At 35.1% G+C, this 72089-nt stretch overlaps 2 protein-coding genes across 2 annotated transcripts in view; one reads left to right on the top strand and one right to left on the bottom strand.

Annotated features, from left to right (window-relative positions):
• Positions 1-2127: 2127 nt before the first annotated feature.
• geminin (geminin DNA replication inhibitor) lies at positions 2128-43530 on the bottom strand. Its single transcript, XM_090410329.1, has 6 exons — positions 43348-43530; positions 39369-39455; positions 21808-22099; positions 15060-15142; positions 9515-9604; positions 2128-4967 (listed from the first exon to the last, which is right to left on the bottom strand). Exons 1-6 carry the CDS (start codon positions 43420-43422, stop codon positions 4857-4859), a joined length of 738 nt encoding a protein of 245 aa, XP_090266455.1. The 5' UTR covers positions 43423-43530; the 3' UTR covers positions 2128-4856.
• Positions 43531-55401: 11871 nt separating this feature from the next.
• The window catches only part of Aldh7A1 (aldehyde dehydrogenase 7 family member A1), a 453020-nt gene continuing 436332 nt past the window's right edge, over positions 55402-72089 (top strand). Inside the window, exons 1-2 of the mRNA XM_090410099.1 lie at positions 55402-55635; positions 67970-68215. Coding sequence (XP_090266225.1) covers positions 55459-55635; positions 67970-68215 — 423 coding nt within the window. The 5' untranslated portion in view covers positions 55402-55458. The remainder of the gene's footprint in view (positions 55636-67969; positions 68216-72089) is intronic.

The following is a 72089-nucleotide window of genomic DNA, read 5'->3' on the forward strand; positions in this document are numbered from 1 at the left end:
TTTCATTTTCTTTGTAGCTATTGCCATGGTTGTTTTTAACTTTTTTTAAATTTTATTTTTCAAACTCTTGCATATATTTGAAATTGTGCCCACTGACTGCTATATGGAGTTTTACATTAATATTAAACAAGATAATTTTTAATTTTATTTTGGTAATTTATTTTTTCTTAATGCAGTAAAATCAGATAAAAATGATGTATAAAAGGGGCGAGACTTGGCAAACGAAGATTCAATTCTAAATTTTTTTTATTATTATTTCAGAAAGAGACAAAAATGGCAGACCAGGAGTAAAAAATGAAAACCCTTTCTGGTCACCAATACAGAAAAAGATAAGCGGAACGAGAAGCTCAACATAAAAATCAATTGCCGAAATTTTTAAAATTATCAGAAACAAGAGTCAGTTTACTTCACCCATCTAGCCAAAAAAAAAAAAAAAAGATTTAAATATACTACTTAAATATAAGATACTTCCTGTGGAGTCCCCCACTGACAATGAGTCTGAAAATTCGAATTTGTGTTTAGATGATAATCAGGCTCCTGAGAAACATCGAATAGATTCAACTTCAAATCCCTCAACACTAAATTACGAGCTTTTTGACAATCCAGCTTTATGGCCAAACTTGTCCAATTCAATAATCGATATATTAGTAAAACAAGGTCCTCCTGCTGAATCAAAAGAGACTTTTTTTTCCCCTACGCGATGAACATAATAGAAGTTTTCAAGTATCACATTATAATAGGATTTTGAGTAATGAAGAAAGCATTATAAGATCTTGGTTAATTTATTCAAGTTCAAAAAAATGTAGTACAGTCATACCCCGAAGTTACGCGGTAGGTGGGACTAACAAAAAGCGCGTAAGTCGAATTCGCGTAACTCAGGGTATAATTTTGCATGTAATTTATATATACAAACATACAATTGGGACCAAAGGTTTACAAAAACACTTTTATTTTTAAAGAAATATAGTCATAATTGTAGTTTTTCGTACATAAAAAAAAAGTTATTTTGATGGCAATGGTTTCATAAAATCTAATAGATTCGTCTGACAGCATAATATCTTTTTCATATCACACAAAATTTCTTCATAGCAAGCTAATGATTTTTTTTTATTCCTTGCCTTGTGGCTACAATTCGTTCTGCGTTAGAATCTATGTCCTCCAAAATCTGTAAACCTTTCTTTTATGATTGTTCTTACTGTGGATTCCTGTAGATCGAACTTCTTTGCTAGCTCACAAATTTTCATTCCACCTTCAAAATCTTTAATGATGTTGAGTTTTGCTTCCAAAGTCAATGTTTTTCTTTTCTTGCTAGCTGTAGAAGAATCGGACTTGCTTCTTTTGGACGATGTTATTATTTTTTATGTGATAAAATTTTTATCAAGAACATAACATTAAACAATCGCAAGGCTTGTAGACTATAAAAATCATGCATGAATGGGGACCGCGTGAAACACATCAGTGCTTGTTCACAGCATGTGTGACACTGGCGAATGGAGCCGGCACCGGAAAGATACGACTAGTGGTGATGCGTGAAGTGGGACGGGAATACGTACATATAAGAAACCGCGTAACTCCGGATTCGCGGAAGTCGGGGTATGACTAATTTGTTTCTGCTGCAAATTATTTTCTAATATTCGAATTATGAACTTAATATCAGAAGGAAATAACGATTGGAAACATATGTCCCAAGTTCTTCAGTGCCACGAAAAATCCCAAGAACATTCTAATAATTTTGAAAAATGGATTGATTTGGAAAAGTGTTTGAAAAATGAAACTACAATTGATCAACATCAGCTAAAATTACTCAAAAACGAACAAGAACACTGGATGCATGTTTTAAAACGCATAATAGCGGTTATTAAATTTCTTGCAGAAGAAAACATAGCATCCAGAGGAAGTTCAGATACTCTATATGCAAATACTAATGGAAAATTTTTGAAACTGATTGAATTATTTGCTGAATTTGACAGCGTATTACAAAAACATGTAGAACACACAAAAAACAATGAAATTCATGTTCATTATTTAGGGAAATGTATACAAAACGAAATCATTAATATATTGAGTAACGAAATAAAATAAAAAATGTATCTAAAATAATAAATGCTAAGTATTTTTCAATAATTGTTGATTGCACTACTGATATTTCGCAGCAGGAGCAAATGTCCTTAATTGTAAGATATGTTTCTATAAAAGAAAAAAAAATGAAGAAACTAAAGATATTATACAAATACAGTAGAGGAAAGATTTCTAGATTTTATTAAAATTAATAATACAACAGGAAGTGGATACTTAACTGACTGGTGTTTTCCCTTAAGCTATCCAGAATAATTTTTGACCCCCACTTGTAGATACACGTGATTGTTCAATACCATTTTTAAGCAGTCACGTGCATATAGGAAACCTTTATCTGAACAAATTTGACAAAATTATGAACAATTTGAAAAAAATTATTCTGAATAGCTTGCTTAAGGGAAAACACCATCCAGTTAAGTCATTAATCCACCACACCATTAAGTGTTTCCATTTTGCTAAATAAGATTGTCATGTTTATGGATAACTGTAGTATTAACTATTGTAGCACTTTTCACTTCACTAAGAACAAGGAAGGCTAGAAGTGCCATGAACAGACCAGCAGGTTGCATCAAGCCTGCACTGATCATATATTTGCCATTCGCCAACTGATGGAGAAAAGAATCCGACATGGAAAGCAAACCATGAACGTCTTCATCGACTTTAAGTCTGCATTTGACTGTGTTCATTGTGGAACACCTTGTGGAAGGTGTTAGAAAATAAGCATGTGCCACCAAAGATTATTCAACTCCTAAAAGCATCATACACTGGTTCTACCAGCTGAGGATTTTCCTGTCCGAACTAGAGTCCTTTTCAACATTGTGATTGATAACATTACGAGAGCTTTCAAGGGCAGACATGGAGTTCAGTACGGTACAAACAACTTCATGCCTGACTTGATGTTTGCAGATGACAGTGTCATATTTGCTGACACAAATGCAGTGGCTACCAACATCCTTTACCAAATTGCCTGTATCGCCCAACCATATGGTCTAGGAATCAATGTGGACAAGACCAAAATTATGACCACAGATGGATCACAGGCTGATGTTTATCTTAATAATGTGTAAATCAAGCAAGTCCATAAATTCAAATATGTAGTCAGTTGTGCAGGAGAAGAACGTGGCATCCACAATGGAAGTTTACAGTAGGATTGGTCAGGAAACAAACTTTTGCCTCACTCAAATGGTGCCTCTGGAAGAGAGCCAACATCTCCACAAGACCAAAATTTGCCGCTTCTTGACACTGATCATGCCAATCCTAATGTATGCAGCAGAAACATGGACTCTCTTGCATCAGACATGAACAAGCTTGAAGTTTTCCAAATGCGATGCCTGCAACAGATCCTTGGCATCTTGCCATCACTGTAACAAGACTATTCGTGCAAGGTGTGACAACCAACCTACTGATGAAAAACAAATACAAAAATGTAGACTGCAGTGGATTGGCCACATCTGCAGAATGAACACCAGTCAACTGCCTCAAAAGCTGCTCTGGCATGAACAACATGCCCATTGGAGAGTAGGTAGACAGTTGATAGGTCATACACCACTGTCACCAAATTTCACCATTTTTTTTTTTATTATTATTATGTTATACCTCCAGGGAGTCCTAAGACACTCAACAAGGGAGTGTGCCAACAGCATCGAACCCCTTCCAACTACTAACTGCGCTCAAACTTGCATAACATTTTTTGTGAGCCATTAGTAGCAGAGGCTCTACCAATCAACTAACCTTTGCTTTTAACCTTAGAATCTGATGTAATAGGTTTACAAGTCTTCTTTTTTTTTTGCTGGAAGCAACAATAAAATAAAATGTTATAAACAGTTTACAATTCACAGGAAAACACAAAGAGGTGTAGTGAGCAATGACTTAAATTAAAGATGCCAAGAAATTACATTCTTGGTTTAATCCTTTACCCAAGTGTAAGCAAACAAGGTATGAATGTGAAGCAACTTGTATATAGAGGCTAATTACCACATCACTTGTCTTAGTACCCCATAATGCAAAGGGCATATCCTTGTGGACATGTATAATCTGCATTATGGGAAGGTCACTACCCAGACAGTTTTGACCTTTATTTAGGTCTCATCAGTGGGAGCCATTATGGGATTCTAATGCAAGTGATGTGAAGTCATTAGCCTCTCTATATACAAGTTGCCCAATTTGTTACACTTGGATAAAGGATTAAACCAAAAATATAATTTCTTCGCATCTTTAATTTATAGTATAACCAAGTGGAAAAATTTTCAGGAGCAATGATGTCATAAACAGTTCATTAAACTTGTACATTGGTTGATTCAAGAGTGTTGTGTCAATGGTCATAACTGCAAAGCATCGTATAAATGGCATGTCAAAGCAAAGCATCATAAGATGAATATTACTGTCTTCTAAATCTTGGTTAATCATAAGCTAAGTTATTCAGGGTTATTGGTATTCATCATCTCATCTCTGCCTAATGTATAACTCACCTTTGTCAATTATCTATCACAGCCAAGATAATTTAGCTTTATATAAATCAATAATGCTATGATAGTATACAGTTCCTATCTACGTAGTCTGCCATGTTTATGAAGCAGTAACTCATGTTTAGGCTCACTAAACCAGATGTCATGGAAGTCTAACATCATAATGCTTACAAACAAATTTTTTTTTATATACAGTGAGAGTATATTTTATTTTTGCCTGAATGCACTAAGAAATAATATGAAGGATTTAAGTTTTTGTTGGAATTTAAGTAGTGACAGGCTACGTTACTGAATGGTCAGAAAAGGGATAAACAATTAACTGTCAATAGCTGGCATCCCATAAGATGATTTTTGCAAAGAACAATGAGAGGACGTAATTTCAGCATTCATTTGATCCACATTTTCAGTTTCTCCTGCAAGAATTTCCTGAAATAAAAACAGAATAACTGAATGGACTACTATAAATTCCACCAAAGATTTCACTTCAACTACAAAAATTCTCTATAAGTTTTATAACCTCATTTGAAAATAATGTTTGATAACAATCTTATAACTACTTAAAATGGTATTATACTGGTAAAATTAAGACATCAAAGTGATCTGGCTTATATTTAGTTCCAATATAATTAGAACAAAATGAAAGAAGACTTACAAACTGATTCATAACTGCTGGCCATCGGCAGACAAAAATAAAAAAAAACATCTGCAGCCCACCCACAGTAGCAATGTATTATAGGTTTACGACCTTTTATGAGTGGAAGTTTGTCAAACAACACAAATGCATACAATTCAGATTGAAAAGCAGAACACACTTCACTTTCTAGATACACTTGTCACACTGGCAGTCCTTCCTTCACTGTTTACCAGAAACTGACACATACTGGCCAATATATACACAAAAACTCCTACCACCACTACCCAACACAAAAACTATGGGTCATTAATACTCTAAAAAAAAAAAAAAGGGCTTTGAAGATTTGCTCCAATGAACAAGCACTTAGAAATTAATTAAAGTTACCAGCAATAACCTTCCTAAAAAATGGTTTTAGCCAAAATACTATCGACTAAATTCTGAACAAGCCCTCACTTAAAAACAAAAATAAACAAGACTTTAATAAAACTGTAACCGTTCCATACATTAAAGTGATATCAGACAAAATAAACAGAATACTACAAAAATACAACCATAAAGCCAACTTTAAACCTCCTGCAAAATTAAAGAACTTACTCAACACATCCAAGGATCCACTCCCTCCACTGGCCAACCCTGGGGTGGGTCAGTGGATCCTTGGATAGTGAAATTACAGGTACAATGACTTGGAAATTACAGGTACAATGACTACGGTATACCGTAGTCATTGTACCTGTAATTTCCCCTATATAGGGAAAATTACAGGTACAATAGAAATTACAGGAACAGGATGCACAATTCCTAGAAAAAAGGAACATAAACGACACATTATACATAATAACTATGGTCAAGTTGGTATTTCTGATCATGACCTGAACACTTAACATAAATTGACTGGAAAAGCACCTGTTGTTTACATCATACTAAAACATGGAATGAACGTAAATTTCACAAGACCTGTGGGATTCTTATCAATTACCCTAATCTTAACAATGACGATGATCTAAAAATCTCAAGCATATGGAAGGCACATGTTCTACCAACTTAACCTTTCTCTCTAAGAGTTAATTGTAAATATCGACAAAATTCTGTACAAGACCTCGCTTAAAAACAAAAATAAACAAGACTATAATCGTTCCATACATCATTATCATCAAATTTCTGCATTTACCTTCAGGGGGTGTAAAGGATATGATAGTACTACATGAAAAAAATTACATCATTACTAACTTCCTATCTACAATTTTCCTCCAAATCAGTCTGTTACTTGTCAAGACTCCAACATTATCAGATCTTATATTTCTATCGTCTAAGGCACTTTGTATCGTATCAATCCACCTATATCTTGGTCTTCCTGCCAACCTGGCAGAGAACACTTGTTTTGCTAATCTTTCTTCGTCCCAATAAAATTGTTTAAGTGACCATACCAGCTGAGATTAGCTCTACTAATGCATTTCTGAATGCTGACAATGTCAAGTTCTTTCCTAATATCCTCGATTTTAATATGATATTGCCATTGATGCCATCTGTTCACGCCTCTAATCTTTCTCAGGACTCTCATATCTGCTGCCTCTAGTCTTTGGTCGAGTGTTTTACTTCTGACCCAGCTCTCAGATCCATAAGTTAAAACTGGTTTGAACACTGTCTTGTATATAGCTAATTTAGTGTTCCAACTAATTTCTCTCTTAATCCATACGAATTTATTCAATTGACTTCCCACCATACTAGCTTTGTTGATTCTGTTGTCTATTTCTATATTTAATTTACCATCTTCACTAAAAATTGTGCTTAAGTAGCTGAAATATTTTACTTGTTTCACAGGTTCTCCATTCACAACACAGTTGAAATTTTCAATGATTCTGCCTATTTTCATTGTCTTTGTCTTTTTATTGCTGACCTTCATACCATATCTACTACTTATTATTCAACTGAATAATAATTATTCTTCAATTTATTCAATTTAGTCAGAGAATCTTGCAAACTTGTAGCGGATTTATTTAGAAGTATAAATCATCCGCATAAAGCAAAGAACTGACATTAACATCTCCAATTCTGATATCATGTTTAATACCACTTTCCTTCATAATGTGATCCATATAGATAATGAATAACAGAGGGGATAATGTACATCCTTGTCTCACACCAGATTTAACATTAAACCATCTTCCTGTACTTCCTTCAATTCTAACTGCTGACTTACAACTCAAATAAAGACTAAGTATTGCTAGATATAATGACCCATTGACACCATATAACTGCAGCGTATTGAATAGCTTCTCTCTTGGCACCTTGTCATATGCTTTTTCTAAATCAACAAAACTTAAATACAGATCTCTGTTATATTCCCATGCTTTCTCGACTATTTGTCGTAAAGTGAATATCTGATCCTGACAGCCTCTATTTGGCCTGAATCCAGCTTGTTCTTCATCAAGCTTTTCTTCCACAATTCTTCTCAACCGTTTCTCAAGTATACTTGCATAGATCTTGCCAGGAACACTCAGTAGGGAAATACCTCTGTAATTTTCACATTCAGTTTTATTTCCCTTTTTATATATGGGTGCTATGAGAGCTCTACTCCAATCATCGGGAATTCGTCCCTCTGTCCAGGTTTTCTGAAACTATGCAGTGCAGCCACTGTGAGACTCTTATACCACCATACTTCAGCATTTCTGGTTGAATATCATCTACTCCTGCTGCCTTTCCACTTTTCAAGCCTTTGATGGCTTTTTCTACTTCAAGTATGGATATGTATTCCTGAACTGCATGCATGGTCAGTGTTTTTTACCACTATGTCCTCACTGCTCATTTCATTTAGCAGTTGTTCAAAGTAATTACTTCAAGGATATCTTTTTCTCCCATTTTCATGTCACCTTTATCATCTCTAACTCCTTTTACAGCACTCTTTCCTCATTCCATACATCTCATCTTCCTTATACCCTCTTTTACCTTGCGGTGTCGAGGGTCCATTGATCATCGAACCTCACTCTGTTTTACAGGATAAGGTGGTCAGCCTTATGCCCCGGTGTATCCTATGGCCTGTAGTGTTGAGTTCTCAAGGCCAGTTTGCCTGCTTTGCGGGATGAAAAACCCCAGAATAAACTGGGGAAAAAACCCTGCTGTCCACGCCCAAGACTGGCTAACTTGGCTATGGCTGAGGAAGATCCTTCGGCTCCTCACGTCACCGACGGGAATCGAACCTAGGACACTCCTTCCCCAGGCATATGGTTGCGAAGCGCATAGCCACCAGGCTAACCGCACGGACATTATTTCATACATTCTATATTGTATTTAAGAAACCTTCTTTCATATAGATAGTTTGTAACAGTGAAAATAATATTCTAATTTAACATGACAATTGTTATATTAGATTTAGGATCCTGGATTACCTATGGTGTTTATTTTATTTATTCACTTTACATATCACATTCCATACATTAAAGTGATAAATAAAATAAACACCATAGGTAATCCAGGATCCTAAATCTAATATAACAATCGTCATGTAAAATTAGACTATTATTTTCACTGTTACAAACTATCTATATGAAAGAAGGTTTCTTAAATAGAATATAGCTTTGATGTAGTTATTTTATTTTGTTTCATTTATTTATTGTAATTTTATTTTAATTTCACTAGAGGTCAGGCCAGTAGAATAACCATTGATCAAACCATTGTCTCTTCAGCATACTATGTGAAATGCAATTTAGCTTGTCTCTGTATATATATACACTCCAGATGATGACCTTAATATGCAGTTCAAAACATTGGGAAATTAAAATAATTATTTATAACACTGTTGTAGAATCCATAATTTGTGTAAAAAGGCTATAGTTTGGAGAATGTTAAGAGAATATGGAGTTGGGGGGGGGGAGCATGAGACTTAAAACAGATATATCCTTATATACAAAAAAAAAAAAAATGTCCACAAAGTTTAATTGTGAAAGTTTCTTTAATGCATAATTAAAGTTTCCTTTTTATCATTTGCTTAATGTTTATTTCTATAATTAATTTTAATGATTTCATTCAAGAATAGCTGACGCAGGCTCATGATTTGAATTATGTTTAACAATTGTCAATACCGTAATCTAAATCAAGACTTGAAATGACAACACTAATAGTTTGATTTAAACTTTAATCATGAAGTTTAATTTTTTATTTTGACTAAAATAATCCTGAATACATGAAAAGTTATATTTACAATTTGATGTGTGCATATTCAGTACTTCATTTTTTTTAGTATTTTTTTAAGCAAATAAGTTTATGTTTGTTTGCAAGTATAATGTACCGTTCACCCACATTAAACATCTCTGATTATAAACAATATATTTGGTTTCATACTTACCTTTGCAAGATCAATAAGTGGCTGTGCTTCAGATACTAACTCTTTTAGATATGAATTTTCCTGTTGAAGTAACTCTACTTTATTATGTAACTATATAATAAGAAATAAAAATTATTCTCAAAAAAATCATAAATTTAATTGAAATGCAAAAAACATGCATGTATTTAATTTACAAAACACAGAGTTATAAAGTGACCCTACCCTAAATGCAGGAATGAACAACCTTTTTCAGGTTTGGGACCAAACAAGCTTTACCTTTTTTTTTTTTTTATCATGGGCCAAATATATGTGTCTATATATATATATATATATATATATTTATTTATTATATAAATAACTGTACAGTAAGAGAGCAAGGAAAAAAAAACATGCGACTATACAGATGATAAATAAAGTGGTCATAAAAAAAGTATAATTTATATATTTATAATCTAATAATTAACTATAAAATAAAGATGACAAATTTAATTATAAATATAACTAATAAATATCAATAAGGGGTGCTTAGGGGTCAAAGTTGTATAACTGAGAGGAGACCTCCACATAGCCTTTAAAGGAATGCAGAAATCGACCAGGGCTTCTGATCTAATGTCCAATCCTCACCTTCTCGTGGTGCACCCTGTTGGGTATCTACTTGGATACTGAACGAACGATGGGCTGGCAATTTGGGATTTAGCCGACCAAACTGTATTCTTATTGGTTAAATCAAAATAAAAAATGATGGTACAACATGACAAAATTTCATGCTGGCTGGGGCGTCGCCCGGTTAAACAAGGTCGCCGTTGTTTTCGCCAGGGAACCAGGGTGAATCAGCTACTGGAACAAATCTGAAAATACACCCCAACTCAACATCAGAGTTAAAGATTGGTACTATCAACATAAGAAGCCTGAATAGCAAAGAAATGGAGTTAGCTGAGGAATTAGATAAGTATCAGATGGACATTATAGGGGTGACTGAAACAAAAATGACAAAAACTGGTGAGATCTTTCTGAGTAATAAATACAAAATGTTATATTCAGGCAATGACAATCGAGGAAAAGAAAGAGTAGCCATAGTATTCAACACAAAATACGAGGCTAATCTTCTTCAATGGCAGTCAGTCTCAAGTAGAGTAATGTGGGCAAATAAGAGAATGGGGAACTGGACAATGAGACTTATTTGTGCCTATGGTCCTCATAGAAGGTTCTATTAAGATAGAAGTGGAGGAATTTTTTGAGGCTTTAGAAAAAGCAACTGACACAATGAAAAAGGAAAAGTTGGTCCTTGTTGGGGATCTAACTAGCAGAATAGGAAATGATTGTGAGACAAACAAAAATATTTTGGGAAAATTTGGAGAAAAGAGCAAAGCTAATAATAATGGCAATTATCTGTTGGATTTCTGCTCAGGACATGGACTGGTTATTACTAACACCATGTTCCAACATAAAAATGTGCACAAATTCACATAGAGAGAGAGAAGAGGCAAGGAATAAGAAAAGTCTCATTGACTATGTTATTGTTGATAGCATTTTCTTCCTGGTGCAGGACACCAGAGTGTACAGAGGATTTGAAATTGGAAGTGATCACTATTTAGTGTTGAGTAGGATAAAATTGAATTTCATATTGAAAAGAATGAAATGTAAGAAAGTTTTAAAGTGAATAAAAGTTTAACAGCTCTCAGATGTGAACTGTAGACTAAAATACACAAAGATTATTGAAGAAAAAATGAAAGAGTTTGAGAACAGGAATCAAACCTTGGAGATTCAGCCTTGAAGAAAGCCCTGATTGATTCAGCTAGAAAGGCATGTGGTGAAGTTGTGTGCAAGGATAGAAAAATTACAACTCCATGGTGGACACGGAAGTTAAAGAGGCAGTGAAGGAAAAGAAAAAAGCATATCAGAAGTTCATGGCAAATAAGTCAGCTTGTGCTCTTAGAGAATACAGAGACAAATGCAAGAATGCTAACCACTGTGTAAAATTAGCTAAACAAAAGTCATGGGAGGACTTTGGCAAGAATATAGAAAACAAACATCAAGAAGGTGGCAAACTATTCTGGAGGTTGTTGAAGAAGCTTAGGAATGGAGGAAAGAGTGCTGTAAAAGGAGTTAGAGATGATAAAACTGACATGAAAACAGGAGAGAAAGATATCCTTGAAGTATGGAGTAATTACTTTGAAAAACTGCTAAATGAAACAAGCAGTGATGACAGCACAGTGATAAAAAACACTGACCAGGCATGCAGTCAGGAATACATATCCATACTTGAAGTAGAAAAAGCAATCAAAGGCTTGAAATGTGGAAAGGCAGCAGGAGTAGATGATATTCGACTAGAAATGCTAAAGTATGGTGGTATAAAAGTCTTACAGTGGCTGCACTGCATAGTTCAGAAAGCCTGGACAGAGGGACGAATTCCCGATGATTGGAGTAGAGCTCTCATAGTACCCATATATAAAAAGGGAAATAAAACTGATTGTGAAAATTACAGAGGTATTTCCCTACTGAGTGTTCCTGGAAAGATTTATGCAAGTATACTTGAGCAATGGTTGAGAAGAATTGTGGAAGAAAGACTGAGTGAAGAACAACCTGGATTCAGGCCAAATAGAGGCTGTCAGGATCAGATCTTCACTCTACGACAAATAGTCGAGAAAGCATGGGAATATAACAAAGATCTGTATTTAAGTTTTGTCGATTTAGAAAAGGCATATGACAAGGTGCCAAGAGAGAAGCTATTCAATACGCTACAGTTATATGGTGTCAATGGGTATTATATATCAAGCAATACTTAGTCTTTATTTGAGTTGTAAGTCAGCAGTTAGAATTGAAGGAAGTACAGGAAGATGGTTTAATGTTAAATCTGGTGTGAGACAAGGATGTACATTATCCCCTGTGTTATTCATTATCTATATGGATCACATTATGAAGGAAAGTGGTATTAAACATGATATCAGAATTGGAGATGTTAATGTCAGTTCTTTGCTTTATGCAGATGATGTTATACTTCTAAATAAATCCGCTACAAGTCTGCAAGATTCTCTGACTAAATTGAATAACTGTTGTAATAGATATGGTATGAAGGTCAGCAATAAAAAGACAAAGACAATGAAAATAGGCAGAATCATTGAAAATGTCAGGATTATTGTGAATGGAGAACCTGTGGAACAAGTAAAACATTTCAGTTACTTAGGCATGATTTTTAGTGAAGATGGTAAATTAAATATAGAAATAGACAACAGAATCAGCAAAGCTGGTATAGTGGGAAGTCAATTGAATAAATTCATATGGAATAAGAGAGAAATTAGTTCGGAACACTAAATTAGCTGTACAAGACAGTGTTCAAACCAGTTTTAACTTATGTATCTGAGAGCTGGGTCAGAAGTAAAACACTCGACCAAAGACTAGAGACCACAGATATGAGAGTCCTGAGAAAGATTATAGGAGTGAACAGATGGCATCAATGGCAATATCATATTAAAAATGAGGATATTAGGAAAGAACTTGACATTGTCAGCAACAAGGAATGCGTTAGCAGAGCTAATCTCAGGTTGTATGGTCACTTAAACAGAATGGGCGAAGAAAGATTAGCAAAACAGGTGTTCTCTGCGAGGTTGGCAACAAAACGACCCAGAGGAAAACCAAGATATAGGTGGATTGATATGGTACAAAGTGCCTTAGACGATAGAAATATAAGATCTGATAATGTTGGAGTCTTCACAAGTAACAGACTGATTTGGAGGAAAATTGTAGATAGGAAGTTAGTAATGACGTAATTTTTTTCATGTAGTACTATCATATCGTGTACACCCCTTGAAGGTACATGGCAGGAATTTGATGATGATGATTATGAAGGTGGAAAAAGAAAAAAAATTATCAATTACTTATTCTTATTCCTACATGTCTGCTGCAATAAGAGTGACCTTATTGCAGCAAACCTTGCAAAAAAAGTGACCTTGTAATAACACTGCTGGAGAAGTTTCAATGGGGATATGAAATTAAAAAAAAATTGTTTAATATTTATCCCAAACACAAGAGGTACAAGAACCAATAGCATATCAGTGCTTTGTCACAGTGCAGATAAGGGTTGAGAAAGAAAACAATCTATTGACATTTTTCTTAAACAGCCACATGTTGAAGCTGTTGGGAAACACATTATGAGTAAGGCTATTCCAGAGGACAGAGGCAAATGAAGATGAGAAGAAGCAGGTTTGTGTATTTGAAATTGCACTTTTTGTTACAACTGCAAACAGGAGGCTTATGGAACGTTGTGTAACTGTTGTTGTTTCAACAGGCCAACAGTAAGTATGGGAAAATGATGTTTGCTAATTCATTGGAGCAGTGACCATGAAAGTACCTATAGAAGAGACACAGCTGAAATGTTGTGAGATCGAGGTTGAAGTGAGACTGTCGGGGAAGGGTCATCTCTGAGCCAAATTGCTCTCCTCTAGAGAGCATCAAGAATTTTTAGGTTTTAGGTGTACCACCCTAAATGTATGAACAGTATTCTAAAGATGGGCAGATATGGGATTTACATAGGGTTAGTAGCTGGGTGGGTGTAAAATAGTAAAATATAATTGTCTAAATGTTCCAGGTAGTAGCTAAGTGGAGAGTGGCTCTATGTTTGTGCCTTTTGCTTGTAGATTTTGTCCCCCCCCCCCAAATTGAAACATCTAGGGGAAATTCAAAAATCTTTAATACATCAGGTGGGAAGTCTTGTGATAACTGAAGAGATTCAGTCAAGAGAATGTTGGTGAATAATGACTATGTCCAAGTTGTCTACAATGATAAGTTTATCATTTTTTTTGATAATTTGTCAGAAAGAAAGTTTTTGTCAAAAGAATCCTAAATGAATTCTTTTAGGATACAAATCTCGATGTGAACCTTAAAAACAGTCCTTTATAAGGGCTTTTCAACTAGAGGAGAGTTAGCTAGTCTGTGAAGATGTTTTTCTTTTGTTTTGTTTTTGAGAAACTTGAGCTTTTTATCTTTTAAAATAAACAAACTAGCCAGAGAATGTACGCAGATGCTAGACAAATGAAACTATGTAAACTGCTTTAAAAGTGTTATAGCATAACATTTAAGTTTTTCTTAAAAAGTAAATTGACTGTGATAAGGTTATTCAATCCAATACAACAGGGCTGTCCATGCGGCCGCCTGTGGGTTTTGATTTTCACGAGCAAAAAAATAAAATAACAATTAGAATTTAATGTGTCTTTGATATTTTAATTCTATCACTAATCGATAATCTCAATGTTGATAATTTTATTTGGTGTTTTTACATCACTATATACCCATGTGTTTTTCAAATATTAGATGTGTCAAAGAAGCGTTCTTACACTGTTTTGTTCCAACGTGCGTGCTCTGGGTGCTCAAGGGGAACATGAGCGTGCAATTAGTGTTGTTTGTTTGTTCAGCTTTTGAGGTTGTGTCGCTGCTGCTACCAAATTACTAGATATGCACTGTGATGCGGCACTTAGATAATTTTTTTTTCTAATGCAGCCCTCAGATTACCTAAGGTTGGATAGCCCTGCAGTACAATGAGAGAGAGAGACTACAATTAAAAACAACTTACCAACTCATTTTCAGTCAATGTTTCTTCTAAAGCTATTCTTCTTTGTTCTGCTAACTCTTTCCAATATGTAGATGGAACATCTTCTGTAAAAAAAGAAATATCTGTAAATATAGTGAGTGCCATGTAACATGCTATAAATTACCAGTTTGCATACTCCAACTAAAACCTATCAGAAATTCAAAAGTTTGCAGTAAATACAAGTTAAATGTTATTGTAGGTTTGCTATAATGAATTTCCTTTAGAACACTCAATGCCATAATGCTTTGGCAAGGACTTTTTAATAGACTGTTATATGAAACTGTCACTCAAGCAGATAATAAAGAACATGCCAGAATGGACATCTTAGACAATGAAATTTTTAAGATCATATTTCCTATTAATCTGTAGTATATGACACATTTGCCCTCTCTCCTTTAAGTGCTTCCATAATAAAACTCTATACTTAAAAAAATCATTTCAAGTTTACAGAGCATGGTAGTGCTATACAAACTATTAGATTGTTATAATCTCTACATTAATGAACTTTTAGCCATATAAAATTATCTGCATCTAATCCACCAAAGTTGTGGAAGAGAAGCTTGTTGAAGAATGAGATGGATACAGAGGCGAAACAGACTGTCAGAATCACATTTTTACTTTAAACAAATAGTTGTAAAATCACGAAAATATAACAAGGATATGCATTAAGTTTTATAGATCTGGAAAAGGCATAATACAAGGTGCCAAAAGGAAAGCTCTTCAAAACGGTAGTTATATGGTGTAAATGGGTCATTATCCCAAGCAAAAAATAGTCTCTATCAGCTGTAAGTCAACAGTTAGAATTGAAGAAGGTACAGTGAAATGGTTTGATGTTAAATCAGGCATTCAACAAGAGTGCACATTATCTCCACTATTATTCATTATCTATATCGAATGGATCACATTATGAAGGAAAGTGGTATTAAACCTGACATCACAACTGGTGATGTTAATCGCAGCTCTTACTTCATGCAGATGACATCATACTTCTAAATAAATCCAGTACAAGTCTGACAGATTCCCTGACTAAATTGAATGATTGTTGAAATAAATCTGGCATGAAAATCACAGTAAAAAGACAACTACAAAAATACACAGGAACATGGAAAATATGAAATTCATCCTTAATGGAAAAGTTATAGAAATAAAACATTTCAGCTATTTAGGCAATTTTTAAGAAAGATGGAAAATTAAATAAAGCTGGTATGGTAGGAAGTCAACTACATAAATTTATATGGAATAAGAGAAATTAGTCAAAATAATAATATTAGCTGTATACAAGACCAATTTTAATTTATGGATCTGAGAGCTGGGTTAGAAAGAAAATGCTTGATCAAAGACTGGAGACTACTGATACGAGAATTCTGAGAAAGATTAGGGAAGTGAACATATTATTATTATTATTTGACACCTCCAGGAAGTCCAAAGACTCATCGAGGGAGAGTGTGCCAACAGCATCGAATGATTGGCCCCTTCCAACTACTAACCGCGCTCAAACTTACTTAACTGAGCCATTAGTAGCAGAGGCTCTACCAATCGACCAACCTTTGCCGGCATATGGTAGTATCATTAAAAATGAGGATATTAGGAAAGAACTTGGCATTGGTTATTATTCAGGAATCTGTTAGCAGAGCTAATTACAAGTAGTATGGTCACTTAAATAAGATGGGAGAAGAAAGATTAGCAAAACAAGTGTTATTTTCTGGCATCATACTCATCAATGTTCAGAATTCACTGCTTGTGCAAAGCAATGATTCTGGACATTGCATACTTGTCAAATTACCAAATTCTGGCTCACTTGGCACTTTGCAGCAAATTAAAGGGATGTATATTTGTTTAAAGCTCTATAAAATAGTACTAACAATAGGTTCTGTAGGTCATTGCTTAAGTAATGCAATACTGGAGGAAATGTGGAATAATCTCTATATGCAATTATTTTTAAATATTAGTTAACTAAACAGTGTCCCATGAGGCAAAAAGGTGTATGTACGTGTGTCAGATTGTTAAAGCAGAATAAATATAACCATATTTTCACACTTCAGATGATACTTTCAAATTAGTTTCCTATTTATCCATGACATTGTTGTTCTCAAATAGTATACCAAAAAAAGTTCGACCATAAAAAACGAGTTTTCCAAGCAATGAAAAACTGCTTGATAGTAGCTTGAGCAATGTTTGCTGTAAATACAAGGAAAACTTGAGGTAAACTTTTCTTTTTTTTTCTCTATCACTACCATACATACAAGGTCAAACAGGCCAGTTATACTTTTCAAAAATAAAAATATTAAAAGACATGCCTCATAAACTCAACCAGGTCAGCTCATGGCAACCAGTTGTGGACACACAAGATGAATTAACTGTTAAGATTACAAGAAATCAAACTTCAAGGATAGGAAGTCGAAGAGGTCGGAATGATTTTCGTAACTGGAGCAACAGTAAAGACAGCAGATGAATAATGCATAATGAAGCAAGGAAATCTTAAACCACAGAAAGTCAAAAAGGAGAAGAACCAAGATTATGCATCCTATGACAAGGAATATCAGTGCACAAAAGCATAAGTACCAACCATACAGCAGAAGGAATAAGTGTAGTTTGGATAGTTTAGATAGAATGTGGTTATTGGTAACAGTAAATTTGGGATTCAGTCAGATTTGGATGTCTCAAGGTGATAAATGCGTCCTTAGATGTGCACAATGTCATGAATGCTGGTTAAGGATTCATGACATTGATATTTTAAAATTTCCTATCCTATTCAGAGATCAATCTGTTTACTGCTTAATAGACACAGACATACCTAAACACAAAAACTTATTAGACAAAGTTATATCATAGCCTTCAGAAACAATCCAAAACTTAAACCACCAAAAATACACAAACAGTGGACAGTATTGATTCTTCTACTAATAAAGTAGCCAAACACTTAGCCCAAGTGCTCTCTCTCTCGTTATGCCACACTTCCTTCCATGTTAAAAATTCTGTGCACTTCAAATCTTGCTTGTCAGACTCGATCCTTAAAGACACTGACATCATGGTCAGTTCTGATATAGCCTCCCTATTCACAAATCTACCTTTAAAAGAAACCTCAGCAGTACAGTGGAACCTGGTTGTCTAACATAATTCATTCCTAAAGGCAGTTCGAGAACCGATTTGTTTGAAAACTGAAACCGTTTTCCCATAAGAATTAATGTAAAATGGATTAATCCGTTCTTGAACCCGAGATGATTGCTTATTTAAACCTTAATAACAGTACTTCATGCATAAAATCGTATACAAAAACAATGAAAATGTATAAAATCTTCTGCAAAAAGAATAAATACAATAAATAGATAAAATATAGACGAAAATTTAACTTCACTTTAACTATATGGAGGAGAGTTGATGGCATAAGTGGAAGGAGATGAGAAAGAGGAGTCCCCTTCCATAAAAACATCAGGTAACTGTCCTTCTTGGGTTTTTTCTCTTTCCCTTTTCTGTCTCTTGGCACCACTCGACTCTGCTTGAGACACACTGAGCCTCTGTCTCAGTAAATACCTGTCCGATGAGATTTGTTTTGCCTGCGTTTTAAAATGTTTATGAATTGAGACATGGCACTGTCATTGAAAAGGTTTATGATGCAGTTTGCGACAGCTTCAGGGTGATATCTTTCCACAAAACTTTGCACCTAATCCTATTTCGCACACATTTCTTTGATCAAAGAACTAGGAATATCCTCCCTTCCTTCTTAGGTGTCTGAAGACATTTCCTCCATCTTTTGATGCACCTTCTGAAGGTGTTCCAGTTCTTCCGTGGTGAGCTCATTCCTGTGGTCCTCCACATCCGCATTGCCAAATTCCAAGCCCATGCTTTTTTCCAGAGGCACAATATTATCGACAAGGGCAAAATACTCAGCCTCAAAGCCCTTAATGTCTTGGTATGCTATGCAGTTTGGCCACAATTTCCTCCAGGCCGAGTTCATGGTCCTGTAAGTCTGAAAGTGATTTTTCCAGAGTGTTAATTCTGTGTCAGAGGTCACTTCAAAATATCTTTGAAACAGTGCTTTGGTGTAGAGTTTCTTAAAGTTTGAAATGACATGGTCCATGGGCTGGATTAGAGGAGTTGTGTTAGGAGCAGGAACTTCAGTGTGATAAAATCCCCTCCACTAACTCGTCCTCCAAGCCTGGAGTGCAAGCAGGAGCATTGTCTATCACAAGAAGGCATTTAATTAGCAATTTTTTTTTCTTGAAGGTATTTTCTCACACTTGCAGCAAAGACTTCATGGATCCACTCAATAAAAAATTGCCTAGTTACCCAAGTCTTACTATTAGCTCTCCACATAAGACAATTTACTTTTTATCACATTATTTTTCTTAAACACCCGTGGAGTGGTACACAAGCAATGACTTGACCTTGAAATTCCTACTTGCATTTCCACATAGCAAAAGAGTCAGCCTCTCCTTCATTGGTTTGTGTCCTGGCAATGCTTTTTCCTCCTGAGTGATGTAGGTAATCTTTGGCAATTTTTTTTCCAAAATAGGCCGGTTTCATCACAGTTGAACACTTGTTTGGGAAGAAAACCCTCAGCATTTACACAGTCACTAAATTCTTGCACATATTTCTCAGCAGCTTCTTGGTTCAAACTCGCAGCCTCCCCATGCCTAACCACACTATATATGCCACTTCTCCTCTTAAATTTCTCAAACCATCCTCTACTAGCTTTGAACACATCAGTATCAGCACTCGTACCAGGATTTTTCTTTAACAGGTCATCATGTATCGTCTTGCTTTTTCACAAATTATAGCCTCAGAAACACAATAACCAGTTAACTGTTTCTCGTTTATCCAAATCAGACAATTTTTCCACTTCTTCAATTGTCTATGATCTTTGTTTAGTAAGAACTTTCACTCCTCTTGCAACATCAGCTCCCTTGATATTCTCTTTATTTTTGAGTATTGTATAGATCATTGATTTCACCATACTGAACTGCTTAGCAAGATCCGAGACACAAATGCCATTTTCATGTTTGGATATGATTTCTTTTTTCACCTCTATCATGGTTCTAAGAACTTTTCTTTTCGCTTTGCTGATATGATTATCCTTCTTCGGTCCCATGGTGGCTTATTTAATAATAATTTATGAAAAAACAACAAAACACAAAGAAAAAGCACTGCAAATTTGAGCATGTGTCTGCACTGAGCGGTGGCTGCCGCATAACTGATGCTCTCCCACCGTACATCTCAGCCCATGGAGCATGTGGTTGCCGGTTTGCCTGTTCAGGAACCGAGATTCTGTTCGGAAACCAATTTGTTCGAGATGAGAGTCGTTTGACAACCGAGGTTCTACTATAATTCAGATACTCTTGCACCTCTGACATAGCAGCCTTGTTAAGTTTTACCATGAACTTGGGCTATTTTACATGGCAAGGAAAGAACCTACGAGCAGACTGAAGGCACAGTGGGCTCCCCTCACCAATCTTTTCATGGAACATTTTGGAAAGACAGCCCTAAACTCACCACTCTCAAATCCACAATATAGCTATGCTATGGACAATGTCTTCTCCATTTGCACATATCAGTGACATGTGGAAACGTTTTTAGAACACCTCAACAGCCAACACCTGAGGATCTGCTTCACCATTGAAAGGAAAACAATAGTTGTATCCCCTTCCTTTATATTTTACTCACCCAAGAGATCCTTATCCTTTTCTGTCTACAGAAAAAGATAAGGATTTAACTACTTGACCAAAATAGTTCATCCTGTGATGAAAATATCCTCAGGACCAGCACTGCACTTGGAACAACTGGCTCTACTCACATCATTCCAACAAAATGGACAAAAAAAAAAAAACTTCTTTATTCTACATCAAAGGCATGACAGATAAACTGGGCTTCCTCCAGAAATGACAGAGAATCAGAACAGTATACAAATCTCTAAACAGTATCTTCCTGCCCAAGACAAATCAAAGATCATCTGGACCCTCTCTCCTTCCCAGGAGGCTACAGCATCCCCAGCCAATTTGGAACCCAACATTTTGTATAGACTACTTTAGTCAGGAAAAAAAGAACATAAAAAACACATCCAGAATGGAGAACCAAAAAGTGGCCTATCTTAACATGCCTTAGAGAGACAACTTCATAAGATGTAGGGGAAAACAGGCTACTTCATAAAATCCCAGTTTAAATTGGAGAGACTGTTCCTGGAAGCAGCACAAGTTCTACAGAACATGAATAACTATAACAAAACAGGAAGTATGAATCTTACATAGATTTTGGTGACCCACCCTATCAACCCATCAGCATTAACAACAAAAATCACCACTGTTGACCTCCACGCATGTAACTGTCCTTGTTATCCAGGTCATTTTGGTTTGCATCTTCAATAAGTATGTAGTATGACCTCTAATAAAAGGTCAGCTTGTAAATAATTAATTTTAGTTAAGAAATTTATTTGCATTCCATGTCTCTGTAATTCTGTTTCAGAAACTGTAACATGAATAACAGCTACAGAAATTTAAACATAGAAATACAACCTGTGAAAGTATTCAGTATACACGTGCACACACACATCTTCATTACACATAGATCATCTGGATTTGAAGAACTTTCAGAAATCTAATCTATCGAAATATATCATCTTAACATCGGGATTAATATAATGGTATCTCTTCACACATACACCTGTACTTAGTAAACCAAAAGAGAGAGAGAAATTAAAAAAAAAACTGACATTGTGGCCAACATATATGTAACTTACCACTTACAAGCATTCTAATCTCATTATTGGAGAAATCATTCTGGACCTCAAAGTCAGTCCTGTTCTTTTTATTTATGTGATCTTCAGTACAAATATCTATTTTTCTTTTCATATCTGAAATTTTTAACTGTTTATAATTTTGGTCATTATGTTTCACTTCATGAAGATCTTTAAACGAGTCAATAGAAATTCTGTTTTCCCCTTCCATCTTGTATTTCTTTTTATCATTTTGAAGAATGCAGTCTTTATAGTGAGGATCATCTGCATTCTCATCAATAGTCTTCCTTTTCCCCTGTAAAAACAAATAATGATATTTAACTTATTCATGTAAGTGAATAAAATTAAACATCAATAACTGAACAAAATTCAACTCTAGAATACTATTACCTTAAAAATAATTTCAAAAAGGTGTTAGAAAAATAATAAAACTGCATACTGTAATACAAGAATTATCACTTCCCCATCCTTTCACATTCTGCCAACAAAGTGGAAAGAGGGCAAACATTACATAAAGGAGGCTCCAAGACAGACAGACATATAACCCATGAAGTTATTCCCTTCATAGAGCCATGTGATAACATGGCTCTATGAAGGGAATAACTTGTCTTAATAATTTAATCACTTTCTACAATAAAGTAGCAGATGAGTTAGATAAAAGAAAATGGCTACACCATAAGTGTTGGACTTCGCAAATGTTTGACAGGTTGCCACATGGAGCTGTACTGCATAAGGAGAAAATGGGAATGAACACAAATCTATTGAGAGAATGGCTGAAAAACAGACATCAGAAAGCATATAGTGTAAAGTGTAGTATATCATTCTTTTTATAAGTCTTTGATGCATTTCCATTTGGATTAAGGTGCTCAAGGTCTGGTCTCCTCAGTTTCTTGGGGATGAGGGAGAGGATATAGAGGCAAGTGAACACAATGTAAGTAGTCAGTGGAATGCTCCCTATGATGACAGATTGAAGGTTTGTGGATTGCAAAAGTTGCCTGATAAGTGGGAAAGAGCTATATATGATAGAAACTTGTACATTACTAAAAAGATTTTGTAAGATTGATGTAGAGGAAATATTTCAACACTTGGCTAGAGAGGCATAACAAGCGGTCATTTCTGGAAACCAGGTAAGAGTATGGTTGTCAAGGACTTGACTAGATTTTTTTTTTTTACTTAGTGACGAATGAGTAAAATGGGTCACCAGCATCAGTTGTGAGTACTTTGTCAATGAATGTCAAAGAGAGGTATGATAGATATTATGTGGATAGGTTGGGTCTCTCCCAATGGGCCTTTGAACTACATGGACCACAATGGGTCCATGTAGGTGCCCGTGAGTAACATAACAATAATAAAATCAGAGGACCATATGGGGAGTAATTGAATTAATGACATGACAGTTGCCACTGGAATGTTACATGGCTCTGTAGTTGGGCCACTACTGCTGTTCAGTTTCTATATTAATAATATTAAACATTATGTGAGATGTAACATCCAGTTGTTCATCTCATCTCATCTTCTTTATACCCTCTTTTACCTTGCAGTGTCGAGGGTCCATTGATCATCGGACCTCAAACATCCAGTTGTTTGCCAATGCTAAACTGTGGAAAGCATCAGTGACAGGATCTTTATCCTTACTTTTATTGAAAGTAAGGATAAAGATCCTACAGGATCATATAAATGGACTAGTAGTTTGGACAAAAGATAATGGCTACTAATTCAATGTCAAAGCTTTACATATGTTGGGATGGAAAAAAGCTATAGATTAAGTGTTACACAGATGGAAATCTGCAAGAAACTGATGAGGGGAGATTTAAGATTAATGGTGGACAGTGATGAAGTTTATAGAACTCACTGCAAAAGTGGGCAAAATATCTCAAAGAATCCCTTAGATGTTAAGAAACAACTGCTATGGCAAATTCCAAGGACAGTATGTTTTAAATCTATATTTGTATAATAGACTCCCCCCCCACTCAACACTGAATCAATGATCTTACAACAGAACAGATAAAGTGTAGATAGGGACATATGTTCATTAAGACACTGATGAACGGAAAAATGAATCTTATCAGATTATAAAAACTTACCTTAATTCCTTTATTTTAATCTGAATAAGAATTATTTTATATACTAATGTTTTGGGATAACATTCCTTAGATGTATGTGAAACCATTTTACATTTTTTTTTTGAATCAGTATTTTATTAGTTGTTATTGTTACACAAGTACTGATTAAATCGTAGATATCTCCAAAGAGAACAACAAAAATCAAGCAAATCTGAGATAAGCCATTAGCTTATCTCAGATTTGAAATAATATGAAATGTTATTTCTCTCTGAGACTTTTCAGATGATTGTTGAAAAGTTGAAATCATGCATTAATATATTAAAGACTTCCCAATTATTACTTTTATTATTATAAGTGTAAGTTCTTTGTTACTATAATGTAGTAATATCACATAATGTGATTTTAAATTATATATTAATTATTTGATATAATGTTTAACATAATTTTGCCAAATGAGTATGGTCATTTAAATCAACATTCAAGCGGCCTTGATCTGATTGCTGAGGGCTAGCTGTCAGGTGAATGTGTACATGCCAGTGTGTTGTCCCTTTCAGTTTCTGCAGCTAATTCTCACCTACCAATGGAAGTCTTGGGTAGTGATGACAATGGTCCTTTCATCAATTCAGATGAATATGTTCATGCCAATGTATTGTCCCATTCAGTTTCTGATGCTGAATCTTGGGTAGTGATGACATCAATCATTTGTTTTCTGGTTTTGATATGTCACCTGGGTCAACCATTTCTTTTGTGGTTGCTGGGTATGTCAGTCCAGATTGCTTGACATCTTTATCATCTTGTGTGTCTATGGTATCACCTCTAGAATCTGATATCAGGGTGGAAATGAAAGATTGTGCAGTCCATTTCACATCTTCTGGTGTATCAACTGTTTAGCCTGTATTAATTGACTTGTATGGAAACCGAAGTTTTAGTGTAACATATGTTACACTAAACATAGTCCGTGCGGTTAGCCTAGTGGCTATGCGCTTCGCAACCATATGCCTGGGGAAGGAGTGTCCTAGGTTCGATTCCCGTTTGTGACGTGAGGAGCTGAAGGATCGTCCTCAGCCATAGCCAAGTTAGCCAGTCTTGGGCGTGGACAGCAGGGTTTTTTCCTCAGTTTATTTTGGGGGTTTTCATCCCGCAAAGCAGGCAAACTGGCCTTGAGAACTTAACACTACAGGCCATATATACCGGGGCATAGGGCTGACCACCTTATCCTGCAAACGGATTGAGGTCCAATGATCAATGGACCCTCGACACTGCAAGGTAAAAGAGGGTATAAAGAAGATGAGATGATGATACATTTGGTTTGTCTAACGTCCCAAGTTTGGGTGATCATCAAGACTTCACAGTTGGGGGTTATCAGTCTCATAGGAGACATTCCTTTTTTATACAGCTGTATAAAAAAGAAATGTCTGATGAGTATAAAAAAGTGTGGCTGATGGAGGCATGTGGAGTGGACTGTGTTGTGCAGGTTCTTCTGAGACAAAAGAACTGATATTTTTAGATGACTGCAATATATTTTATAATTTTGATCTGACCAAATTGTATAGTCTATCTTTCAGCATTTCAATATGTTCTAATGTCTTTTATGGGTATGGGGGGATTAAGAATGACAGATTATTTAGTAACAGATTAAGTGAGTGTGTGCATGGAATAAATAGTGCAGAAATACATAAATTTCTGCTGAGTGAAATGTATATCACTCAGCAGAAATTGCTGAGTGATATACAAAAGAATGTGGGAGAAGATGAGGGACAAAATCAAGCATCAGTGGGGGGTAAAGGATGTCAAGTTAAGAAGGAGCAGAAAAGATATTGTGCTGTATGGGGATTCTATAATTAAGGATGTGAAGGATGGTAGAGTAATTAAAGCATGTTATCCGGGTCAAATATTAAGGATATAACCGAGGCTGTGAAATTGCAGAAAGATAGAGTGAGTGAGATTATTGTAGTTATAGGGACGAATGATCTAGGTAGTGAAAGATTTTCTGTGAGACAGGATGAAGGATTTAATGATAGCAATGAATGCAAAGATCAAGAGTGGAAAGATCATGAGTGTGCTACCAAGATTTGACAGTGATGAATTAAACAGAAGAGCAATTATAGTAAATGGAATGATGTCAAGATTGTGTAAAAGCTTTTGCAAAGAAATGAAACTGAATATTCATTTTATGAATGTCTGGGATGAGTTTGATAAAAGAAAGGAGTATTTTAAGAGAGATGGTTTGCACTTAAATGGATTGGGCACTTAGCATTTAGAACATTTATTGATAAAGGATAAAGTAAATGGTCAAAAACAGGGAAATGGGATTTGCTAGGGAGGCAGGTGATAGAGTCAGCTGTAAATAGTACTAAGGTCATTAATTGCTGTGAATTTGGAATTAACTGTTCACAGAAAATTAACAGTATACAGAGTGTGCTAATTCACACACACAGGAAGATTATGGGAGGAAGGGAGTATTGCAATTTATGTATACTAATGCTCGAAGTATTCGGAATAAGTGCGAAGAATTTTTGTCATTACTTAGTACAACTTGGCCAAAAATTATAGGGATCAGTGAGACTTGGTTAACTAAGAATGATATAGTTATAGCAATTGAATGTAAGGGGTACAGTATTTTCAGGCAAGACAGAGATGACAGAATGGGTGTGTGTGGGGGGGGGGGGGTACTAATGATAGACGAAGCGTTAAAGTCGAAAAAAGGTAGAAGTGCCTTAAGGTGACAGGTATGTAGAGGGCAGTTCATTCGAGGCTGTTTGGTGTGAGATAGCGATCAACAAGGTGAAATATGTAATTTGTTGTTGCTATAGCAACAACCAATTACATATACTTATATCCAAGGGGGTATAAGGGAGAATGTAGATAGTATGTATTGGCAAATTAGCATGATGAGTTAAGGTGGAGTAATTATTATGGGGGATTTTAACTTTGGGGACATAGATTGGGAGAAGGAATGGTCACAAGAACAAAGAAAATGGAGTTTATACAGTTCTTAATTGCTGTATTAGAGATTCTAGAGTGTTAGGTCTGGTCATAACATCAGAAAACATATCAATAAGTCATTTAGTTACACTATCTCCACTTGGGGAAAGCGATCATGTGGTCTTGACCTGGGAGATTGTAAGATGTGCTGAATATTCTGTTAAGAAGGGCTATATGTGGAATTACAAGGCTGATGATTATGACAAGTTGAGAAGTCAGCTTTCAGCAATTCTATGGCATGAGAATTTGAAGGGGGAGAGATGATGTTGATGCGTGGGAGATTGTTAAGGAGTATTTAAAGAAAGCTGTAACAGAGTGTATTCCCAGAGTCAGAAGGAGAAATCAAGTAAGAGTAAGATGGATGAATAATATTATTAAGCAAGAGTTGCAGATAAAAAAAAGGCTGTGGAGGAAGTATAAAGAAAAAGGTGATGAGCATTCCCATGAGCAGTACAAGGTACAAGCAAAGAGAGTCACCTGTATGGTAAGGAAAGCCAAAGCTAATTATGAGAGGAAGCTACCTGATGAATCCAAAAGAAACCCTAAGGAGTTCTTTCGCTATGTGGCAAGTAAAAGGAAGAATAACCATGGAAAGATTACTTTAAAAAGTGTTGAAGGTAGAGAAATAACAGAAGCAAATCAAATAGTCGAGTTGCTTAGTGATCATTTTGCAAAAGTGTACCATCTTGGTTGTGATAATGCAGTGTCAAATGTGTCATTGACTGATGAGAGTCTAGAGATAGACAAAATAGAGGTGCTTAATATATTACAGAACCTTAATGCTAACACTACCATTGGGTTTGATGGAATATCAGCCCATGTGTTACGAGAATGTGCAAGAGAAGCTATACAAATGTGCAAGATATACAAATGACCCTGCAAATTAAGATAGATACACTACTATTTGCATGATCAAATAGTATTAGCTACATCAGAAGATGACTTACAAAGATCATTAAAATCATTAAATGATATTTCAAAGCAATATAATATGACAATATCTAAAGAAAAAACAAAAATAATGGCATTCAAAGGAGAAAATCCAATAAGAAGTAAAATAGTGATAGATAATAAAATACTAGAACAAGTAAACACTTTCAGATACTTGGGATGTGATCTATCATACGAAGAAGAAAAATACATAGACACTAAAATATCAAACTTTGTCAAAGTAAATGGCATAATAAATAATATATTTAAGCCATCCCTAGTACAAAAACACACTAGAATCAGACTATATGATGTCTTGTCAAAACCAACTCTACAATACAGAAGCGAAACATGGACTATGAAAAGGAGAGAAACTGGTATATTTAGCTGTTTGAAAAACGAATTCAAACAGCTAAATATACCAAGTGGGACCACAAAACAAATGAAGAAATCTTACAATCCCTGAAAATAAAACTAATTAATTACTACATAAGACAGTATAAACAAAAATGGCTAGAACATTTAAATCGAATGGACAACAGCAGACTACCAAAAATATTATACAGATACAAAATAAGTGGAAAAAGAAGAATCGGAAGACCAAGAAAGAGATGGCATGAGACTGGAACAGGCCACTTGGCCTAAATTCCATGTTAGGAAGAGAAGAAGAATTTTTAATATATAAATAAAATTATATAGAATTTTATTTAAAAACTCCAATATACACAGCTCAAAACAATTAGGGGATATTTTAGTTTCTGTTGAATAATTATTTCTTTTCTACAAATAATTATAACTATTGGGTACTTTATGCATGAATAAATATTTCTTACTTATGGATAGGGTGTAACTGATGAGATATTGTTAAAAAAAAGCAATATCTATTACAAATTTAACATATACATTTTAGCATATTATACATCTGACATTGTCATCTAATTACAATGTTGGATGTTTTGCTTTGATTTTTTCTATAACTCTACTATTTTGATAATGTCCATATTTCTCTTAAAATAAGTTTTGTATTTACATATCTCTGGTTATTTCATGTGACAAGTTTTAAAATCAAAGTACTGCTATCACATGTCAGTCTCATTTCACTTGGCAATTTTAGAGCGACTATTGTGAAACTAGTCATTTAGATGAGTTTATTCAACTAGTAAATATCAAATTGATCAGAGATTTTCAGAAAGTTAACTTGACTGAAAATGATGTGTACTTGAAAAATTATGTATTATGTCTACAAAAACTAATCACTGTTTTCATTAATTAGGAGGGGAGGAGGAATGCATAAATGATTAAAATGGTACAATAGTATCAAGGACTTGATGCATTTTGAGGCAATAATACTAATGTAGTGTGTGGATTTTTTCATCAAAAGGGAAAGAAATACATTTAAAAGCAGTTTATGTACAGTTTAATTTGTATAAAACATACCATTGCCTTAAAGAAACAAACTGAAAAACTTCTTTCTCTCTATTAAGTAAAAAAAATAAAAAAATAAATAAATAAATAGTGATAATACTGGATATTCGAAGTTCAGTGCTGACACCAGCATCTGCAAAGTTGGCCAAAAATGAAAAAACTCTACTCCAACAAAATTCATCCATTTATAATTTCTGCTGAACTTCTGCTATTGAGTGTGGTAATTTCTATTTGATATGCATATCACATTTGGATTTACAAAAAATGCATGCATTTAAATAAGTGAAATATAAAAAATTCTTTTGCCTAATGTTATTTCTTAACTTCATCTATGAATCAGAGATACCAAGAAATTTTTTTCCCCCATTAATTTCAGTAAAATTCTAGAAACTACAACCATGTTAGGAATAATTACTTTAATCTCCCAATGTTTCGACCTTCATATTAAGGAATATCATCATCTGGAGTTTACATACATATACATATATACATACATACATATATATGTGGCGATCAGCTTTTACTCGGTTGTTATACATTTCAAAAAATAGATTTAATGACTCCAAGACCGAGACAACATATAAAGATTTTAATGATAAATACTACTAGTTTCGGCATATAGCAGCCTTCTTCAGGTATTTATAAAGGAAAGGAATACCAATAAACATTGAATTATGTTTATTGGTATTAGAATTAGAATTGAATTAGACTGAATATTGAATAACTGCCATGCTGCAGTTATTCAATATTGGCGTTCACGTGAACTTGCACGCACAATTGCAACAAACAATGGCACGCCAGTTGGAACAACTTGAAAAATACGTTTTTATGTATCAATTATGTGAGGCAATTTGTACCTGTAATTTCCAGTTTGTTTAAATAATTCAATGTTTATTGGTATTCCTTTCCTTTATAAATACCTGAAGAAGGCTGCTATATGCCGAAACTAGTAGTATTTATCATTAAATCTATTTTTTGAAATATATATATATATATATATATATATATATATATATATATACATACACACACACAAAAACAAGCTATATTACATTTCAAACAGTATGCCAAAGTTACAATGATTTGATCAACCGTTATGCTGTTGGCCTGACCTCTAGTGACAAGGAAAAAATACATCAAAGCTTCTAATTATAACATAATCAGACAACAAACTCATATAGACAGTTTCAATACAGTAAAAGTGGTGGCCTAATCCATAATTTAACAAGTGTGTTATATTAAGAGTTAAGATCCTAGATACAGTCCCTCTTAGACCAAAAAGTTAAATGGGTAGAATATGTGCCATCCTTATTCTATGGATTTTTAGACTACCATTATTGTCAAGATTATGGTGGTTGATAAGAATTTCACAGGCCTCCTTAAATTTATGCTCATACCATATTTTGGTGTGATGTGAGCAACAGGTGCCTTTCCAGTCAATTCTATATAGAGTAATCAGGGCATGATCAGAAAGGCCAGATTTACCATAGCCAAATTTAATTAAATTTAACGGCACATTAAATTTAATGTGCCATTTATGTTTCTTTTTTCAGATAAGAATTGAGTGCCCTGTTTCGCCTATATAGAGCCAGTGGATCCTTCAATGAGTTAAATAAGTTCTTTAATTTTGCAGGAGGTTTAAAGGTAGTAAAAAGTAGTAGTAGTAAAGTAGTAGTTTAAAGGGATACACTAGAACAAAGGTCTCTGATTGACTTCTTTATAGTCTCAGCAGACCTATTTTCCTCAGTGTTGGATGTTTGTGTGAGAAGAGGGGCAGAACTGTCAACTGACCACCACCTTGTTGTGTGCACGGCTTCAGAAACCAGATGCTACCATCAACGCTGGTAGGCCTAAGCAGCTATACCACGTGAAATGGGAGACATCGGAAAATGAGGCTGTGAGGAAGAATTTTGCAGATGACATTTCCTCCAGGTTCAAAGAGATTCCCAAGCATACTGCAGATGTTGAGGAGGAGTGGAAGCTGTTCAGAACAGCTGTCACTGCCTCTGCATTCTCATGGTGTGGCAGAAAGCGGCTCAGCATGGCAACAGGCAGTGAGAAAAGGACACCTTGGTGGAACCAAGAAGTCCAAAAAACTGTCCAGGCCATGTTAGGTAGGACTCCTTTTTTGCCTGGACAGTTTTTTGGACTTCTTGGCCTGAGATGCGTTTGCAGTATGCTGAGGCAGTAAAGACAGCAAAGCAGAAGGCTTGGGAATCCTTTGGAGAAAGATTAGACTCATCCTATGCAAATGCAAACAAAGTATTCTGGCAGACCATCCACCACTTTTGAGGGAGGAAATCATGCACAGCAAGGGCAATTAAGGCCTCTGATGGTGCACTTTTAACAACCGAGAAGGATATCCTCCACAGATGGAGGGAATACTTTGAGACCCTTCTTAACCCAGGTGGCCCAGCAGTTGTGGACATCCAAGAGATGCAGATCAAGGCAATGACTAGTCTCACAGCAGAAGAAGTCCATTTAGCAATAAAATCGCTAAAATCGGGCAAGGCTGCTGGCGATAATGAAATTCGGCCCGAAATGCTAAAAGTCTTAAATCGAGACGGTGTTCTCTGGCTGACTCGAGTGTGTCAGGCTGCTTGGATATCTGGGCGAGCACCAAAGCAATGGCAGACAGGCATAATAATACCAGCCTTTAAGAAGGGCGACCAGAAGGATTGCAGTAACTATTGTGGCATCTCTCTCTACTCACCCTGCCTGGGAAAGTGTATGCTAAGTGCTTGGAAAGACGGTGCAGGAGCATAGTTGAGTCAAAGTTCCAGGAAGAACAATGTGGCTTTCATCCTGGAAGAAGCACAACTGACCAAATCTTCACTTTAAGGCAAGTCTTTGAGAAATCTTGGGAATATGCTAAGAATGTCTACACATGTTTTGTGGACTTGGAGAAGGCATATGACCGGGTTCCTCGGGATAAGCTTTGGCAAGTAGTACAGGAGCATGGAGTGGATGGCCAACTATTAGCTGCCATCAAGTCCCTGTATGAATGCCCAGAGTTTTGTGTCAGGGTAAACAGCACAAAGTCTGAACCTTTCACAGTCTCCGTTGGCCTCTGCCAAGGGTGTGTTCTGTCACCGCTCCTTTTCATAATATTTATGGACTGGATTGATAGACACAGCCGAGGCAGTGAGTGTGTCAGAATTGGATGCCTGCTTTTTGCAGATGACCTAGTTCTGCTTAGCTCTTCCACAGATGACCTCGAGCAGACCCTGGATAGGTTTCTAGCTGTTTGTGCAGATGCCGGAATGAAGATCAGTGTGGCCAAAACTGAAACATTTGTGGTCTCAAGACAACCATCCCAGTGTGCACTCTACATGTAAGTGAAGTCCCAATGAGGCAGGTGGAGAAGTTTAAATACCTTGGGTTCATATTCACGAATGATGGAAAATGGGACGTAGAGCTAGATACTTGAATTGGCTTAGCAAGCTCAATATTGCGGGAGCTTGGCCGCTCGGAAGTATTGAAGTGGGAGTTAAGCCAGAAGGCAAAGCTGGCTGTCTTCAATACAGTCTATGTCCCCATCCTCACCTATGGTCATGAGAGTTGGGTAATGACTGAAAGAATGCGGACACGAATCCAAGCGGCTGAAATGAGGTTCCTTCGAGGGGTAGCGGGGCTAACGACTCGACAGAGTCAGAAGCTCTGCAATTCGGGAAACCCTCAATACTCAACTGCTGCTTCTCTGTGTTGAGAGATTACAGTTGCGTTGGTACGGGCACCTGGTCAGAATGCCACAAGAGAGAATTCCTCAGCAGACCCCTCTTTACCAAGCCAGAGGGTGGGAGGCCACGTGGACGGCCAAGGATTCGCTGGATAGACTATATCCAAAACTTTGGGTGGACACGTTTGGGAATCCCACCAGAACACCTGAGCTTGGTGGTAGAGGATCGTGACCATTGGAAGTTCCTCTTGCAGCTGTTTCCCCCACAACCCAATTAGGAAAGGTGGGCCTTGAAGATGTATGTATGTATGTATGTATGTATGTATGTTTAAAGGTAGTATTAAGGTTGTATTTTTGTAGTATTTTGTTTATTTTATCTGATATAGCTTTAATGTATGGAATGGCTACAGTTTTATTGTAATCTAGTTTATTTTTGTTTTTAAGTGGCGTCTTGTGAAGAATTGAAGAATTTTGTTGATAGTATTTTTGCTGTAGACATTTTTCAGAAAGGTTTTGTTGATAATTTTTAATTCATGTTTAAGTGCTTGCTCACTGGAGCAAATCTTCAAAGCTCTGTTTTTTAATGTCTGGCAGCAATGATTCCATGGAGCAAGACATAAGACACTTTCCTCAGCCCCCTATACAAACAACACAAATACATACAATTGAAAATCAGAACACACTTCCTTTTCTAGATACACTTGTCACACATCTTCCTTCCGGCAGTTTTTCCTTCACTGTTGACTGTAAGCCTATACATACTGGCCAATATATACAGATAAACTCTTACCACCATCCAGAACAAAAACTAAGTATCATTAACACACTAAAAATGAGGACTTGAAAGATCTGCTCCAGTGAACAAGCACTTAAACACGAATTAAAAGTTATTAAAAGTTATCAGCAAAAACTTCCGGAATTATGGATTAGACCACTACTTTTGCTGTATTAAAACTATGTGAATTTGTTCTCTGATGATATTATAAACAGAATATAGCTTTGTATGTAGCTTTTTTCGCTAGAGGTCAGGCCAGTAGAATAGCAGATGATCAAATTATTGTTACTTTGCCATACTGTTTGAAATGTAACATACTTTGTATTTGTATATATATGTATACACCAGATGATGACATTAATATGAAGGTTGAAATATTGGAAGATTAAAGTAGTTATTTCTAATACAGTTGTAGTCTCCATAATTTTACTGAAACGAATGCTGATCACCATGTAACACCAAAGGAAAAGAAATTATATTCTTGGTTTCATCCTTTATTCAAGTTGAAGTAAAAAAAGTTTGCACATGAAGTAACTTCACAACTGGGCTACTTGTATATAGAGGCTAATCACTTCACATCAGTTGCCTTAGGATCCCATAATGCAATGCACATATCCTTATGGAGATGTATAATGCTATGCATTATGGGAAGGGCCACCATTGCATTATGGGATACTAATGCAACTGATCCAACGTCATTAGACTATATACAAGTAGTTCGGTCATGCACAAACTTTGAGTTTGTATACTCTTGGATAAAGGATGAAACTAAGAATATAATTTCTTGGCATCTTTAATTTATAACATAACCAAGTGAAAAGAAAAACTTTCAACATGTATCTAATCCAGAGTATTTTAGTAATAAAGTCAGACCATATGGAAAAAAAATATTGTATATGGAAATATGACTTTTACATTACTTCAACATTGGTATCACTTCTGGGTCTGGCTCCTACTGATGAGACCTCAATAAAGGTCAGAACTGGTCTGGGTAGTGGCCCTTCCCATAATGCACAACATTATACGTCTGAAAGGATATGTTCTTTGCATTATGGGATACCAAGGCAACTGATGTGAAGTCATTAGCCTCTATATACAAGCAGCCCAGTTGTGAAGTTACTTCATGTGCAAACTTTGTTTGCTTACAAGAGAATAATTTCTTGGCCTCTTTAATTTATAGCATAACCAAGTGAAAAAACTTTCAATAACTTAATCTAATATAAGCTAATAACATTAGATAAGAGATGACTTTCGCTGCCTGGCATATAACCGCAAACTTGTTTAACTGGATTTCACCTTTAGCCTGCTTACAGTATTAAATGCATTGGCCACAGGAGTCTTTCATAGGTGGAATTCACCTTAAAAAAAAATTGTGAGTTGTTTTTCGTTTATGAAAGAAATAGTATTCGGTATGTATAACATTTATTCTGACAATTGACAGTGTAAAATTTATTGATGCAAATTCATCATGCCTGTTAAGAAATAAAGTGCCCATATTCCCAGGGTGATTGAAAAATAAAGCTTAAATAAATTGTTTCCTTCAAAGTAATTCATCAATTCCTAATATATCATCAAGAGGTATACAGTATATGACAACAGACATAATCAAGTTTACTAACTTCCTATCAACAATTCTTTTCCAAAGGTTTTGAGGAACTAATAAATGCATCAATCCACATACATTTCGGTCTTCCTCTAGGTATTCTTAGTGCATACTGGCATCAAACACCTGTGTTTGCTAAGACCTCATGTCCCATTCTATTTAAAGGGCACTTTATATTACTACATACTACCTTATATTACCCCTGATCACACATTCTCAAATTCTAATTAAGTTCCTTTCTAATATCTTCATTTGTAACATGATTCCAGAATAAATGCCAGATATTCACTTCCACTAATTTTTCTCAGAATCTTCATATCAGCTGTTTTATTTCTAACTCAACTCATAGATCTATAGTATCCGTGGTCTTGGGATAATTGTATGTTTGAAGACTGCTTCACATACTGCAAATTTGGTGTTCTGGATAATTTCTCTCTTATTCCCAATAAATTCATTCACCTGATTTCTCACCATACTAAATTTTCCTTATTTTATGATCTATTTCCATATTTAATTTGCCATCTTCACTAAAAATTCTGCATAAATAACATATGTTCTACTTCTATAGATATTCCATTGAGAATGCAACTGATCTTTTCCATGTTGACTATTTTTATAGTTTGGCCTCCTTTCTTTTAGTGTTGCATGGTGATCAGCATTCATTTTGGAAATTATGGACTTTACAACTGTGTTATAAATAACTATATTTAATTTTCCGACATTTCGATCTTCATATCAAGGTCATCATCTGGAGTATATACAAATATACAAGGACAAGCTGAGTTACATTTCACATAGTAAGCTAAAGAAACAATGATTTTATCACTGGTATTACCTCTAGTGGAAAAAATAAATAAAATAAAATAAAAATACAGATAAACTTAAAAATTAATTAAATATTTAGAAACTACATCAAAGCTAAATTCTATTTAAGATGACATGGGAGAAACATTCTTTCATATTGATAGTTTTCTTACAGTAGCAATGATGTTCTATTTTTAACATGACAGTTGTTATATTAGATTTAAGATTATCTACAGTCCTGTTTATAGTTAGCTCTTAGGAAGAAAGGTTCTGTGGGTAGATTCTATCCACAGAATGTTTCTCCCATGTTATCTTAAATAGAATTTAGCTTTGATGTAGTTTCTAAATATTTAATTAATTTTTAATTTTACCTGTACCTTTTTTTTTTCACTAGAGGTAGAATACCGGTGATGATCAAATCATTGTTTCTTTAGCTTACTGTGTGAAATGTAACTCAGCTTGTCCTTGTATATTTGTATATACTCCAGATGATGACCTTGATATGAAGGTCAAAATGTCGGGAAATTAAAAATAGTTATTTATAACACGGTTGTAAAGTCCATAATTTCCAAAATAAATTATAGTTTGGTCTATTTTATTGATGATTTTTTTTTTTTAAATCAAATTTGCTATAACAGCTATCGTCGTTAAACAATCACAAAGACTTGTAAAGCAGTGGTCTCGCAGCAAGCAATAAAATTCATATTGATATTTTTTCAAATCACTTAGTTACTGAAGAATACTTTGACGAGCAGAGACAAGCAAGTTATTGTTCTTCTGTATCAAGCCTTGATAAGATCCCATCTTAACTATTGTGCCCAGATTTGGGCCCCAGGGTTTCTTCTTGATGGGGAGGAGATGAAAAGGATCCAGAGGTGAGTGACAGATGATAGCAGGTCTGTGGAATGAACCTTATGAGAACAGGTTGAAGATTTGTGGGTTGTAGAAATTGGCTGATAGGCAGAAGAGTGGTGATATGATTGAAGCATTCAAATTACTGAAGCGTTTCTATAAGATTAATTCTATAAGTTGAGTGCGTTAAGGGTTAATGAACGTGCAAAATACTTTTTTTTAGACACAAGAATACAAAGAGAAAGAGAAGTCATTTTATAATAAGCATTAGTCATTTTTAAATACGCAACATGAAACATCAATAAAGTCATCAGTATTTGCATTTCATTAGAGAAATGAAATAAATCCTGTCAATCATGCAACTGATATATTTAACAAATTCAGATCCACAGGTTAAATATATCTGGCTCCCACTGAAGAGACCCTCAATAAAGGTCGAAACCAGTCTGAGTAGTGACCCTTCTCATAATGCATAGCATTATAATAAATTTAGTTCAATCCTTTATCCAAGTGTAAGCAAACAAAGTTTGCACCTGAAGTATCTTCATGCGCTGTGGGATGAACCAAACACCAGGTTACGGCACCAGATATGAGACCCCATGAAAGGTGTTGGTTGCTATAGACAGCAGGATGGTGGCCATAGAAGTCAGAATCCTCTAAGGAGTGTGTAATAATTCACCTGCCGAAGAAACTAGCCCTGAAAATGGATGGTGCTCCAGCATCGAGCCCATACCCGGCCACTGCCGCAGAAAATAGCTGGACTCTTATGCGGCAGTGAATAGGAAGGTCGCATCGCCGTGCGTTGAAGGAGCTGGGCATAAGCCCGCCTGGAGCCGCCGTTGGTGCAGATTTTGGTGGTAGTAGCAAATACTCAAGTGAGAACCTTGAGGACTGAGGTGAAGAAGAGTTCCATGTGAACAGCAGTTGAACATGGGTCAGTCGGTCCTAAGAAATCTGTCCTGAAGTGAGACGTTGCAAATGAACCAGTCCTGAAGATACTTTAGATGCAAACTTTGTTTGCTTACACTTGGATAAAGGATTAAACTAAATTTATTATAGTCTAACCAAATGGAAAAAAACTTCCAGCATAGTATTATACATGTCCTTAAGGAGATGTACTTTGCATTATGGGATACTAAGACAAATGATGTGAAGTCAGTCAACCTTTGCCGAGTTGCCCTAGTCCTAAAGATACGTCAGGAGCAAACTTTGTTTGCTTACACTTGGATAAAGGATTAAACTAAATATATAATTTATGGTTAAATATATCTGTTGTTTTCATTGAACTATGTAAAAATAGGTACAGTTTGATGAGAGCTAATCCTCTCCATTAATACAGAGATAAAAAAAACACAATCTACATAGGTGTCACATGACTGACATCACAAAATGAGTTACTATACAAAAAAATAATGTACAACAAGTAAAAAATTTGAATTAAAAAAAATTAAATATAATTAAATTAAATTAAATAAATGTTAAATAACAAAAAATATCACTCATAATACCATAATCGTTTATAAAATAAAAACAAGAACGCAAGAAAATAATTTGGGATATATGCGTGCAGATTAAGAAACAAAATGTTCAACTGTAAAAGCATCAAATAAAAGGACTGAAAAAACAGGGCAACATCCAACAGAAGAAATACTAGCAATATCAATATTAAGAGTATTCCTGACATAAGGACCAACAAAATGATGAAAATAACATTGAGCATCAGGAGGAGAAGGAAGACACACCAATGACATTGACAGCAATAACCATAACATCAAGAAAACTAGAAGTATATACAGAATAACAATATTAGGATACTCAGAAATCAAAAATGATAAAGATAATTTTTTTTCAAACTCTTATTTTCACCTAATCGATTATCATAATTTGTAGAATGCAGAAAATGCAAAGCGCAGTTAGAAATTAAAAAACTAATATTTTGATATTCCAAATGTAATAACTATAAGTCAGCAAAAATTGATACATGTGAAATAACAGCATTTACTTATGGGCAATTCAATCGTATACAAAATATCAAATAATAAAAAAATGAGCTGAAATGGAAATATAAAATAGTGGGCTGGTCTTCATTCTGCCAAGAAGTCTATATTAATCAGGCACATAAAAATTCAACAAAATTAGGAGGAAAAAATACAATTGCTGAAACAGACAACAAAGCAAAGTTTGAAAAGGAACCGGGGGGGGGGGTCAAAAATGAGAAAATTCAGTTTCTAATTTTCATTGTTTTTATTTATTTGGAAAAATAACAACTTTCATGACATTTATGTATCAAATTAATCCTGTAAAAAGAGAATTTCTTGTTCAGTTGTACTGAAGGAAAACATTATGCTATAGCTGCATATATATTTTTAGAATATTTGTACTGACATAATAAATTATTTAATATTGCAGTTAATATTATTTCATAAATATATTAAAGAATTCAATTACCTGCTTATTATTTGTTGCACCTACTAAAATCTGATTATTTAGAGATGAAGGCTGAAGAGTCTGAAGAATTCTCTTTTTTTCAGTTAACTATCAAAATATTAAAAAAAAGAGAGTTAATTTAATGTTTCTGATTATAATAAAATGATACTTAAATATTATTCAGATGCATTAAGAAATGAGGTGACTTACTTTAGGATTATTCTGTTCAGTTGTAATGAGGTACATACATCCTGGTGATATTCATGGGGACATGAAAAGGGGAATATATCCTTCTGACAAATATTCAAGGTGAACTGCACAAATTCTTTATATAATTGTATTCCACCCTTCTATGCATACTCTCTCCACCAATCTGTAATAAGGAGTCACATATTTTGAACCGTTCTTTCTTCAACAAGACTATAATCCATGCATTGTTACTGGAGCAAATGGTCTGGTCCACAGCTGACATTTCAGTTTATCCCAAATATGTTCTTTTGGATAGAGACCAAGACGTAAACCACTCGCGATTGTCCACATTTTCCTTAAACTTTATAACAACAGAACATGCAGTAGGATGAGAGAAAAATAATTATGTAAAACTGCAAAAATGGAAGGAACATTGGGATTTCTTTCAATATGTAGCCAGCAAAAAAAAAAAAAAAAAGAATGATTATGGTAGGATGACACTGATTGAAGAAAATGGTATAAAGGACAACTGATGTGGAGGAAATAGTTGAGATATTTAATGAAAGATTTTTCATCCTTGTGAATGTGACATCATGGAAAATTTGAGAGTAGTATGTGACGAGAAGGATAGACTGACTGCAAGCGAACAAGTGCTAAATGGAGAACTGAGCAAACTTGATGTTAATAAGGCTGTAGGACTTGATGATATATCACCATGTATTTTGAAGGAATGTGTAAGGGAGTTGACATATGCCTTGATATATTTGTTTAATATGAGATTTACATTGGGTCAAGTTCAAAGGGAGTGGAAGGCGGGCAAGACTGCTTCATAAAGGAGGTGACAGAACATAAGCATCACATTATAGGCCAATCAGTGTGTCAGGTGTGATGGTTAAAATGTTGGTGAGAACCAGAATCAGGTTGACAACAGTGGTATTATCTTTGATGAACAGCACAGATTTGCTAAAGGGAAGTCATGTTTTAATAATCTATTTACTTATTACAATAAGGTGACAACTTCATTGGACAAGGGAGAGGAATACACAGTAGTATACTTAGAAATTACAAAAGTTGTTGATAAATTGCCACATGATAAGTTGACAGTTAAACTAGATCAGATATTGTTGGATATCAGACTAGTGTATTGGATTGGAGGTTGGCTATCTGATAGATGTCACCAAGTTGTGTTATTGGGGGAGCAACATCCTGGAAGAGGAAAGTCACTAGCACTGTGCCTCAAGGATCTGTTTTAGGGCCATTGTTGTTTAACCTGTATGTTAACAACATTGGGGAAGACTTGAATGGGAATATTCAGTTGTTTGCAGATGATGCAAAGTTGGGATGAAGAGGAGTAGAGCAAATTGTGGCCTTACAAGAAGACTTAAATATAGTAGATTGAGTGAACTGGCATGGGAGTGGGGATGCCAGTTCAATGTTGCAAAATGTAAAGTTTTAAAATTTGTTAAACAAAGATGGGATGCAGAATTTACTCTTGATGGAGATATATTGCTAAGATAGAGGAAATAAGAGATCTTGGGATGATGGTAGATAAGGATTTAAAATTTAGAGGGCACAATGCCAAAATTGTGAGAACACAAAGAATTCTGGCAATGATACAGAAGACACTAACTTGTAGAAGTAAGGTGATTCTGGTTCCATCATATAAAGCCTTGGTTGAGCCACATGGTTTTCAAAAAGATGAAGAGACATTGGAAAGGGTCCAGAGGCAATTGACTAAGATAGTTTCTGATCTCTGGAATGCTGAACATGAAAAAAGGTTGAGAAGATGCAATTTGCAGTTAGTGGATAGGAGGAAGAGGGGGTGATATGATTACGAGAAATAGCCTGAAGCTATTACATCTCCTTGGTCAGATTTTATAGCTGGGATGATATAATCAAGGATCCCTGTCAAACCTGAACTTGTCCATTAACCAGGAAAAGGATATAGTTTGATTCATTACTCCATATCATGATCCTTTTACACCATTGTCATTCATATTGACTGCTAAGGTTGATATCTAACATGCAGCTCTTTATGGTGTCTTACTACTAACCTTCTTCTTTGGTGCATCAATCTGATGATTGGTTAGTTATGGTAGCACATCATAACATCCTGTCTCGTGACTTTCTTTTTATCTCTTCATAACTCTTAGCTTTGGTTAGCATCATTATGTTATTTATATATGAAATTCTTGGTCTGCCTCATGGCCTCTTTCCTTCTACAGGCCCCCATGCCTCAGATGGTGTTCAATTAGGCTTTTTCTTTTCTTATTGATGTGGTTCATTAGTAACTGCTCTTCATGAACTATATTTAGAACTTCGTTACTTTTTTCTTTCTGTCCAACTAATTTTCATCATCTTTCTCCATCACCAAAGTTAAAATGCCTCCAACTCTTTGATGTCTTGTTTTGTTAGCATCCAGGCCTCACAACCATATAATGCAATGCTCCATATCTATGTTTTCAGTAGCCTATTTTTTTTGTGGATGCCAAGTCCTTTACTGGAAAAAATGTTTCTTCTGTTGTAGAATGCTTTTTTGGCCGATTATTCATGCTTTAATAACTGATTGGTTTCTTCCATCTTCTGTGATAAGTTCTGTGACTTCCAAGATATTTAAAAGAGGATACCCTGTTGTATTAGGGTATTATTTATTTCCAGGTTTATTTTCATTGGATTTGCTCTATTTGTAATTAATAGTTTTGTTTTCTTATAATTAACTACTAACCTTACTCTAAGTAAATTCTGAACATTTTCTGAGCATCATTTAATCTCCCAATTTCAGCTTCTTGAGTTTTCCTGCCCATTTCTTGATTAAGGAGGCATCCTCAGATTTCTATTGGTTAATAACTTTGCCTACAACTGAGTTTAAGTAATGCTGTCTTTTAATAACATGAATGGGCACAGCCCCTTATATGACATCCTATAAGGACTCTTTCAAAGTACATAAGTACTCTATGTGCTAATGACAATATCTTTGGGTACTATTTGTCTTATATAACAGTAAAAGCCACAGGTATGGACAGGAATACACATCACTGTATTTCATCCTAAAATTGGGGGGGGGGGGTCCTATTACACATTTCAACACAGTGCAGGTTTCACTTGATTCTTCAAATATCACTCGTTTTTGACATCAAAATCAAGTAACCATCTTTGAAGTAAGAAAAGTTTACAAATATTCCAATGTACTGCAGAAGCATACCAAGTAAAAATCACTCACTTTCCATTAAGGCTAATTTTTATTGAAATGCGGGACAAAGGGAAAATTTTGAAAGACCAGAGAAAAGATGCAGGAAAATGCTTTCCAGTGGTGTTGATCAACTGAAAATTTTCTTTTGAGGATGATTATCATACTCATCTGTGTGGCCAGAATTTTTTTTTTTTTCTAGAAATCTCAATCTCACTCATACAATGTCAAAATCATTATATGTGCACTGGGGGGGGGGGGGGGATCTATTACACATTTCAACACAGTGCAGGTTTCACTTGATTCTTCAAGTGAAACATCACTTGAAGAATACCACTCGTTTTTAAGGGGGTTTAACATTTGGAATTATGGCAGGAACAAGTATTTTATCTATTAATTGAGTGTTCTGACTGGTTTGCAGGATAAACGCCTGAATTTCTGGAAGGATGGGAAGAGTACTTCATCTATACTTATCCCAGTTTTGAAGTTGTAATACCACACGACACTTTTCATTCATTAATTTCCAGATTAAACTACGTGTTCTGACAAGCTATTCAAAAATAAAATGGACATTAGTCCAGCTAGTGCTCAATTCCTGAGTACATTTCGTAATGGAGAACTTACCTTATTAGTACAATCCAGTGACGAAATATTGCATTTTGATTTCGAAGCAACTGTTTTATTCGTAGGAACAAACATACTTAAAATTGGAGACGCTTAAATTATATACATAAAACACACATACAATACTCAGAAAAACATATGAATTTCGCGCATAAAAGTATATAGCCTCGCACAAACAGGTGTTTATCAACTCTAGAACTCAGTGTTTGCTTACTCTAGAACCCAGTTACTGTGAGAATTTTCTCACGTAGAATATTCAATAGTAAATTCAGAAGAACCCTCCAAGAATAATATAATATATAAATAACAATTTAATGGATAAAATTTATTTGCTCCGATATTTCGTTACTTATTGCAAGGATATCTCCAGAGCAAATGTGCTGAGAAACAATAAAGAGTTTCGTTACTTATTTCGTTAAAGATTTCGTTACTTATTGCAAGGATATCTCCAGAGCGAATGTGCTGAGAAACAATAAAGAGTAGCGTCCAAACAGTGACATACGTAACGTGTCAGTTGTGGGAAAGTTCAAAGATAATTAATGAACTTAAAAAGTTAGTATGAAATTATGTATCGAGTGAGTCACCTACTATGGCTTAATGGTCTGATCACACAGACCATCAAGTCAACTGACTATTTTGATTCTTAGTTAAATCTTCCACTTATATTTGACAGAGATATTTCACAGGACACATCATAATCGTTTATGATGTATGAATAGGCAAACATACAGGAATGCGCATATAACACACGGATATAAAGTATATTAATCGAAAATGAACGAAGTTGCTTTGTTATGTGTAAATGGTAAAAACAGGACACATCCCACTATGTCATGTTTTCACATTTACCATTTCAAGGTTCGTGGCTTGAAAATCATATCTATATGGTGATTTTAGACACGAGAACAAGCGAATATGTCTCGTGATAGATGCACAGTATTCACTGCAGCAGTAATATTCTTGTCTCAAGCAATGTGATTCATAGGATTCAGGTTTCTGTCCTGCGTCGATAAATATCTGATTTTTCTAGAGGAAAAAAATCAGTCATTTCTCAACGAAGGCCTCTGTAACTGGAAGTGGCAATTGCCTTCACTGTACTAGGCTATCTGAAGAAAAATTTAAGTTCAATTGTAGTCGCCAACTAGGAGAACTTTTTCTAACCCTCTCTCTTTGACGGTTTTCGAATTAGTCGATCTTTGGCACAGGCAAGGGGGGGGGGTCACTGAAACTCGGGTTGCTCGTCCCGTACACTCAAGAAAATTGACCGTAGAACCCACTTCATTTCAGACATTAAAAATATTGTATTAGGGTTAGCAACCACGAGATGGCGTCATTCGTTAGTGGCTTTTCACTAAATGCCACTTAAAATTAGTGATAGTCTTGTATCACTCACAAGAAATACTTATTCACACTGGATGCTCTCACTACTTCTATATGCAACCTTTTCCACTCATTATTGGTTCTGTTAGAGAAAAATATACCTCTCACTCATTTCTTAACCGTATACAAACTTAACTTTGATGGATGTCTCCTTGTTCTCTCCTCCCATCTTCCATATAATGAAAAATTTCATCATTCGATAACTTATAATACCCATTCTGAAGTTTCATCAATGTCTGCAGTCCATATACGAGGCGTGTTTAATGACTTGTATATGACAAATAATCAGTGCGCCATCTGTGCAAGTTGTGTAAAAGTGGTTGTGAGCTCTCTCACATAGCGAATGGATTCAAAGTGAGGTATGATAGGATTTGTGTGATGGTTGATTTTGATCTGCCACGATGAGTCTCCGGACAACATGGTGGTATCATTGATGCAGGTTTCTTCTTGATGGGGAGGATGTGGAGAGGATCCAGAGGCGAGTGACCAAGATGATATCAGGTCTGTGGAATGAACCGTATGAGAACAGGTTGAGGATTTGTGGGTTGCAAAAATTGGTTGATAGGCGGAGGAGGGGAGATATGATTGAGACATTCAAATTACTGAAGGGTTTCTATAAAATTAATTCAGAAGATATTTTTGAGAACAGGGCTAGTTGTGGGAGGACTAGGGGACATCCATGGAAACTGGGCAAAAGTGTGGTTAGTAAAGGTGTTAGAGCTGGGTTCTTTACTTTTAGAGTAGTGAATGAGTGGAATGCGCTCCCTGAGTCTGTAGTGGATGCTGTGACAGTGAATGAATTTAAGGCGAGGTATGATAGATACTGTATGAATGTCAGATAGTTGTGATGAATATGATTTGGGGCCTCCCTCGATGAGTCTAATGACTCCCTGGAGTTGCCCGTAATAATAGTAATAGTAATAATAGTAATAATACCATAAAATAATAATAATCCTACCAATATAACATGCTTTTGGATATCGCATCACGCGAAAGTGCATAACTTTGCACTTATTAACATTGCACTAAGTATTTCATACGCCCACACTTCTAGCCTATTCAAATCACCATGTAAGTGTTGGGTATTTTTTATTTTCCTATATATCTTTGTATCATCAGCAAACAATTTAGCATCTTCTATTAAGTTCTTCACAATATCATTGATGCATATATATATATATATATATATATATATATATATATATATATATGTAGAAGGTGTTTTACCTTGGGTAGAATTTAATGCAAAAAGCCTTTAATACAAAACATCAAGCACATCCCCTTCTTGGAGATGTGTTTTGGCATTAAGGGTAAATATTAAGATTAGTGATCAGAGCTTATGCCACCTTTACCACGAGTTGCCTTGGTCTTGAACTACCTGTAGGATCAGCTAGACTTGCATCACTTGCAGGCGCAAACTTGACTTATTTGTCTGTTTGCTTACTTGGGAAATTGAGTAAAACCAGGTTTAAAATTGCTTGGTATTTTTAACATATATATATATTAAACCGGGTCCACTTAGAGCCTAGGTTTAATAGGGGCCATGGGGCCAAAACTTTCTATGGGATTGGACACAGAGCAGTAGTCAATAGAAAAAACAAACTGGCTCTGCAGCTTAAAGTAGTGTAACTCAGTGTGTCATAATCGTGAGGTGACATATATGCATATGATGTGATGCTTCATTTCCCCGTTCTTTTGTTTATTATGTTCTTTACATCGAAATTAGTGAGTGGTTTCAAATCATGCACAATGGCAGCACTTGTTTGCCTGCCTCTTCATCAGTGGCCACCTACAGGGTGTTCGGGATAAATTTGACAGTTTCGTAAGGAAAAAGAAAATCTTCTTTGTATCTATTAAATTTAATGAATTGACAAAAAAACATTACAGGCAGAGTTAATTACAATACTATCAACAAGATTTACTCAAAATAACCACCATTAGCATCGATCACAGCTTCAATTCTGCTTCGGAACCTCGAACAAGCTGATGCTACAGTCTCCCTGGGAAGGGCCGCAAAAACTGTTTTAATTTTATCCATTAACTATGCTTTTGTATTACTGGAAGTGCGATTGGTGTCTTTTTCAACTGCGTCCCATACAAAATAATCCATGGGGTTAAGGTCTGGGGAGTTTGGAGGCCAAACATTTGGACTGGTGAAGTCGTAGAAATTTTCAGACAACCATTTTTGACTTTTCCCAGAGGTGTGGCAAGGGGCCGAATCCTGCTGCCATACATACGGCCTACCATTGGCTACCCTTGTTATTCAGGGCTTGACTACAGTTAGCAACTCCACGAACAAAGCCCGAATTCCAATGCCAGGGTTCTTCAACACCTGTTCCTGCAGATTTGCGAGGAATTCTGCTGTACGAACGCAATCAGATCGTCTGCTAGGGATCTTTCTTCTTGCTACATCCTCGTAGTCACCATTGCAAGTCTCTAGTTCATGCCTGATTGTTTTTACTGTATTCAGGGAGCATTGGGCAGCAGTCGTAATATCCTTATTTTGATGGCGGGCACGAATCATCATGATACAAGTTATTCTCTTCCATGATTCAGGTGGGTTCCAGCTATCCATCCTTTCTGACATCTTATATGTGAATGAAGAAGGGTCCAAACTTTTAAATGAAGAGAAGTGTGTGTTAATACATGTAACTTACGGAAAAATATAATTAATTATAAATATGTCAAATTTATCCCGAATACCCTGTATAATTAGTGATAGTCATGGACCAGCTATTCTCTGATTGGCTACCGGTGGAGACTGAACTGTCCACTTAGTCTCCAAAAGCTAGATAGGGTTAAAAAGGCCTTGTCTACACCCTATAAGGGAATAAAAGGCATCGCTCACTTTATCATTATTTTTTTTCAGAAATGTGTGGTGGTTACACCTCCCCCTACTCAAGCCAGCGTGGAGTGTTTACTTTCAGCTCGAAAAATCATTAAATCAGATTTGAAAGCATCATTCAAAATGGAATTGCTTGAGGAAAATCTTGTTCTTAAGAGAATACTTAAAATTTCAGTTTTTAAGGAATTACAATTAATTTGCATGCTTCCATATGGCAAATATGTAAGTGATTTTTGTATAATTTTTGTTCTATTATCAAATCAAATACTTTGACCTAGAGTTCCTTCCTACACATGCTGTTTGAGAGAATTGTCTTTCAACAGCTCAATGAATTCTCTTTAATTCTTATCATGAGATTTCTTCTCTACAAGTAAATATCTGGATTATTTAAGTCACCCATAACTATATTGTGGTTTACACAGAAATTGAAAACTCCAAAAGTATTTAAAGAGAAAAATCCCATGGGATTTTTTTTCTCATTTAGCAATAGTGCAGTTGCAAAGGCTTAATCTATCTCTTTCCGTGAAGTCCTCGTCAAAGAATCGAGTAGGTGGTACTGTTTAGGAGTAGGAGAACACTAGGTGAAACAGGAAGCTATCCTGAGTCGAGCCTGTGTAGCTAAGAGGAAATGGTGTTTGCACACCTCAGCGCTAAACCTCCCGAAGATAGACTAAAGTTCAAGTCTGGTTGCTGGCTAGAGGAATTTCGTCTAAACAAGGGATCGGCAAACTTTTTAGACCATTGACCCCCCCTTCATGAAATCATTGATCACTCATCGACCACATCATGTTAAATAAATGAACAAATGTTATCAGCAATAAATTTCTCAATTTAAAAATAATAATTCCTTCATCCTTTTACTTCATTACTGCTTCTCGATAAGAAATATTTAAGCATTTTTATAAAGAACATAAAAAATTTAAACCCTCTTTTGACCCTAGAGATTTATCGACCCAATGGTGTCTACATCGACCACTTTGCCGACCTTTGTTTAAGCCATTTTTGACCGGTTCCCTAGATAATCGATTTTTGGTACTGGCAAGCGGGTTGTTTCTCCCAGAAACTGGGGTTTTTCGTCCCAAGAAAATCGACCGTCGAATCCACACTATTTCGACAAAAAAATTTTGCTAGGGTCGGGGACCACGAGATGGTGGCACTTGTTGACTATCTCTTCACTGCAGACTGCTTAAATTAGTGATAGCCGTGCGCTATGAACTTTCAGTTCATAGCGCACGGCTGTGTATCGGAACTATGCCCTTTCAGTTCATAGCCATGCGCTATGAACTGCCCTTTCAGTCTCCAAAAAGTTAGATAGGGCTAAAACGGTCTCGCCTACTCCCTATACGGGAATAAAAGCCATTAGCTCATTTTTTTAATAAAAAAATCCTCAATCTTGGAAATGATTGACCTAAGATGCTTATGCTATTTTCAAATGAATACAATAAATAAACAAATCTGCTAACGTCTTTTATTCCCCAAAGGGAATAAGAGAAATTTTACCCTAACTTTGTAAATTAGTTGACTGCCATGCTCCACCATTAGTGGATATCAATGATTTCAAAGACATTCAGGGTCGAGAGTATGGCACACAACTGCTGGTCCTTAACACGAAAAAATAAACATTAATGTGCACGGTATTACACTCCATTTAATGACAATTGGTAGCCAGACACTTAGAGGTACAAGTAGATAAAGGATTTCGCTTCACAACTCATATCGATCATGTCCGTTCAAAAGCCAATAGGGCAGATATACCTGTTAGTGAATCATCGTAGGCGGCTAAATATGCAACTTAAACTGCTGATCTCCAAGATGCTGATCAGGCCAGTCCTGATGAATGCTCAAATGCATGGAGTCACACAATGGATTACAACATTAGCAAAGTACAGATAATCTAAAACAAATGTTTACAAACAGTGTTTAACGCACCATGGTCCATAAGAAACATACTTCTTCACAAAAACAGATCAAACTTTCCTACGCGAAAAGGCTGAAAACTTCTTTTGCTTTAAAAGAAGCGAAGTGAAAAAGCAAACCTCTTTGCTTCTTTCGCTGCTATTTAACCTAGCCCACTAATCCGCCAAGCGGTAGACTAGAGTGAGCACATAATCCTACAAAACACAAAAGTCTCCAAATCACACTGAACAGGTAAGTTTTTAAAACCCACTGTTTGCGGTAGAAAAACAAACAAACATATCAGGAGAAATATCTCCAAAAAAAAAAAAAAAATCATACTGAACAAGTTGTTAAAAAAAAGAACGAAAAAGAAAATACTCACTGGTAGTCAATAGCCTACAATGCACGAGCCAAATGCTGAACAAGATTCTTTAATCCAGAAATTTCGTTTGAAATCCGACAAAAGAATAAAATAAACGACCACAGGCCTAATCAATCCATCTTTCCAGAACAGTTAATAGTATTGCACATTACAAACATACGCTACCTCGCAAACTACATCCTGTTTGGTATTCATATGTTTTGTTTATTTTATTTTATTTTTTTAATTTTACAAAATCCAGTTGTTAGATGTAATTCGTACAATCCGTAATGGTCTCTAAGAGTAATTTTTTGCTGTCTATCATACATGTCTTTCCTGTACTCTGACCAAACGAATTTTGTTCACATTTGGAAACCTTAATAAATTTGCAAAGACATAAAGGGAGAAAAGGTTCTGAAATTGCATATTTCAATAACTCTGTTCTGGGTATGTTTAATTTAATAAAATTCAGAAAATAAGTATACAGAAAATATTTCAATGTGATTCCATTTTAGTTTTGGTTGGCATAATAATAATAAAAAAATGTCTAAAAAAATCCTCTAACACCTTTTATTCCCCAAATGGAGAAGACAGAGTTCCTCTATTCCTGACATTTTGAAGATAGACTGATGGTCAGGCTCTGAAGATAGGTTGAAAACATCCTTCAGTTTTCACGAAAAGTGAGCTGAACTATTACTGAACCAAGGATTTCAGGATAGAGTGCTGCCAGCAACATCCATCATCGCTTGGTTAAGGAACCAAGCGATGATGGATGATCGAAGATAACTTGAATGTTAGTAGTTCCGTACTGGCTGAGTGGAATATGAAGATATTTGATATTTAGGATCGCTGTAAAATATGTGTAATCATTACAAATTTGATTTCATTCCACAGGCATAAACAAATGTCATTTCCACAAGCACTCTTGACAAGATAATTTGAATTAATGTTAATAATTGCATACTGGCTAAGTGGAATTAAGCATATTTGGTATTTAGAATCGCTATTAAATCATTTGAATATTGATTTTATTCAGACTATGTATTGGGAAAGAATTAAGCAAACAAAATTATAAGCTGGGAAATATAAGACAAAACAGTTTTCCGAGTCCTTATCGATATGTCTTTTTAAATGCTCTTTGGAATTTTACAGAAGTATCATGATTATGATAGCTTTCACGAAAAACTGCCGAAAATTCAACTTTAATGATTATAATACTGCAGTCTATACAAACAGTAATAAGTGATGTTAACTGTAGCGAAAATATGGTCTTGTGGTTAAGTGTAAAATTGTACTGGAAATTACAGACAAATCGACCTTCTGGACACATGCAATTTACAGACAAAAAATACTAATAATGGTGGGCAGTAGATGGCGTTGTTGTAGATTGGTGGAGACGAAGTGATGGAGAGTAGGTGCCCTCTCTCAATGAGTCTTGGAACTCCTTTAGGAAATAATAATAATAGAAAATTTAAAAAATGATATAAAACCTTTCTAGAGGTAACTCCTCTACAGGTCTGCATACATCAACTTATCCTTAGAAACATGCATATTTGAATTCATTTTAAAAATCCACTAGTTCACCAAAGTTCAACCTTTAAATATCATCTTACTCACAAATAGGAAAATCTGTGTTTCCCAATTTTTTTAAAAAAATACAGTACGTGTATACTTTCCTCGTTTCATAGTAGCAGTAATTCCCCTCATATTAGTGTTTCTTATAATCATATCAGGATAATGGTTGTTTATTGTACGAAAATAAATAAATAATAAAATAAATTATTATATTTTGATGTGTATATGAAGATTTTCTATTCCTTCAAAGTTTGTTGAAGTTATGTTAAAAGAAGACTAGTTTCAAGGTCATCGTCTTCTGAGCAATTCAGGTATAGGCTTTTTACGTCCTGTTCCTGCTCTGCAGATGAAGATGGTCTTTCCAGCTGAGTCTTGGACGTCCACGGTCTCTTCTTCCTGTAGGTTTATATTTATATGCTAATTTAATTGCTTATTCGTATTGTTATTCATCCTTGCTATGTGGTGTAGCCAAGTTTAATTGATATTTTTCTATTTCTTGTACGATGTTTTTTGTATCTAATCGTTCTTATTTCTGTGTATTAGTTCTTATTTCTTTTTATCTAATCTGGTGAGTCCCAGGAGAGGTCTTAGAAACTTCATCTGTGCTGCTTCCAATCTTTGTCTGTTTCTTTGTTTTAGGATCCAAGTTTCACTTCCAATTTGAGAGATGATTTAGGGGTCATATTATGAAATCTTGATTGTTTCTTTAGTCATTTGTTTTCCAAAATTTCTTTTAATTATGCCATTCATTCTATTTTAAATTTGTAGTCTTGCTTGCAATTGTGAATCAGTATTGTATTGCTAGATTATATTTCCCGGGTATTTGAATTCTGTAACTTTTTCTATTATTTTATTGTTAAGCTTAATTTTGACATTTTGAATGGTGTTTCCATACATTGTCATAGCTTTTGTTTTTGTTTCAGAGATTATATTTTATTTTTTGCTATTTCATTTAGATGGATAATTGCAATTTGGAGTTTATCTTCTGAATTTGAAATTAGTTCTTGATCATCTGCATAAAGTATTGTATTTCGTATCGTAAGTGGTGTAGCTGGTATGTGGTCTATTAATTGTTAGTTTAATTACATCTTTGACAGTTTTTTCCCACTCTTTTAGGATTCTGTTTATATAAATGTTGAATAGGATTGGGGTAAGCCACAACCCGTTTTACTCCTTTATTTAAATTTATAGTTTCTGATAATGTTCCATCTGCAAATTTGATGCAGATTTTTGTTTCTCTGTATAGACTTTTTATTGCATTAAGTAATTGAGGGGATACTTTATCGGCTTGTAATATTTTCCAGAGTAGATTTCTGTTCAAGTTATAATATGCCTTTTTGTAGTCAATAAATAGAAGAAAAGTGGGCAGATTAAATTCTTTTCTTTTTTCTATGATCTGTTGCATTGTGAAAGAGGCATCTGTGCATCCTCTCTCTCTTCTAAAACCACACTGTTCTTCCTCTAAATAATTTTCTGTATATTTTATTAATCTGTTCTTTAAGATGTTTGCATATAGTTTAGATGCTGTTATTAAGAGAGAAATGCCCCTGTCATTTCCACATTTTTTCTAGGGACCTTTTTTGTGAATATTTATTACTACTCCAGTTTCCCATTCTTTTGAGATCTTTTGATATTTCCAGATATTATTGAAGAGTTTAAGTTGGTTTTCTTTTAACCTATTCTCTGCATATTTAAGGAGCTCAACGCATATTCCATCCAGGACCAGGCTTTTTCTATTTCTTCAGTTTTTAAATGCTTTTTCTAATTCTTTCATTACTATTTCTTTCCTGTATATTGATATTTTCAATTTTATGAGTTTTGTCATTGTTTTGCATTTCTTGTTTTTCATTCCACAATATTTTTTAGTGTTCTATCCAGTTCTCTTTGGAAATTATATTATTTCTTAATTGGTCATTTTTTGCTGTTTGTAGTTGCCTAAAATTTTTAAAATCTATTCTTTCTTTATGGTCCAGTGATATCCTGCTCTAATAATTTAAAATATTAATAATATTTTAAATTATTAGAGTCCAGCATCATTTTCTGATGCTGAACCATGCATTACTTCATGTAATATACATCTATGTATTATAGGTAGACAAGTCCCTACTTTGTTTTCTTTCTTGTTGTTCCTCTTGCTCTTCCCCCAATGCTATTAGAGTAGTCGAGGGATAGGGGTGAATCTTTCCTATTGTACTATTTTTTTTTTCATTTCACACAGTGGGAGTCTGCTTTTCCTCCCAAAAGGCAGGTTCGGAGGCCTTAAGGTGGCAGCCTCACCACCAAACTCTCCCTGCTAAAGGTTGGTTGCCTATCCAGGGGAAATTTCCAATTACTTGCAAAGCGCTGAAGAAGAAAAATAGGATGGATTTAATCGGAATTGACCTGCTAATGGACAGGGACTTCTCTTGGAAAAATTAAAAATAGCTACTTGGAATGTCCGTGGAATCACACACAATGAGCTAAACAGAGAACTAAAAAATAGAAACATTGATATAACAGCAATAACTGAGGCAGAAAAGAAAAAGAAGGAATCTCAAATTCTGGAAGATTATCTCATGATCTTCTCAGGAGTTCCAGAAGACAAATAGGCTTCATCTGGGGTTGCAATTTGGATTAATAAAAAATGGAAAAACAAAATTTCGGATTATACTTGGTTATCAGACGGAATAATCAAAGTTAGAATGAAAATAATGAATCAAACATTCAATATTTTCGGAATTTAAGCACCAGTAAATGGAAAAGAGGAAGAGACAGAAGAATTTTACGGAAAACTTCGAGAATGTATTGACGATAAAAATAAAAATGAAGCAACAATCTTGATGGGAGATTTCAACGCTAGAGCGGAAAATAATCTAATAATAAGATGCATTGGATCAGAGGGAGAATCAATTCCCCGTGTGGTTGCCGGGATAAGAATAGCACCAATGTAGTTAATGCATGTCGTACGAGGCGACTAAAATTGGTACCCAGGGAGGGTAATGGATGGCAATGCTGTAGCCAATGAAGTTTTAACTGAGGCTCGGCTATTGCTGTTACCCTCTTGCCATGATCAGAGCTTTATAGCGCAATAACACCTTATCATTACACTGTCCTCTATAGATAACGGGGAATATGAAAAGCATTCTTGCTTCGCCCCTTTAAGCCAGTTCTTATAAGGACTAAGGGAGAATCAGTAATCAATAACAATGGAATTTTATTAAGAGACTTCTGCATGTTTAACAATCTAAAAATCAGCATTACTTTCTTCAGACATAAAAATATACATAAGTACACACGGAGCGCAAGAGGAACAAAATCAATAATAGATTACATTATTATTAACAACAAACTAAATAATAATATCATGGATACACGGATATTTAGTGGGAGTGAAACTGATAGTGATCATACAGGTTAGTTGAAAGCAGATTTGAATTCATAAAAAGAACAAAATACTTCAAAAGAAAAAAAGATAACGAACCAACATCTAATAAATAGTTTAAAATTCACCTCTTAGAACAGGAGAGTATTAGAAATTTATATAAAAGCAGAATAAGAGATAAAATAAAATCAACAACAAACAATATTGAAACTGACTGGAAAAATATAAAGGAAACCATATTAAAAGCAGCAAAAGAAAGTTTAGGATACAAATCTACGGGGGGGGGGATGGCTCAGAACTTGGAATGATGACTTAAAGGAATTAATCGAAAGGAAAAAACAGGCTTTTAAAATCTATCTGCAAAGTGAAAACACTGCTGACTATATACAATATAAGAAATTACGAGTTGAAGTCAGAAAGCTTTCCAGAAGTTTCAAGGTCATCAGAGTTAAATTATCGAAATTTATTAGATCTATAAAGAAAATGTACTAAAGTAATATAGCTGCTTTGGTATTGCTGTATTCTCATTGAAAAAAGCGGTGTTATTTAATTGTGTATAAAGTGATAAGGGTTCCTTATCATTTGCATTGCCATATGCAAAATGATAAGGAACGAGTAATAAAAGACGAGTATTTACTAGAAATCACTCTCAGTTCTGAACAACGTATAACGCACGCTTGTAGCGAAGTTGGGATGTTTTCTCTAGTTAAGTGGTCCCGAACTGTTTCTCGGCAAATTATAGTTAGGGTACGGACGATGGCTACTAGTAACTTTTTGATCGATGAACAACGATATGCCTTTTTAAAAGAACTTGGTCTAGAAAGAAAAAATTCTGGTGTTTATAACGGCAGATGGTTCGGGAACGGAGAGGTGGGTGAAAATATTTCAGAAAAGCATTGTTAATTTAAACAGGTTATATAACTTCTGTGGAAGGAACTGTTAGTTCATTAGGCTTTCATGTGAAGCCACGTGGATGAGTGGCAGTTTTGAATCCATAAATGCCATGGAAATTAAGACATGGTTTCATTAGAGGACTGCGCGTGGATGTAAATAGGCGAAATCCACAGTTTATTAGAAGGAATGTAAAGTACTGAGAGGTTGCAGAAAATTCGAGCACCCCCCCCCCCCCCGATTTCATTTTAAATATCGGATACTGCCTTTTTACTTAATCTTCTTTTTAGTATTAAAAAGTGCATTCGTTTACAACAAAAACAACTGGTAAATTATGGAAATTTATTAGATCTATAAAGAACATTCTAAACTAAGTTATTTTAGAGCTGAAATGAATGTTAGCATGCAATTCCCTGCTCCCCAATTTCTTTCTTCACCCCCCCCCTCACATTTTGCAATGAGAAAGATATTAGTAGTTGGCTTTGATTTGTGTGTTACAAACACAAAGCTGAACATGAGTGGCCCCTCTAAGATATGTGGTTATTCTGATTCTTTGTGCTGATGTCATGTGAAACTATTAGACTGTGGGGCACGTTATCGTTTTTTGTGCAATCATACAAACAGTGTTGTATGAAATACTTTGCAAGAAATTCATTAAGGGCCATAGAGAGAGAGAGAGAGAGAGCATTAAAATCATTAGTGTCTTAACATTGCATTACTGATGAGTCTGCATCTATTTTCATATCTTTCAGTACTCTTTATTGCTCCTGAGCAGTCACCTCTTTTCAAGAAATCATAGTGAAGAATCTTGGGTTAAATTATATCTTGTGAGATTAATTAAAAGAAGTTTCACTTCAGGAAAAGAAAGTGATAATAAGATAAAGGTAGTAACGATACTGCTAATTAAAACCATGATGAGTCAAGCTGGAAGCTGTATATCATGGCTCATCGCTTTTTTCATCCAGGTTTTTAATAGATGTCAAAAGAATTGAAATATTCAGAGAAAAAGATGAAGTGTGTGGAGGGATCATATTATAATTATGAGCAGGGGGGGGAATCTGGATAGTTCTGATAAACACCTAGAACAAAAATGATATTAAAGCAGCTGATATAACCACAAGAAAGAACATATAGCAGAGTTATGAAGGTAACTTACGTTCTTATATTATCCTCGTAAGGCAATGGACATATTCAAACATAGAAGACCTAAAGCTATATTAACCTCCTATAGCGATGCATAATCTCCATGCCCATTCAGGGCGAGCAAACTGCTCATAAATTTTACCCTCACTGTAACCACAACAGATAGCAGGGAATGTGAAAAGCATCTTGCTTCACCCCTAAAGACATAAATGTCAGTTATCAATATTATCCTCAACATCACATCAGTTGCTTTAATATCGTTTTTGTCTAGATGTTTATCAGAACTTTCCAGACTCCCTCCTTCCCCCTTTATTTTATAGGAGCAGAATGGATTTTATTGTAGTTTATTAGATAATTCACAGCATTTTGCTGTATTTAGCTGAATCGAGCTCTACTAGAGGACATAATTAACAAATAATAAAGAAGAGAGGACAAATATACGAAGTTCAGGTAGAAAATATGTGGATCATTGGATGATAGATGCAGTAATTTATGTAACTTTAAGAAGAAATTAGATTGTTGGTATGGCTGGAGAATAGATTAAAAGTTATATATGATGATCATGTAATTTGGCATTTTTGAACATAAGTCATTAATATTATTATTATCTTGGACCTCCTAGAGGTTACAAGCCTCGTCATGGGAGGCCGAACAATGCAAAGTCTATCATACCACCCCTTAAATCCATTCACTGTCTGCACATTCACCATCCTATCAGACAAAGAATTCCATGATCCAACCACCATCCAATGCAAATAAGCCACTGCTCGCTCTCCCACTCACTACTATTTTTTGCAACATGACCGCTTGTTCCTTCTACTGTATGAAAAATCTTGTCAGTGTCAATCATATAAATTCTTCTAACATTTTAAATGTCTCAATCATGTCACCCTTTTGTCTTCTGTCCATTAAATTCTGTAGTTTTCATGCCTTCAGTCTCTCCTCATTAATATTTTAATGTCTCGATATCATTTTTGTTATCTTCCACTGTATCCTCTTCAAAGTTAATGACAAATAGAGAAAGTTTGTGTGCGAGTATCTTCACATCTAGGCTGCTTGTATATAGACACTGTCGACATCACATCAGCTGCCTTAGTACCATAATGCAAAGCACACTTCCTTTGGGACTGGTTTGTTGCTGTGCATTTTAAGTAGGATCACTGCTCATACCATTTTTGACTTTTAATGAGCTCTCCTCAGTGGGAGCTAGACCCAGGAAGATATTGAGTTCTAGGATTTGGACCTCATTATCTTACGAGATCTAGACACAAATTAGAGATTTAAATACACACACACACATATATATATATTTTAATATGCTGAATCATTGGAACTTAGATTTCTATATCCTACCATTTTTAAAGCAAATCTAATAATTATTACAAATTAAAAAAAAAAAATTGCTTCTTCTGATACTTCTCATTTGTTAAGCACCTTCTGGAGAATTACTCTGGTAAGAAGTCTATGCTATAATTCCACATATCATGGAACTGCTTTTCTATGATGACCATAAGCTAATGAAACTTTTTATTGCATCCAAGTTACTTAGGAAGAAATTCAAATTTGAATCCAGGAAATGTGTCTTTAGTGATATGCTACAAGTTGCAGATTTATAGCACTTTTAACATCCCGTTATTCTTCCAATGGCATTATGAAGTGCACATTACACCCTTTGGGTGGAAAATTCCCTGAGTTTGATTCTCATCATGATAAGAGGAATCTATGAGCATTTTCAGTTGAAAGTTGGTTGGTCAATTTCATATTGAGGTAGCAGAGTATTTTTTCTCCTGGAAACTCAGAATTTTTTTCCGTCATACAGGAACATCAGCCAGAGAAAATGTGCAATTAATACTAAGCATGCAGTAGATGGAGTAGCATTTATATATCATAGATATTGATATGTGTTGAGAGGATTAAGTAGTGTAGTGTAGAATGATGATGTGTGGTGTAGAATGCCCTTTTACAATGCATCCTTGGGGGTGTCATATAATAATCATCAGATTTGACATTAACTGAACAAACTCAAAAGTCAGCTTATGAGTTTTCTAGTTCATTTAGTTTGTTAGGAGAATGGTGTCATTCATAACTGTTTGTATTTGTTTAGCAATAAAAATGTCTTCTTTTAATTTTTTTTATCATTCCAGTTTAATATGAAACAATTGTAGGAAAACTTTTTTCAGATTTCCTAGAGATTCAAACATTTTCCCCCCTCTGGAATAAAATTCTGTCTAGGAGGACAATCATTACATATGGATGATATTCATTCTTTACATGTAATGCAAATGATATAATACTAAACAATTTTAGTGCATTGTTCATGAAAATTTCAAAAAAATGGTGGATGATAGGAAATGAATAGGAAACTTTTAATGTATTGCAAAATACTGGCAGTATAATAATTTTGTGTTGCTGATTAAAAAAAAAAAAAAGCTGACGATTTTATTACATATATAGCACATTCACTGCAATATATGTGATATCTTAATAGCATTGAGAGTTTGAGGAAAGCTGGTAAGATTATGCAACTGTAATTGGCTAAATATATTTACTCAATCTTATAGATGTCTCTTTAGCATACTGTGTGAAATGTAACTCAGCTTGTCCTTGTATATTTATATATACTCCAGATGATGACCTTGATATGAAGGTCGAAATGTCGCGAAATTAAAATAGTTATTTATAACACGGTTGTAGAATCCATAAGTGTAGTGAAGATGTTGTGGCCTTACAGGAAGACTTGAATAGATTGAGTGATTGGGTACGGAAATGGGGATATGAGTTCAATGTTGCAAAATGTAAGGTTTTAAAATTTGGAAAACAAAGATGGGATGCAGAATTTATGTTTGGTGAGAATATCTTGTTGGAGGTAGAGGAAATCTGGGAGTGATAGTGGATAAGGATCTAAAATTTAGGGGACACATCGCCAAAATTGTGAAGACAACACAAAGGCTACTGGGAATGATGCAGAGGACACTGACGTGTAGAAGTAGGGAGATTCTTGTTCCGTTGTATAAGGCTTTGATTAGGCCACACATGGACTATTGTGCCCAGATTTGGTCACCGGGTTTTCAGAAGGATGAAGAGATGTCGGAATGGGTCCAAAGGAGACTGACTAAGGTAGTTTCTGACCTCTGGAATGTTGAGTATGAGGAAAGATGTAATTTGCAGAGTCTGGTGGACAGGAGGAAGAGGGGAGATATGATAGAGACCTATAAGTTGGTAAGGGGTTGTTATAGGATCAATGCTGGAGAAGTTCTACAGAGAACAGTAGGAGATCAGGGGAGAACCAGAGGTCATCCCTGGAAACTGTATAAATAGGGTGTGAGTAGGGGAGTGAGAGGCAGGTTTTTTTCGTGCAGAGTTGTGAATCATTGGAATGCCTTGCCTGAGAATGTGGTGTCTGCAAAGAGTTTGAATGTGTTTAAAACATGGTATGATGAGCTGTGTGTGTGTGTGATAAAAGGACCTCCCAGATGAGCCTTTGACTCCATGAGGTCTTGGGGTGGTAATAATAATAATAATTTCTGAAATGAATGCTGATCACCGTGTAACACTAATAGAAAGGATAAGAAATAAAATTCAGCATACAAAAATATCATGCAAAGAAAATGTTGTATAATATAATTTTTATTATACATGACAAGAAATCATGTCATGATATTGTTACACTTCACATTAAAACTTATGTTTTCTTAAGCTAGAATGAATGCACAAGAATATAACTTGTGCCTCCGTAGTGCAATTGGAAGAACTACGGTACGTTATACCTTCGATTGGAAATGCCTAAGTTCGATTCTCGTCATGACAGGAGGAATTTTTATATGGATGTTTTCAATCGAAGGTGAGTTAGCCAATCTCATACGGAGGTAGCATATTTGCAGGAGAAAAAACAGGGTTTTTTCTCCTGCAAACTTGGGTTTTTCATCCCGCATACAGACAAATCGGCACTTCAGAACACGCTCAATTTAATTTACAGACAAAAAAATACTAACTCTGATGGTGGTGGTAGTGGCCAGTAGATGGTGCTGATGTTGATTGGTAGTAGAGGTTCGGTGTAGTTTTGGAGATGGAGACTTGTACAATAAGTATCCTCTCGCGATGAGTCTTTGGACTCCATAGAGGTGTCACGAATAATAATAATAATTTCTTGCCAAGTGGAAAACTACTGTGATACGTAATAATTTTTTGTTCCTATATAGGATGAACAAAAAAATATATCTAACTGATTTCAAGAGGACTGACTAATAAACAGGTTACTGGATAATTGGGCCAGGAATTAAATTACTACTCTAGTTCATATGTTGTCCATTTTAAAAAGTCTTGACTGACCACTTTAAAATCCCTGTTCCTATTTGAATAATACCACCCAAAAAATAATAGGTTAGTAAATGAATTTCCCAAATTGTATCCTTGAGTGAGAGATGTTATAATATTTATTCAAAACATTAAATGGACTGGAACTCTTAATGTATTGCAAAATACTGGCAGTATAATAATTTTATGTTGTTGATAAAAAAAAATGCTGATGATTTTATTACATATATAGCACATTCACTGCAGTGAATGTGCTGTATATAATAGCACCGTGAGTTTGAGGAAAGCTGGTAAGATAATGGAACTGTAATTGGCTAAATATTTTTCCTCAATCTTATAGACGTGTGAGTGTGTACACCTTTTTTATTTTGTGAATGCTTTACTTTTAGATATTGCCTTTTGTGGTCTATAGACTGTGTACAAATAAGATTACATTAATGCAGCTATGGTATTCATATGATGTGTATATGAATACCATAGCTGCAAGAATGAATTTGAAACATTTACTGTAGCATCTTAATGAGCTCTTTCCTGTTTCCCCCCCACCACCAGCAAAACAACGTATAACTTTGCTGGAGGGATATCTGCCTCCATGGACAGTACGTTGTGCCCTTCAATTGGAAAAGGCCTAAGTTTAATTCTTGTCGTGATGAGAGGAATCTTTATATGGGTTTTCTTCATTTGAAGTTGAGTTAGCCGACCTCATGCAGAGGTAGCAGGGTTTTTCATCTTCCATACAGACAAATTGGCCTTGAGAACACAAGCATTTACAGACAAAAAATACTAATGTGGTGGTCAGTAAATAGTGTAGGTGATGATGGTATTGGTGGTTTGCTGTAGTTGGTGGATTAAGTAGTAGAAATAAAGAGTTGTAGAGTAGGCGCCCTCCTCAATGAGTTTTTGGACTCTTTGGAGGTGGCATGTAATAATAATAATAATAATAATAATATAACTAGGGAAGAGCCTCCGTAACTCAGTCAGTATAGATGAAGCCCTTTGGTCGGAAAGACCTGGTTTCGATTCCCGTCAGTTACGTGAGGAACCTTTGTGGTCTCTTTTCAGCTAAAGGTGAGTTAGCCAGTCTCATACAGAGGTAGGGTTTTTTTTTACATGGAAATTAGGATTTTTCACTCTCCAGAACAGGCAAACTTTCCCTGTGAACACACATGGATTACAGTCATGAATACGTCCCAGCCGGTCCTGAGCCTGGATAAAATTGGGGGATTGGGGAAAGCAATGGTATACTACCCTGTAAAAATCTCGCCAGGAATACTTTGTGGGAAATGCAAAGTTATTTTGTATTTCCCACTTTGTGGGAAATACAAAATAACATCATCACAAAGGTGACTTTGTAATGTTATTTAAACATTACAAAGTCACCTACGGTCAGAAACGACTGAAAGGGGAAACCACATAGGTAACTTAAGAAGGGGGAGGGGAAGTCCTGATAAATAAAATATATTTTTAGTTTGGTAGGAGACTTATATGGTCGAATTATTTTATTTATTTTTAGTATTCCCCCTGATTTTTATTCTCCTTTTAGTGTATATTTCTTTTACTTTGTAATAGCCATTAATGCATTTAGTGGCATTTTTATTGATTTTCTAGGTGTATTTGATGACTGTGACTATAATGGGAGATTGATATTTTTCATTTTAGTTAAAGGATCAGCTTGTAACTTAAAACTTGCTAAGGCAGACTAATTTTGGCCCTTTTTTTATGGGTAGAATGCTGATATGAATTAATATCAGTATAATGGGAGATTGATATTTTTCATTTTAGTTAAAGGATCAGCTTGTAACTTAAAACTTGCTAAAGCAGACTAATTTTGGCCCTTTTTTATGGGTAGAATGCTGATATGAATTAATATCAGTATATTGACTTGTGCAAATTACTTTTTGATAAATTTAAGAATGATTGATAAAAAGATGAGTGGTAGATGTGTTGAGTTTCAAAAGAAAGCTAATACAGTTTTGTCAGTTGGATAGTCAATTTAATATTTGTCATCAAAGAAGTGAAGGAAAGTTTAGGGACCAAGTTGCAAAATCACACCTACTCAGCTTATGAGTGAAAAAGTAGTGGAAGTGAGTGCTGTTTCTTCAAAAAAAATTCTATAAATTATGTATTTGCAATGATGGTGGTGCAGGTGATAGGTATAGTCATAGGCATATTTTTTGTATCTGAAATTTTTTTTTTTTTTTTCAAAAACAAAATATGGAGATTTTAGAAAATGAAGGAGGGCTGTGAGTATCATTGTGCCATCAGATTGCTTGTGAGATGGAACATTATCAGCTTTTCCACCTACCTGATTATTTAATCTTCATATTATCCTATTTGATTTCCATTCCATTGTTTCTTTCTCCTCTACTTTCTGTTGATATGGTGTAACTGTAGGTGGGTTAAGTGGAGCAGTTGCACTGAGCATCCGAGGGCAGCAAAATAGCAGATATGTTTTTGCAAGTTTCCCTTCCCATTTCCTACCCTTAGTTCTGAGGGTGACAAAACTGAGAATTGATTTTGATTACATTATCTGTGCTGCGAATATTGATTAATTATTTTAGTTATTAGTAACTAATATATTTAATAAATCTTTCTGGTAAAATATGTATGCAAGCTAAAATAATTAGTGGGAGAGGATATGGAGACAATGGTAATAGGAGTAGCCCCCAAGCAGCAAATTACTTAAGACTGATACAGTTATTTAGGGTTGCAAAGGTTGCACATCGTAGTGCTGCTATGATAAGAAGTACTCTAACATGCAAGGATAAGGAAGTGGTTGTGCCACTGTATAAGGCACTGGTCAGATCACACTTGGACTACTGTGCTCATATCTAGTCACCTGGTTTCCAATGTGATGTGCAGACATAGGGGAGGGTCCAGAGGCGAGTGACTAAGACAATATCAGGACTTTGGAAATCTGGCTATGGAGAGAGGTTGAAGAAATGTGGATTGCAGAATTTGGTGGATAGGAGGAAGAGAGGTGATATGATAGAGACATTTAAGTTAGTGAGAGGATTTTATTAATCCAGAGGGGATTATAAAATGAGTAAAAGGAGAGAGGGGAAGAACCAGAGGTCATCCCTGGAAGTTATGTAAAAGTGTAGTGAAGAGGGGTGTGAGAGTAGATTTTTTACATGGAGAATTGTCAGTGAATGGAATGCATTACCAGAATGTGTTGTTAATGCAAGGAGCATTAAGGACTTTAAGATTCTATGTGATAAATATGTTGTCAGTTGAATGAACCTCCTACAATGAGTCTGTCGACTTCATGGAAGGTGTAATAATAATTAATAGGCAATGACTAAGTCTAGGTGGAAATCTCATTGATGGCTGGTGAACTTTTTATGGTCTATGTTACAAGTGTTACTGGAAGCATTAAAATTAGTTTTTGATCCTTTCTTAGTGCTGTCAATACTCCATTAAACCTCCAGCATGATGTCCTCCCAGCACTTATGCCTTAACACACAAAGCCTACATAAGAGCTGTTTCCTCGTGAGACATCTTTATAAGGAAACTTTTGAGACATATTACATGCAATTGCATGCCACCTGATTTATTTATTTCCCTTATCTATTAATCTTTCCTATTTTTTTTTTATTAGGAATTTTTTTTCATTGTTAGTTACTTGTTCACTCAATCAACATATTTATTATATTGAACCTTAGAATCATTAATGCTCCTAGCATTCATAACAAATTCTGGTAATGTTCTTCTCACTTGCATTTCCCCCCCCTTCCCTCAGATACTACTTGTAGCTGAAATCTTCTGTGGTACTATTACTTGACATACTCTATAATGTAAAAAATGACATTAGGTTTCCACATGACATCGTTGAAGTTTTCTTAAATAGTTAGCCATACATCATCAAGTGGAGAAGAGCTTGAGATCAAATAATGTCCAACTTTTTATTATACCTTTTTTCAAAGGAGTAATAAAAGCTTTTAACATTGGTCTGAGATTGCAGGATTTTATTTCTCCTTCTGAATATGATATTGTGATAGCTTCTTGCCCATAAAAGAGAGCATGTTGCTGAAATAAAAGCAAACAATTTGAAAGATTAGTTTGAAGATTTTACTGTACAGTCATACCCCGACTTACGCGAATCCGGAGTTACGTGGTTTCTTATATGTACATATTCCTGTCCCGCTTCACGCCTCACCACTAGTCATATCTTTCCGGCGCCAGCCGCATTCGCCAGTTTCGCATGGCCTCCATTCATACACGATTTTTATAGTCTACAAACCTTGCAATTGTTTAATGTTATGTTCTTGATAAATATTTTATCACATAAAAAATAATAATGTTGTCTAAAAGAAGCAAGTCCGATTCTTCTACAGCCAGCAAGAAAAGAAAAACATTGACTTTGGAAACAAAACTCAACATTATTAAGGATTTTGAAGGCGGAATGAAAATTTGTGAGCTAGCAAAGACGTTCTACAGGAATCCACAGTAAGAACAATCATAAAAGAAAGGTTTACAGATTTTGGAGGACATAGATTCTAACGAGGAACAAATTGTAGCCACAAGGCAAGGAATAAAAAAATCATTGTCTTGCTATGAAGAAATTTTGCATGACAGGAAAAAGACATTATGTCGTCAGACGAATCTATTAGATTTTATGAAACCATCGACATCGAAATAATAACTTTCTTTTTTTATGTACGAAAAACTACAATTATGATTATATTTCTTAAAAAATATAGGTGTTTTTGGTTCCGTTGGTCCCAATTAACTAATATTTTGTATGTTTGTATATATAAATTACATGCAAAATTATACCCTGAGTTACGCGAATTCGACTTGCGCGCTTTTTGTTGGTCCCACCTACCGCATAACTTCGGGGTATGACTGTATTTTCATACATCAATTTTCAGTCCCCCCCTTTCACTACATTTTCTTGATTGTGTAACAAACCATCATAGAACTTTCAGATTATTTTCGGAACCATTTCTTGACCTCTGCTTTGACCTGTTCATTTTCAAAGTGGGTAATGCTGAGATGTTTCTTTAATTTAGTTAATAACCAGAAATCTAATGGTGCCAGGTCTGGACTGAGAGAAGATGTTTGACAATTTCAGATCCAATCTCTTCAATAATTGCTGAAGTGAATATGCTCGTGTACAGCCTCACATAATGTTGCAAAAAGCAATGCCTGTTCCACAGCATGAATCTGATTAATTTGTTGTTTTCAATTTTCTCGATGCCTTTACTTAGCTTTACAAATTTAATGTTATGCCTTTCATCATACAGTGTTAATGAATTAAATACTTTTGCTTCCCAAAGAGACAGTCACTCATGCACTTTCCAGCAGAAGATTGAGTTTTGAACTCTTTGAGTCATAATGATGAGTCCCCCCACCCATGATTCTGTGAGGAAATGCATTGCCCTTCCTTTAGTAACATTGAAACATTGGAGACAAACTTCAGTTTCGGTTGTTTCATTTTACTAGTCAGCTAACACAGCACCCAACATTCACACACTGTTACCCAATTCTTTAATGATTTGGTCAATTTGTGCTAACCAACATTTACTTTCAATTCTAGTCATCTGACTTATTTGCTGATTTTCTGTGATTAACTTCTCAGGCTTATAGAAATCATCACATGTATTTGGCTGCACACTTAATGTTAGTCTTCTATGTCAGCTCCACTTGTTGCTGTTGTTTGTTCTTCATGATCAGTGATGTACAGTATTCACATTTTCATGCATCAAAAATTTAATTACTGCATTTACATTTTTTTTTTTTTACAAACTTGATAAGACTCATCCATTGTATATGCAGTATGAGATACAACTTAGATCATACACCACTGTATGGTCTAAGTTGTATCTCTATGCCACATACTCTTATTATTATTATTCAGGCCTCCATGGAGTCAAAAGACTCATCGTGGGAGGTCCTTCCTAAGAACATAAAGTCTGTCAAGTTTCATTGAGGGGAGGTCCCCCCCCCCTAGGAAACACAAAGTCTATCATACCACTCCTTAAACTCATTGACCGTTCTTGCTCTCACCACTCCATCAGGCAATGCATTCCACGGTTCAACCACCCTCCATGCAAAGAAACCACTCCTCATCCTCTTGCTCACAGTTTCCTTTCGTAACTTCCAGGGATGGCCTCTTGTCATCACTCCTTCCTGCTGTTCAACCAAGTGAAAGAACTCCCCAGTGTCAACCCTGTAACCACCTCTCAACAGTTTAAAAGTCTCAATCATATCACCTCTCCTTCTTCTATCCACCAAACTCTGCGGTCCACATTCCCTCAGCCGATCCTCATAACTATCCTTGTACAGTCCTGAAACCATCTTTGTCATCCGTCTTTGTATCCTTTCCACAGTTAATTTATCCCCTTCAAATCCTGGGGACCAAATCTGAGAACAATAGTCTAAGTGTGGTCTGATCAGAGACTTATACAACAGAATGATAACTCCTTTTATCTCTGCAGGTCAGTGTCCTTCTCATAATTGCAGCAATCATCTGTGTTACCTTCACCACCTTTGCAATATGTCCCCTAAATTTCAGGTTTCTATCAATCAACCCCAGATCTCCTGTCTCCCCTACTTCCTCCAGTATAACTCCTCCCATAGAGAATGCAGCATCTCATCGATGTTTCCCAAACCTCAAGACCTCACATTTTGCTGCATTAAACTGACATCCCCATTCATTTGCCCATCTATCTAGCTTATTCAAATCCTTGTGTATTTGCAGTAGTTACTTTTGGTACTTACCTATTAAGAATCTTTTGTCAATTATTCCTCAATACCTTGAATAAATATGATTTAAGTATATGTGAGATTTCATTGATACTTTTTAAATTATTTTTATCTGATGATATTTGACTTCTTCTTTTTGTTCTAGGTTGTCACTTCTTTTTGTCCAGCAAATAATAGACCTATTGCTGAAGTAGTTCAAGGAAATCTTGAAGATTATAATAAAACAGTACAACTATCAAATCAGGCATGGCAAGAGTGGGTAGATCTTCCTGCTCCACAAAGAGGTGAAATAGTAAGACAAATTGGTGATGCTCTGAGGCTAAAAAAGAATCATCTAAGTAAATTAGTATCTTTAGAAATGGGTAAAATATTACCAGAAGGAGAAGGTGAGGTATGTCTTTAAAAGATTAACTAGGTATTTTAACACAATTTTCACAATATTAAGTCAAAAATACTATTTAATGTACATAATGTAAAAAGTTATTGCTTGTTTTTAATACTTGTATCATCGTCATCATCAAATTCCTGATATGTACCCTTGAGAGATGTACAGGATACTGTGATAGTGCCATATAAGCAGTTTACATTATTACTAGCAATTTTCCTTCAAATCAGTCTGTTATCTCTCAAGAGTAATATTGTCGGATCTTAGATTTTGATCTTCTAAGGCATATCTAATTGCATCAGTCCACTACCTAAATCTTGGCTTCCCCTGGGTCTTTTTTCTGCCATCTTGGAATCAGACACCATTCTGCTATCCTTCTTTTTCCCATTCTGTTGAAATGATCATACCATCTTATTATTTCTGCTCACTCATTCCTGAATGCCAACAATATCAAGTTTCTTCATAATATCTTCATTTTTAATGTAATCTTGCCATTGATACCCTCTGTTCACTCTTTACTTTTTGAGATTACTTTTTAATATGAGAGTTCTCAGAACTCTCATATTTGTTCTTTGGTCAGCTGTATTATTTCTAACCAGCTCTCAGTTAAAATTAGTTTGAACACTGTCTTATATACAACTGTGAGGAAGAGGGGGGGGGGTTCTGGAAAGTTTTGATAAACACCTAGAACAAAATGATATTAAAGCAACTGATATAACCACAAGAAAGAACATACCAGTAGCAGAGTTATGAAGGTAATTTATGTTCTTGTATCTTCATATGTTCTTTCTTGTGGTTGTATCAGTTGCTTTAATATCATTTTTGTTGTAGGTGTTTATCAGAACTTTCCAGACCCCCCCCCCCCCGTAGTTTTAGTGTTTTGACTAATTCTCCCATATTCTATACAAATTTGTTTATTTGACTTCCCACCAAACTAACTTTGTATATTTCTTTTGTTGTCTATTTCTATATTTAATTTGCCTTCTTAATTGAAATTATACTTAAATAACTGAAATAATTTGATAGATTTCTTATTCATGATATTTTCAATGTTCTTGACTTTTTCATACTCTTTCTTTTTGTTTCTACTCTTTTTATTCTTTCTTATATTTTAATAGAAAACATTGGATGATTAACATAAATACTCTTTTAAGAAACATTGTGCAAAAGTGCATATTTCAAATGTCAATTTTTTAATATATACAAGCAGTAAGTTATTCCAAACGATAATTAAGCTAAACAGGTTCTGCTTGTGAAAAGAAAACTTAGGTTTATAACTTGATGTTTACATTAAGCAGTAGGTGAGACCATGAGATGTATGTAGTGGACTGGAGTAGTAGAGTGCCTTCCCATGAGAGTCCTTGGACTCGTCACATAATAATAACAGTGGCATAGCTTGTGCTCAAGGTATAAACAAAGATAATGGTAATGACACTAACATCTGTATGGCAGCCTACTTGATAGTTTTAAGTTGAAATACTGGATCCACATATTCACGAATCTGTGTAACTCAAATCCATGTAAGTCAAATACTTGCCGTACATATCCATATAATAACAACCCTCTTACCTTGTTTGTTTATTCTAATAGAATTTTATTTATTTTTTTGGTTGTAAATCTATAGCACATTGACACTGCAAGCGAACTAAAGGTTATATCCTGGGAACTCTAGAGACCAAACTCCAAAGACACTTCATACCTTCTAATAAGTGGAATGGTGGTCTTGAATTGGGCACTGAAGATCATATGCCACTATAAAAAGCTGAGGAAAACAAGAATATAATTTCTTGTAAAAAAAAGTTGCTACTTTTTTATAAGAAAACTGAAATATACTTAAAAAAAAATCTATTAGATGATTACTTAGTTAAATGAATAAGTAATTTCCTATACATAGTACTAATGACTGTAGGTTTGACCAACCAACCTCTCGTCTATGGGCACAATATAAAAATTGATTAACAAGTAGGTTGCAAGAAGTAGTGTTTAAGGGAGAAAAGTCTAAAGAGTCATGTTACTAGGAGTGAAATCTGCTAGGATTCAATTTTAGGGCCTGTATTATGCACTGCATTTATCAGTGATTTAGATTTGTAGGCATTAATTGTAAAATTTTTCTCTTTTATGTTGATAATGGAAAATTAGTCAGTTGTCCAGATGACCATTCTCTTCAGAATAAAATATACGTTCAAAGACTGGAAAAACAACACTGGGAAGTTGGATTAAAATTCAGTTTAAAGAAATATAAATATATTTTATAGGTATTATTTCTGAGATAAATCCCATGTTACTCCTCTTAAAGCTATTATTTTTACGGCTATTTTGCCTGCTTCTGTTTGGGAGTGCCCCCTTGGAGGGGCACTCCCAAACAGAAGCAGGCAAAATAGCCATAAAAATAATAGATATATTTTGGTTTCATAATAAAGTAGGATTGCATATAATTACAATTTAGACATAAATTGAATTGGAAAGATTTGTAAAGTGTTGCTGAGTAAATTCATTATCCATCAATATTTTATACTTGAGAGATAATAAATTTAAGTATGGTAAATCAGATTGGTAAGACGATTAGTAAAGACAGCAGATTGTTGGCCTAATTAAAAGAGCCTTCACTTGCAGGAAGTCGGTCATAATACATGTATGCAAGTCTGGTCAAGCTAGTTCTGGATTACGGTTCTCAACTTTGGTCACCCATATTTCTAATGGGCATTAAAAGAATTGAAAGTATAGGATGTTCACTAAGTATATTGCTGGATTAAATCAGGAGTTTACCAACTGTCATTTGGTGAGCATAGCTAACATGAAATGAAAGGAAGCCATAGCAAATATAATGCAGATATCCAGTCTCTATCACACTTGGTTAAGCCTGGACCAGCTAGAGAGCATCAGAAGAAGATAATGAAGAATTAAGTTAAGGAGTTAATTTTTTTACAGTTAAGGCCGAAAATTTATGGAATGATCTTCTCCCAAGTGTTGTAGCTAATGCAATATGAATAGTTTTAGGAATGAAATAGATAATGGCAATGGTTATGAGGCAGTGTGGTGTAACGTGGAAGTTGAGAGGAAGACATATTTAGTTGGATGTTGCTATAGTAGGCCTGTGAATGTGGAATGTGGTGATGAAGAAATGTATAAACAACTTGGATTAGTGAACAAAGGAAGGGTAATTATTATGGGTGATTTTAATTATAGTGGTATAGATTGGAATGAAGAGATAGCATTTGGGAATAAGGAAAATGAATTTCTTGAGATAACTGTCTCTGACAGCATGTAAAGAAAGGCATGCGAGGATCAAGAGTTCTAGATCTCATCATTTCATCAGAGGATGTAATTGTTAGAGGGGTTTCACATTTTCCTCCAGTTGGTGAAAGTGATCATGAAGTAATCACCTGTGTTGTGGCTAGTCATATGTAAACTTTTGCGAGGAAAGGATATATGTGGAATTATAAGGCTGATGATTATGACAAGCTTAGGAGACAACTTTGAGCTATAACATGGAACAAGGAGTTGAGTAGTAAGGAAATAAATTCTGCATGGGAACTTACAAAGACATATATAACTGCATCAATGTACAAATGTATCCCAAAGGCCAAAAGACTGAATAAGGTAGGTGTAAAATGGATGAATGTGGAGATTAAGCATGTAATCTGGAAAAAGAAAGTACTTTGGAGGAAGTACAAGATGAATAATGGTACTCAGTCACATGAAGAATATAAAGAACACCAAGAGAGTGTCTCAGTTAGTAAGGAAAACAAAAGTAGAGTATGAGCAGAAAATGGCAAATCAGGCTAACAAAACCCCTAGAGTTTTTTAGATATGTGGCAAGTAGAAGGAAGAATGATCATGGAAAGATGAAGTTAAAGTATGAAAGTGGCAGAATGGTAAC

The sequence above is a fragment of the Typopeltis vanoorti genome, chromosome 20, assembly GCF_054136105.1.
Source record: "Typopeltis vanoorti isolate ZY-2024b chromosome 20, IOZ_Tvanoo_1.0, whole genome shotgun sequence".
NCBI lineage: Eukaryota > Metazoa > Arthropoda > Arachnida > Uropygi > Thelyphonidae > Typopeltis > Typopeltis vanoorti.

Excerpts from the sequence above, each read along its gene's own strand:
- geminin (XM_090410329.1), bottom strand. The coding sequence starts at position 43,422 with ATGTTTGTTCCTACGAATAAAACAGTTGCTTCGAAATCAAAATGCAAT. Across the intron at positions 22,100-39,368 it reads GTGCAACAAATAATAAGCAG|GGGAAAAGGAAGACTATTGA; the intron begins GTAATTGAATTC and ends TTGTTTTTACAG. Across the intron at positions 15,143-21,807 it reads GATTAGAATGCTTGTAAGTG|AAGATGTTCCATCTACATAT; the intron begins GTAAGTTACATA and ends CTTTTTTTACAG.